We start from the raw sequence: 72,089 nt of genomic DNA on the forward strand, positions 1-72,089 counted from the left end.
TTGCTGCTAAAGGTCATTCTGAATGAGGTTATTTGACCTGAAGAGGAATCTGATGGTAAAAAGACCTTTTTTTCCATAGTGTGGACATATGTCCAAGTAGCTAACTGTGGCTGGTACTGCAACCTGCCTTGGGGACGACTCTGACAAGATGCAGCACTCACCAGATCCCTGCTTGGTCGCCGTAGGGCTTTACATAGCGATTTCTGGGTAACATTATACTGTTTCTGGGAAAACGGCACAATCTGTGTCTCTTTTACACATCACCCTGTGTTTTTAAGAAATATGGTCCTTTTTCCTGCTGCTTTTATTGTATTCTCTCTATGCTCTCTCTTTTTTTATTCCTAGCTTTCTTCTCCCCCACCCTGCACCCCGTAACATTCTGTTGGCTCCTGAAGGTGCCAGCCACCATTTAATTCAGAACTTAATCGCTTTGCAGCTGCCTGCAAGGTAGTAGCCTAACTCTGTCTCAGGTCCTCCCAGAAAGCTGGCAGTGGGGTGCTGGAGTGTTACTTCTCTCTGTGCCTCTAGTCCTCCCCACAAACTCAGGAATTAGGCTCCTGTTGTCATTGAACTTGCTGCTGCTTTCACTGCATCACTCAGCGTGAGGCTGCAAGCTTGCTTGTGTTGTGCCACCACTGTTAATGCATTGGTTGAAAATGTGAAAACCGGTGTGTTCAACCCCAACAGCCTGATCCTGTATTGCTATTGTAGCACCTCAGGAAAAGAATCCTTCCAACAGACCAGCCAGCTGAGGCTGCAACTGAAGTCAGGCCTCTTCCCTCTGACCATTTTCTTTGCATCTTCTTTCACTGTTCAGTCTGAAAGCACCTCTCTGCCTGTCCTTATACCCCTAACTTTTCTCTCCCGGTGTGGCTTGGCTGCTGACTCCTCTGCGAATCATCCAGCCGTGCAGGCTGCCCGGCGAGGGCACAGCCCCCTCCAGCAGCATCCCTGCCCAGCCATCCACCACTGGCCGCCCTGCTGTTTTGGCAGAGCAGCTCTGCAGTACAGACGTTCACTGGAGGGTTTGCGGCTCTGCTGTTGTTGCAGTCATGTCCATGGCTATAGGAAAGCAAGTCCTTGGACGGCAATGCTGAGTTTTGGGATCATGGGTTACACTGCGCCAATCTCTGCAGCCCTGTAGCAATGAGCTACAGGCACAACGCTGCCTGGCAAAATCAGAATCAAAACTATTGGTAATTGGGACAAGCTCTCACTGGACGGTAAGACAGAAAAAGTGCATGACTATTATGCTACATTTTGGAAAGCAAAATAAAAGCAGTTTCTGACAATGACTCATGTAAACTCATGTAAAATTCAAATAAAAGACTTTATTTCCAATTTCCAAAACAGACAGCATGAGTTTAAATAAGATGATGCTGAAGAAAATAAAATTACCCCTAATTTGCATACCTCCAAGATCAAAGCTCAGAAGTCTCCCTTAATCTAACTATTCGGGAGACAGTTGATGTTCCTCCTTAGAGCATCTTAGAAGAAGGGGCAAATGTCCCCTCAACACTGGTGATTCACCATCTGCATTTCACTATAAACTATCTTTATCCATTGAAACTTCAATTCAGTGTCAGTTTGTACATTAAGAGCCTGACACAAACAGATAGATATCAAGGAATCACGGAATCTTCAGAGTTGGAAGGGACCTCCAGAGATCATCTAGTCCAACTCCCCTGCTAAAGCAGGATTGCCTAGAGCACATCCCTCAGGACTGCATCCAGGCGGGTCTTGAAAGTCTCCAGAGAAGGGGACTCCACAACCTCCTTGGGCAGCCTGTTCCAGTGCTCTGGCACCCTCACTGTAAAAAAGTTTTTTCTCATATTTGATCAGAACTTCCTATGTTCCAGTTTGTGTCCATTACCCGTCATCCTGTTACTGGGAACCACCGAAAAGAGTCTGGCTCCATCCTCCTTAAACCCACCCTTTAGATTCTTGTAAACATTAATAAGGTCTCCCCTCAGCCTTCTCTTCTCCAGGCTAAAGAGTCCCAGCTCTCTCAGCCTTTCCTCATAAGGGAGATGCTCTGATCCCTCGATGATCTTTGTTGCCCTATGCTGGACTCTCTCTAGTAGTTCCCTGTTTCTCTTGAACTGGGGAGCCCAGAACTGGACACAGTATTCCAATTGTGGCCTCACCAGTGCAGAGTAGAGGGGGAGAATGACCTCCCTTGACCTCCTGGCCACACTCTTCCCTATGCAGCCCATAATTCCTTTGGCCTTCTTGGCAACAAGGGCACACTGCTGGCTCATGGATAATTTACTGTCTGCCAAGACCCCTAGATCCTTTTCTTCAGAGCTGCTTTCCAGCAGGTCCACCCCTAACCTATACTGGTGCCTGACATTCTTCCTCCCCAGGTGCAGGACCCTACACTTGTCCTTGTTGAACCTCATTAGGTTCTTCTCTGCCCAGCTCTCCAGCCTGTCTAGGTTACGCTGGATGGCAGCACGGCCCTCTGGGGTGTCAGCCACCCCTCCCAGTTTGGTGTCATCAGCAAACTTGTTGATGTGTTCATTCCACTTATTACTGGCTTTTGACTGAAGCCAGGCGTGATGGCAGTCCACAGTTCTGTGCAATAATAACTTTGGGGTGACTGAGATACAGCAGAAGGGAAATGGAAGATCTGGGGCTGAGAGAGAAACAGCCTGGGGTCAGCCGGACTGTGTGGGTTAACACAGTGGCTCAAACAAGCCTGCTTTAGTGAGGCAGACCTGCTCTCCAGCTCACCCTGCTCACTGATGCTGGGGCGATGGTGAAGCTGAGAGGTGGTGTGGTGCGAGAAGCTGTCTCAGGGTCCCTGAACTGCCTGGGCACCAGATTGTGCCCATCCATCCATCTAGATTCTGACAATTAAGAAGTCCTGCAGCAAAAGGTCTCTGTGAGAGGTCTACAAGAGCCCTTTCCCTGGCATCACTTCCTAGCGGCATTCTTATTGGGATTAGCCCTGTTTCCAGCAGCTCTCACTTCGCCTCTGTGCAAGACCATAAGAGCTGATGGTCAGTGACAAGCATCTAACCAGAAATATGGGACCTCACAGTGTATCTTCCTGGCCCTGTTTTGTGGAAACCATCGAGGCAGGCAAACAGTCAGCCCCTCTAAAACCTCCTCATAGGCCTGAAGCGTGAGCTTTGCTGCTTCACTCCAGGCACCACACCATGCAAAATGTTGGCCTAAAAGATGTGAGTTCTGTAAAGGGGTCTAAAATCCACAAAATGACAATCTCACCTCAAGACAGTGGGCTACATTTTGGATTTCATCCCCACAGTGCAAGTCCTTAACTTCATGGATAGCCAAATGTCACACCTCCTCTTGTGCCTCGTGCAGATAAGGCAAAATGTGAGAGGAAAACTTCCCTGTTTGAGACATCCTGTAACCAAAGGAAAGTTGTTTTGGGCTGAAAGCCAGAATTTCTAAAAGTGTCTCTTCCAAAGACAGTTAGTATTTCCACAAGGCACCGCTGTCATTACTGAGCTAGGTTTCACATTTGTCTGCCAGGGAAGAGAACCCAGGTCTTTAAAGTGACATATCTAAGCCAATTCCCTCTGCATGCCAAATTGAAATTCCCATTTATGCAATCTGCAACCCCAACTCTAATCCCTAGACTGAGAATAGAACCAAGGTATCCTGACACCCAACATTACACACGGCTCCCCTACAGCTGATTTACCTCTAGGAAGCAGCATATGTTCTGTGGGTCTCTCAGGACTGTTCTGCACACTGCATAACTACCTAGGTGCTCCTCCGTGGGGTATCTACAGTGTTTCTGAAGGCTCCAAATCCATTATTCCTATCGGATGGAGCAGAAATGCATGGGCCTTGGAAATTAAGCTATTGCTTTTTCCCCTGGAGGAATAGTTCCTAACGTGGAGTAAAACCTCTTCAGCTCTGTATTTAGACTGAGAACTTCATTCAGCAGGACTGTTACACCAACATCTTTCACCCAAATCTCCCTGTCCTGGTGCATCTACACGGCCAGTCTGCATTCACTGGATGTTCACCAATTTCCTCTGCAGCTTCTCAGTGCCTTCCTGCTGGCACTGGGGATGCAGAGGTTCATGTCTTTCACTGTTCTTCAGCTGACACCAACTGTTTCTTAAAGTTGAAGGTAAGAAAAAAAAATAACACAGCAGATGTAAGGGTGGTGCAAAGTTTCTGCAAATACAAGAGTTAGCTTCTTGAGTCATTTGCACCAGACACCACACGCAGAGGTGGAGGAAGTTTGGCAGACATCTCTTCAGATCAGTGAGGGCAGCAGGCAGCTGCTTCTTTGTGTCTGAGCACCATAAGGCACTGAGGGGAGAACCTGAATCCCCAAATCCTCAGCGGCGGGGCAGTCCGGAGTGAGTTAAATAGAGAGTGTCAGCTTTGACAATAAATTTCCTTGCTTTCATGGATCTAAAATAAATCAGACTTTACAATGTACCCCTTAATGTAACTTTAATGCAGTTTTTGTGCATTAATTCCCTTCAGCTCCATTCCTTGTCATTAATATAGTCTATTGGCAAACAAAGAAGGATTTCTTAGAAGAGAACCTTGCCAGCTGAGGAAAATGTTTGACTTGCCTTGGTGTTGCCAGGCAGTTTTGTTTGCAGTTTTCAAGGACATTTGAACAAACAAAAGTATATCTCTGCAAATTTAATTTTATAGCCAGTGTGCCTGCTTGCATTCTTGCTCTGTACCCATTAGATTTAATGTCTGTAATTAAAAATTGCAGGGAATATGTGCAGGACTAATAGCTCCTAATTTTCATTGATGAGTTCTAAACACTGATCAGTAAAGGGTTCACAGAACTGGCTTTCCCCTCTGCTTTGTTTTGCCTAATGCCAGTTTTTGTCTGAGAACCTTGTGCAGCTTATCACTCACATTGGTGTTTATAACAGCTATATTGGCACAGACAAGATGCAGGCTGTATTTCAGAGTCCTGTGTCTGCGCTGGTTCGGTGTACAATACTTGTAACTCGCACAAACTCAGAGTCTGGGCTCCTGGGAGCTGATTACAGGAGAAGATTAAAAAAGCTGTCTTCCACACAAGTGTTCAGAAGCAATGGATGGCATCTGCAAGACAGAACCAGCACACATCTGCTCAGAAAGGAGAAAAATGTCCCCTAATTAGGAAGGGTACGTCATTGGTTACAAGGCAAAATCTTTGGAAATGCTATGTATGCCACATCCATATATATATATATATAAAAAAATACATATATACACACACACATATGCTTATATGTGTGTATGATGTGTGTTTATATATTTAAATATATGAGGTTGTATGTTTAAGAAATAGTTTGTTGACACAGAAACGTACAGCACTTTCTTCCCTTTAGGCACCCAGCAGCTGGAAGAGGCACCCAGCCTGTCTACATCAGGTCGTGGGGAGAAGCGGGTGGCCCTGGTGAGGCTCGGCACTCCCGGCAGGGCAAGGGGAGCTACCCATCATGAAGGTCTATGGGCAGAATGGGTGCCACAAGCAGGAGTCAGGGAGGGAGGGGGAAGGCCGACGCCTAGGCCCCCTCTAGAGGTTGTTTAGGTATTTTATGCACTGGCTACATAAAATAAGTAAATAGTGACAGAAGAGGAATAAGAATGCAAAGTGTTCTTATTACAGACCATACCTTCCCTGTAAGTGTTCATCTGGTAACCCCTCTCCTTAATCTTTGTACAAAAAAGAACCTGGGCTGTGGTAGGTAAGGCTTACTTCTCAAAATTAATCTTCTAAGGCAGAAGCGGAAATTATAACTGGGTCTTGGGGAAAGAACTAATCTCTCTGCTAGGACAGAGAAGATAAAAGAACATCTCTTTCCTCCATCTGTTTTATGAAGTAGAATCTGCCGTTATGTGTAGCTGGAAACCACCTCTATAGATCTGAGTCAGAAGTTTGGAGAAAATCTACTGAATATTGTCCCTGGAGGTCACAGGGGCTGCACAACTGCAAGGACCCTCTGGAAACTACCGTAGCCTTGCTCAGAGCAGGGTGAGCTTCAAAGTTAGATCCAACTAACTAAACCTTGTCATAATAGAGATGGTTTTCTGCAGATGCAGAACTTCTGGGAGGATGTTAAGGTTACAAAAAGTATAAAAACAAGTTGGGACAATAATCACTCAGATGAACCTGAAAGCATCTCCTGATACCATGAGAAAAATAAAATCTCCTCTTTGCATTATAAATGTGTTATAATCATTCTTACACTCAATCCACTTCAGAAACACTGGTCCAAATGCTTCTTCTCTTGCTCAGGCATATGAACTCCTCTCACAGACACATTAAGCTCTTCAGGAATTAAATGAGAATATAGTCAATAAAATAGCCCCCACAGAGTTGCTGCTCTCTAAATGAGGGTTCAGGGTTGCTTTGGGATTAACTTTGTTCTGTCCAGCAAGGACAGGGTGGTGAGCAGCACTCAAAGTGGACACACGTGAAAGAGACAGAGCTGAGTGCCCAGAGCTGGGGACATGGAGGCTGAAGGTGGGTGGTGGAGGCAGACAAGACAGTGAGGCAGGTGTTGCCAGTACAGTCTCCTTAGCACACGTCAGCCAATTAGTAATTAACAGATGCGTGCTGGGGTATGTCACTTTTGTCTCTTGGTTCAAACAACTTCCGTTACTCCCTGACAAACAACTTCTGTAACTCTCTTGACAGTGAGATGTCTCAGATGGATGGAGTGACAGGTGTGGGTGTGATGGAGGTTGAGCTGCAATGGTCAGACATTAACTGGCCCTGGCACAAAACACAGTAGGTGCATGAGAACACCTTTAGTTCTCCTCTGCTCGGGTAACTCAAATGTCATGCTTCTGCTGAAGCTCACACCTGGGACCTCAATGTCCTCAGGTTTTACCAGGTGACTGGAGGAGTGGTGAAAGGAGCCACAGAGTGTCTGAGTCTTGAAGAACTGCATATGGTGCCCTGGTGATAAACAAGCTGAGCACCTCTGATGAACGGCAAAGAAAGAAACCAAAGGTGACAGGACACTGGAGCTGGGAAGGGAGCTTGGTTTGCATGTTTAATCAATTATTTCCCTACATCACTTCACTGGCAGCAAGCTGGTCAAGAGAAAGCCTGTCAGGGTCAGCAGATTGGCCGCTGAGGCAAAGACTTCACATGTTAAAAGCTTCAGCAGCTGAAACAGATATTAATCTGCATTACGCATGTACATGCAGGTAAACTGCACAGCGGGCGGGAGGGCTGGCTGGTCCCGGCGTGAAGCACACGATCCCTCACTGGGGGTTCTGCGTGTGGCTGCAAACCCAGTGTGCACATACACCCACATGCATATGCATAGCAAACACAGTTAATGGTAGATAATAGCAAAATTTAATGAGCTTTCCACGTCGTCTCTTGAAAGCATTTGCATTTTTTTAAGTCAACTTCCCATTTCTTTATGAAAAATTTTCAAAAGCTGCATTCTTGCATCAAGCTCTAGGTTTCCACATAAGTTCAAGGTAGTGATTGAACTTGGTGTGTCGGCCAGCTGTGTTGTTGTTAATATCTACAGAGGAACGTCGAAGGTCTGTGTTAGTTTGGGACTCACAAAAAGTAATTCATTATGCATAATGGTGATGTTGGCAGTGCATGCCAAATGGTTAAATCTAATGTAGCATACAGTTTCATTAAGGCACAACAAAATTAATCTATCCCTTCCCACCAGGAGGTTTAAACAAAAGCAATGGGGAAGGAGATGCATGTAAAAAGCAGCAATTCATTAATGAAATGAAGACATGTAAAATAATTAGGCTTATAACAATAGATTAGAGGACTAAATTAAGCCTTTTATTTTCAGTGCAATATGCACAGGTCAGAACCCTAGCATTGAGTGTTATTATGTAAATGCAATCTTAAATGTATTCTGATTTCCTTCCAGGGAAGAGGTGCACAAGCAGATCAAAATGAAGCCACCAGTTACTTTTAATAACTTTATTTTGGTTTACAGAAACTGCCCATGTATCTGTTTCTGTTACAGAAACTGCATTCAAAGTCAGTGACTTGACTTTGGATCTCCAGTGGGAAGTTGTAAATCAAAGAGTTAACTCAAAGAATCAGGGAGAAAGAGCTGCCTGTAAACTGGTGTACAATAACTTGTGTAATTAATAATACTGAAACTAAGGGACCGATCTAAATCAATGGAGGGATGGAGCTTAGTAATTAGTAATGATAGTTAAAAGGGACAATTGTCTTTCCTTAGTAACTTCTGTGTCCCCAGTAACAAAGGAGAATTTTTTAAGCAACAGTATGTCTAAACAGTATAGATGCTGTTCGCTTAAGGGTGCAAAGGAAAGAGAAATGTTTAAAAATAGGCTACATTTATTCAAGATAAGAAAATTCCCAAATGCACAGACCTTTGAATTAACCAAGTAATCAAGAAATTCCTTGGCCTTCTGTACTTTGATTTTCTAATTTAGCTGAACACAGTGGGAGCTTTTCCCTATACTTTCTGTTTATGGCTCTCAGCTCTGTCCCAGAGGGAAGAAACCCAGCAGCGATTAGGAGATGAGGTGAATTCAGGGCACAGGGAAGCCTTTGGGGGAACTCTGCAGTGACTTCAATGCTGGGGAACACGGAACTCCCACCCCCAGGGCTCTCCAGTGGACCACACCAGGCTGTGGAGATAAAGTCTAGCTGCATGCAGTGTTGCCTGGATGTAAGTAGTGAAGCATGGATGTCACGTGCTAACATTTTGTCCCGCTGAGCACCCAAAGCTGGAATGCCAGCATGCTTTGAAACTCATGTGGCAGTCCATGGGAATGAGCAAGTATATAAGGCAACACTAAAAGCCTCAACATATACATTGAGAACCCAGTATTTCTCTCCGCTTTCCAAAATGACTCTGCCAGCATCTAGAACAGGAAACAAGGTTTGCAGACAGCAGTAGTATCATAAGAGGTAGCCTTGTAGGCAACATGACTTTATCACCCCAAGGGAAATACATCACAACAAACCTAGCAGTAAGTCTGTACCCCAGAAAGAGAAGGGGGATTCAGAAGCTCTTGGGCAAGCAGCCACAGTGGCAGAGTAGGTGGCTGTACGCAGCACCGCACCATTGCAGACCAATGCAACTGTCCAGAGCACACCACAAATCAGGTGCGTATGGATGAAAAGTATCTGAAATGAGGCATTGCCCATAAGGTTTGCTATTAATTTTTACTGTTAGTCATGTCTGAAGAAGGAAGATGTGGGGACCTATACATTTAAAAGGCTTTGGTCTGAGCCAGCTGGACCTAATTACCTTGTTCAGGAGCCCCTCATCCTCTGTACGGATCACTGGAGGTAAGATGAAATCCTTTTGAATTGTTCTTTCCAAACCACGATTTCCTGTATTCTACAACCACATCCATTTCAGGGGGCTGATTGTCCTCAATCCAGTGTCCTTGTACCTTCACTGGTTTCAGGGGAGACATATAACTTAGAGTACCTAGCTACTGATGCCTGATGTAGGAGACAAGGACATTTTGATTTTACTGGGGCAGTATTATCTTGAAAGGCACTGACATACCTCCTCTGAAGTCTCCAAGAGGAGAAGGGCACTACAGTAGGTATCTTCATTATTTAATGGGTCTTACTTAGTGAAATTGGTGCACCTCTTTCTGTCCTGGCCATTCTCTTATCAAGCTGCCTAAGTGAGATATACCCATATACTTGATGAATTTGCTTTGGTGATATTGTTTCAGTTAGCTGACAAGTGTTAAAATGAATGGACTCCAATGTAATTCCTTCAGTAATCACTATGTCCATTGTTATTGATTAAGCAGGTATTTTAAAGATAAATGTGAAGACAATATTTTTTTTAATTTTATTTTATTTACTGAGTGGTGGTGGCATGTCACTAAACTGGCTTTGTGCCCTCTATATAACTCATTAAACTAAGTGGGCACTCAGTAGCTGGTGACTCGAAAACTCCCGAACCTAGAGGTAAATGTTGCAAGTTCATGGCTGGCAGCCAGAAGCCCTCTTTGTCTGTAAAGCTGAGATATACCTAAGCCATTCTTGATTTTTAAGGGTACAACTCAACCTCTTAATTGCAAAGATTTGCCAAGATGTATCTGATACATCTTAGATAACGGTGACACTTGGGTAAAGATGCCCTATTTTAGAATAAAATAGTCTTACAGAGGTGAGCCAGGGGCTCCTGAGGTAATAGGATTCAACAAGAGAACACCAGTGATGTGCCTCAAATTAATTAAGAGGCATTCCTCTAAAAAGGTGACATGGCTAACAGCCCAGCTGAAGCATGCAGCATGGGCAACAAATAGGAGGAGCTGGAAGCCACCATGCCACTAGAAAGCTATGACCTACTTGCTATTCCTGAAATTTGGTGGGACGAATCCCCTGACTGGAGTGTGGCTGTTGATGGCTACAGGATGTTCGGAAGAGAAAGGCCACCTTCCTCAAGGAGGGGTGGTGGCATTGCCCTCTACATCAAGAAATGGATAAAGTGTGAAGAGCTGTCTCTGAAGAACAGCCACGAGCAGGCTGAAAGCTTATGGGTAAGAACTAGAGACTGAGGCAACAAAGGGAGCCGTGTCGTTGCTGTTTACTACAGGCTGCCCAATCAAGGGGAGATTATTGACGAAGCCTTCGTCCTCCAGGTACAGGAGGCACCGCGCTTGCAGGCTCTCATCCTGCTGGGGTACTTCAGCTACCTGGTTGTTTCCTGCTGTACACTGGAAAAGTAGCATAGTGAGCTGTAGGCAATCCAGGAGACTCCTGGAATGCATTGATGATAACTTCTTAAGCCAGGTAATAGGCAGCCCTACCAGAGGGGATGTGATACTGGACCCAGTGGTCACCAACACAAGTGACTTAATTGGTGATGTCAAGTTTGGAGGCAGACTGGGCTGCAGTGATCATGCAACCAGTGGATTTCACAGTCCTGAGGGATGTGGGTCAAGTGAAGAATAAAGTCAGGTCCCTGAATTTTAGGAAAGCAAAATTCCAGCTCTTCAAGGAGTTAGTCAATAGGACCCCTTGGGAAACTGCCCTCAAGGACAAGGCAGCAGAACAGAGGTGGCAGATCTTTAAGGACAAGAGCTCTCAATTCCCAAGTGTACAAAATTAGGAGGAGGGTAAGAGACTGGCATGGATGAGTTGAGACCTGCTGGTGAAACTAAACGGAAGGAAATTCACAGGCAGTGGAAGCAGGGACAGGTATCCTGGGAAGAACACAGGGACACTGCCCAGTTGTGTAGTGATGGGGTCAGGAAGGCCAAGGTGCAGCTGGAGCTGAACTTCACAAGGGACGCAAAGAATAATAAGAAGGGCTTCTACAGGTATGTCAGCCAGAAAAGGAGGGTCAAAGAAAGCGTTCCCCCCACCATCACCACCCTGTGATGAAAAAGACTGACAAACTGGTAACAAGAGACGACTATAAGTCTGGGTGTCGTGGTTTGGCCCCATTTGGCAACAAAGACCCATGACGTCACTTGCTCACTCCTCCCACAAATGGCAGGAAGGGAGGAGAAATGGAAGAAAAAGGCAAAACTCATTGGTTGAGACAAAGACGGTTCAACACAACAGCAAAAGAAAGAGGAAGGTAACAACAATAATACTGATAAAGGAATATACAAAACACGATTAATGTACAACCGCTCACTGACCAGAACCTGGAAAAGCCTCATTCCACTTCCAAGCAGCGATTCCTGTCCACCCCCCTCCCCAACAGCTCTCTCAGCTATATACTAAGCATGACTTCACATGGTATCAAATACCACCCCTTTGGCTAGTTTGGATCAGCCTTCCCATCCCAGCTCCCTGTGAGCATTAGCCCTATTCCCACTGGAAACAAGACACTGAGGTACTCAACAACTTTTTTTGCCTCAGTCTTCACTGGCAATCTCTCTTCCCACACCCCTTGAGCTGGTGGACCACAAGGCCAGGACTGCGGGAGCAAAGTCCCTTCCACTGTAAGAGAATGTCTGGGTCGAGACCACCTGAGCAACATGAACATACAGAAGTCTATGGGACCTGACATGATGCATCCCAGAGTCCTGAGGGAACTGGCTGATGTAGTTGCCAAGCCACATTCCATGATATTTGAAAAGTCATGGCAGTCAGGGGAAGTCCCCGGTGACTGGAAAAAGGGAAATATTGCACCCATTTTTAAAAATGGTAGAACAGAGTATCCTGGGAACTACCACCTTGTCAGCCTCACCTCTGTTCCTGGGAAGATAATGGAACTGATCCTCCTAGAAGCTATGTTAAGGCACCTGGAGGACAGGGAGGTGACTCGAGACAGCCATCATGGCTTCACCAAGGGCAAGTCCTGTCTGACCAACCTAGTGGCCTTCTACAATGGAGTGACTACATCAGTGAACAAACGAAGAGCTACAGATGTCGTCTATCTGGGCTTTTGTAAGGCTTTTGACAAAATCCCCCACAACGTTCTTGTCTCTATATTGGAGAGATATGGATTTGGCAGATGGGCTGTTCAGTGGATGAGGATCTGGTTGGATGGTTACATCTGGAGGGTGGTGGGCAACGGCTCAATATCTGTGTTGAGCCATTTGAGATCAGTGACGAATGGTTTGGCTATTAGTTTCAGCAGGAGTAGGAGTAGGACTGGGAACAGCATCAGCCACAGCTCTCTCCTCCCATGCATCTACAAAGTCCTGGTCCCCGGTGCTGGTGATTTGCAGTGTACAGTCAGCTTCTCAATAAGCTCCCATGTTTGGCTATATCTCTAAATAAAGGAGAAAAGTAAAATACGTAATACAGCATTTCTGTGGAAACTTTTGAATTTCCACTTTCACATGTCATTACCAGAGCAAACAAAAAAGAACCCAGACTGGCTGTCAAATTCACTTAAGTCTTCAAGACCAGGACTGAGGGAAGACAGGGTTTTATTTGTACACAAGCAAATCACATCTGGGAGCCAGCAGGACGTGACAAACCTGGCAACTGGTGATGCTGTTCTCAGGGTGCCACTTTGGAAGAAATCCTTGCGGGATTGGGTCCCCAGACAAACGAAGTGGTGCTCTAGGCAGCTGAGCAGACACAGAAGAGCTTGTTGTCCTCTTTCACCATAATTGATCTTTTCTGAGGCCAAAGCAGCATTACGCAGTTTAAAGCAAACTATGGACTTTCCTAAAAGATGTGTTTTGCCATGCTGACACGGTGCTGGAGTACCCACCAGGGAGGTCTGCTGTGTCCTTGCCATTGAAAGGTGAGGGCAGGAGTGGAAAGCTAGTGGAGAACATCCAAGCCAATATTTGTAAGGGTTTTTGGAGGCCACTTTAGACTCTCTGGTTGCTCACTGTGACCCTAAATCTACTTCAAAATAACAAGTCACCAGCTGGCAGATTATTATAGTGTATGGCCTTTCTTCCATCAAACAATGGAACTGTTGAAATTAATTAATAGGATCCTGAAAAATTCCCAAAGTCTTATTTTGTTTTTAAATTAACACATTTTTTAGTGAGGTTGGAGATATAGGCTTAAATACTGCCCTCAGTTATACCCACATATCCCCACTGAAGACTAGATGATTTCCCTACTAACTGATGGCAGAACATGACATGCAAGGATCTGCATGTTCCCTCTCCATAAGATGGAAGAAGCCTGCAAAAAATTGACATTTTTTATCTCTTCATATAAAAGATAAGTGTGACTCATTCAATTCCTCTTTAAACTATTTTATATTTACTGTTTTATATAGTTATTCTGGGCATCAGTGTCCTCAAGAGTTACTTAAAAGCTGCATTGCCAAAACCTGTCAATTATTGCTTCAGTCACAACTTGCACAGTCACCGAGACAGCAGCAGAAAAAGAAGAAATTTTAAACTCATTTGGATGTCAGAATTTCGCAGGAAACATATCTCTGGTGATATCAGTGTCACCTTTTCAAACAATACTGTGCAACGTGCTTTGAAAGAAATCCTGGGTGAGCAGCTCATTGAGCAGGAGAGGGTAGTGGTAGGTGTCATCATGGGAGTCTGGCTGATGGTGGGGAAAGGACATTGACACTAAGGAAAAAGAGGCAGAAAAGCACATCACTAGTGAGTCTCTTGGCATGTGGGTGGCTAGATTGGTCAGCTCAAAAAAGAGCCATGTGTTGCTTAACTTGCAGCCCTTGCTGTGAAGATATCTATGTTGTTGGCCTACACCCAGAACCAAACACACAAGAAGTGGGGCACCTGGTCTCTACTAACTTTGAGGAGTGACGGATCTCACAAAGCCATCAGTCCAGACAGCAACAAGCAGCCAGCACTGAGGTGTGAAGGTTGATAAGCACACAAAGGTGTGCAGGTCCCTGTGTGATCCAGGTGTGAACCCCAGGGCCACCATTGCCATCAAGGGACTTCACCAGCTGCTCACCACACCTGTGGAAGAGTGTGCTCTCCTGGCAATGGCACAAATCCCAGAAAGCTGACACCAGTGGTGGGTGCTGATGGTGTAAAAGAGGTCATAAACTGATCTCAAGCTGATGCCTCTTTTCTATGTAAATATTTTTAACTTGCACAGTTAACTTTTTATCCTGAAATTATAGGAAACTCCTTTTATGCCATTGTGATTAGTTTCTCTCTGCACTACTGTGTCATTTGAACCTTATCCACTTTTTGGGCTGCAGTGCCTGCAGCTGGTAGGTTACAGACCAATTCAGAGAGCAAACACTGTGAAGCATAAAAAGGAGTCTGGTTTTACCCATGTTGCATAAAATTAGTGTTTCTCAAAGGTAAACCACAGCGATAGTCAGTCTTAGGTTAGATCTAGGGCCGGGTAGAGGCTGAAGTTTGGGCAGGCACGGCAAGGAGGTCCCATGCCTGCTATGCTTTTCCGGCAGGCTGCAAAGTCCCCCAGCCAGAATGAGCCTTGCTTGGCTTGCCTGCTGGACATGCTTCGCCTCTTCCCTCCCCTCCTGAAAACCCTACACGGACAAAAAATCCCTCACTATGTTGCTTTGTTTTCTAGCTGGAGAGTTACATCTGAAAGCTATCACTAACAGTCTTTCTCCTGGAATAGGTAAAAGACTATGCAAGACCAGAAGAACAGTTAAGTAAAATGAATGTATGCAGAGACTTAGGTGGGAGATAAATAGAGATCACATTACATAGATATATACCTCTCTGCTTCCTAAGATGCTTACGCATTTAAAAGTGCAAACAATAATCAGACTTTTAAAGCAGCTATTTAAGAGAAAAAAAAAGCCTTTCTAGAAAGACCCCCAATGAGTAACCAGGCCCAAAACAACACACATGAAGAAACTGGCAGCCGTCCACTATTTGGGTAGCAGCATGAATAAAACTCAACCCAGCAAAATAACCCGTAATTCTTTGTTCTCAAGGAAACAGTGCTATGGATGTGGGCCAGGGAAATACTACAACATTTACTGCTATGAATAAATAACATTCACAAATCGAACACTTGTAAGGCTCTTTACTTTCTTTTACTTTACATTGAATCACATCTTCTTTTATTGCCTTCCTATTTTTATTCGCTGAAATGTTTCTGTAGAGAGGAGATAAATATTGATCAGAACAAGACAGGTAGCGTTAAATTTTTTTCTAGTATAATATAAAGAATATACCAGTCTACTCAACACATGTTTTTTCTTAAATGGCCAACATATGGTAATTCTTTTCAGGTTAGACAAGAAGCAAGACTTTTTCACTTTTCAAGGTGTATTTTTTGGTCCTGAGTTCAAGTGAACAGTTTCAGTAAATCCAAACTTCACTTTATTGACTAATGATCTGTCTAGAAAAGAAAAAAGTCTTTCTGGAAAGATTTAGTTATGTGATACAGCTATATGTGCTCAAACATTTAAGTGATTCCATTAAATATTTTTCTGGATCAGGTCAGATAGTTCAGTAGCATTCAGGATTCAGGGTCACATCTTCTGACCAGCTCTGAGCTAGTCCAGATGTTCAAGTAGATGTGGGGCATCTGGGAACTGAGGTCAGTGTCGCAGCTTTTTCAGAGAAAAATAAGAAAAAACAACACCTGCATTACAAGAGATAATGCTGAAAACAATTTGCCTTTTCAATTAATTTTGACAGACCGGCAAGCAGGAAGTAGTAAATGGGCAGTAGGTGTGCCTCACTTCCTCCAAGGAATTTATGACCACCAAAATGATATTGGAGATACTTTGATTTTTACAAATAAGGCACCTCGGAACTTCACTCCATTTGAACTCCCTATTTGGAGTTTGGTTACTGTATAATTGTAGAAAGAGATGATGGTTACTGCTGCTGGAATGTATGCAAATGAATGCAGATTTTCTCAAAACCTTTCCTGCTAGCAGAGATGGGCAGGTCTGTTCAGAAGAGACTTCCCACTCCAGCCCCACCATCTGCATTTCTGTGCTGGGACCCTGCAAAAGATAAGACATTACCCTGTGACAGATAGGTCCCTTGGCACCACTGGGTTATCCACGAGGCAGCAAGAGGAGATGGACTGATTTAGACATCTCCTCCTTAAACCAGCTCTCCTTTGATTTAGTGGCAGATAATTATCCCTGATTTCAGTGGAAAGAGTTCTTTGCTAGAACTTGTCTCAGAGAGAAGAGTGATTTTTTTAAATGGTTTCCCATTTAGAGATTTTGATTTAATTTACTCTTAGTTAGCCCATCTCAAGAGCTCTATAAGTTGTTAAAATCACTGCAATTTTCCTATAAATTCAGTAAGAACCCCTGGGAGGGATGGCGGCAAACGGCAAGGGGATGCTCCCAGGGGTCACTCCAACATGGAGCCAAACACTGGTCTTCGCTTATGAACCTGTGTAAGGTTGCTAATGCATCACCCGACAGGGTTCTGTTGCCCCACTTTGCCTGCTGAAGCTTGCTGACCATTCATGGTGGGAGCCCTTTGGATTCTTTTTTTATTACAAATTCCAACATGTTGACCCCCAAAATGTAGGATGAGCAAAAGCAGCTGCAGAAAGTAACCTCAGCCATAACCCCCTTGCTTTAGTCAAATCCTCCGCAAGAGGAAAGAGAGGATGTAAGCCTATCACCACCCGCACTCGAGACTCGTCTTGTGGTAGTGTGACTCTCCCAGGCTTCACTACGGCTTTTCCAGAGCGGGGCTGGATTTGCTTTCACAATACAGCAGCAAGTCTGTATAGAGATGTGTTCCACAGACTGGAGTTCCCTCCCTCACAGCTTTCTCTGGAATCAGTAGGGAACAAGATGAAATAAAATCATCTGTGTTATGTCAAATAGTTGACCATGTTGTTGGATGGATGCAGTTGCAAACATAGCGTCTGCCAGCAATAACAAAGATGACATTGCCACCCCATATTCTGGGCTATCTTTCCTTTTCCAAAGGGTACAACGTGCAGCGTTACACGCTGCTGCACGGAGGTTCACTCAGGGTAGCACCTTACTGTTTTTACTGCTGAAACATTTCCAAGCCCATGGGAATTCCTGTTTGTCTCTAGTAGAGTGTAGCAACAATCAAGCATTAGACAGGCTGCAAGAGGGACTGAGACAGTCACAAAGGATTCCAAATCTGTGTTTTTTCCTGTATAACCATCAGCATAGTCAAATAAGAATAGAAATAAGAATGGGGCCATCTGGGACTTCAATCCTAGCAATTTGCTAGAGATTGTTCCGGGGGGACCATAAGGGACAAAGGCAACAGAGAGATGGGTTTGTTTAATGTTAATACAAAATGGCAGCTCCCAGTTGATTTTAAAATTAAGCTGGAAAGGGTTCATTGTTTTTTTCCCTTGTTTTACTACCACCACCTTTTTTTTCTCCCCTTTCTTTTTATTTGGATATCCCTCCTCCAGTTCCAGGCTCTACAAAGAGATCCAGAAGTGATCCCCGCTGCTTTCCTTATGGTGAATCCTAAACAGATCTGTGACCCTGAGCTTTAGACCTGCATCCATCTTACACAGGATGTCAATGTCATTCTCAGGATCACCCTTTTTGTAAGATCTCTTTTTCAGTTAAGACAAGCACTCCGGTACGTCACCTGCTGCATTCCCCTGAGTCCTGTCTAACCAGGAGTACGGTGCATATACAGCAGCAGCGTTTCCACCTCCATTTTCCTGCACTCCTGAGTTCAAATTTTGGTACACACTGCACACACTGCACAGTTATTCTCTTATTCACTGAGGGTCTGCGACCTTTCCATGTGATGACAGGCAGATCCACGATTCTCTGCAAAAACCAGGCAAAATTCTCACCTTCACATGGTTTATATGAAATCAGCTGGCCTTGATAGTTTTGGTTCAGCTTTTGGCTTTTCTGCTTTTTAAAATCTGCGACTTAAAGTGAAGCTCAGCCCTCTGAGTACACACCACACAGACTGAGAACACGGAGGTAGTTAGCAAAAACTGTGAGTACTGTGGAAAAATACATATTCCTTGCCAATGATGTGGCATCGCAGAGGGCTTTACAGTGGACAGATCCAGATCTTATCTTCCCAAAAGTACAGAGGTGCTGAGATTCAGAGGTTTCTTTCTATATAATTAAAACCACATGCAAAGTGGGTATCTAGCCTTGGATTACCTCTCAGCTGCGGTGGACTTCTGATTTAGCAGACTTTTTAACTCTAAACATAAATGATTGAGAACTGACTTCTGTTTATACCCAGGTATTTACTGTATTAATTTATGCTCTAGGAGCATCATAATTACTAGCAGGATTGTCATATGTATATGCACATGTATACAGGTATTTCAAAACACATCTAAGAAGCAGAAAGAAAAAGACAAGGGAAGAATTGTGTCATTTATCCAAACAAGAGATAGTTAGAATGACTTAACTCAATTTCTAGAAGTCTGCATGGGAGACTGCAATGTGCCTGAGAGAACGGAGAAAGCAGGTAAAGGATTTGTGACAAAGATGACTTGTATAGAGCCAGGAATGCAAAAGTTGATATTGATGACAATGTACCTTTAATTTTGTCAAAAAGGCAATTTAAAATGACCCAGGGAACATGTTGTATAGATGTAAAGCAAAGCACTTCCCATTGCCTACTGCTTGTGGAGCTGCAAGATGAATGACTCTATGACTTTGAGTTTTGAATGCTTAAAGAAAGGGTCATAGGTGAAGCCATCTCAGCAACAATTCAAACAACAGGGAAAAGTCATCATCTGCTACAGATGTTCTTTAACAATCAACAAAATGTTACGGGGGACGAGACACAAATACTGGGCAATGTTTAAGACAAGAGCTGACCTATTAGGAGGAGGACTGCAGTCTGTTTACACAGGAACGCAAAAATTGCAAGTGTCCTGGGGAGGAGACCTTGGATGTCAAGTCCAGCTTTCCTTGGAACACAGACTGAGCAGCAACACCTATTTTGAAGTGGCAGGAACATTGCCTGCACATTCACCAGAAATCCCAGACATGGGCACTGCGTCTGTGTCTGAAGTGACTGTGTGCAAGTGGAAGTTGTAGCATCTTACAGTGAAGATACGGAAAAAGACAAAGTGAATTTGATTGCCTGCGTACCATGCCCCAGAGATAATATGGACGGCTGAGATTTAAAATCTCCCCATGGAGGATGTCTTCTGTACTCAGTGATGTGCAGCTGCCTGGCACTTCCAGACAGATGCCTACCCTCCACAAGAAATATCTATATCTGTGGAGCCATGATGGGAGCTTTTCCTCAGGATTTTCAGTGCTTCAGGTGTGCAGACAGTCACCAGTGCCCGGCTCAAAGCCGGTCCCAACAGCAACAGGACACTTCAGGTATGCTAGGGAGTCAGCACAGAACATCAACTTCCTTTGCATAGTTCTTCAGACACAAACCACTGCTCCATCACTAGCAAATGGGCATACCCTGTTCTCAAAATACTTGTGCTCAACATCCGAGTAGATAAAGAAGCGAAAAATTGTTAGGTGATACCTGCACGGCACAATTTAGAAGTACAGTTGTTTCTCTAATTTTATTATGCTTTAAATGGGTGCTCTCAAGTTCCCCTGTCTTCCTTGAATAAGGAAAGAATAAGCTTTGTGATTGCCATTGCTTATACAAAACACTTGTTTGTGGGAACTCACTGTGCTTGTATTTCTCTGAAAATTGCTCAGACTCTTTCACTGAGCACAACCAAAGACCTTTGCTTTCACTCCACATTAGGAAGGTGCAGTGAATTTCTGAGGATGGCTACAATGCAAACCTTGCTAGGGCAGCTGGCCCAGGTTGATCACAAATTATTTTTCAGTCCTGATTTGCCTTATTGTATATTTAACTCAGTGAAAACACTGTTGACAGTAGCTGTTAAAGCTGTTAGCCACAGCACGGCAGAAAAGTTTATATACTTCCCCAGGATATTTTGCTTACATTTTCATACTCCTATTGAGATGGCCAAGAGTTCTTTGGTGAAATGTCAGTAAAAGACTAATGTAGGTTTTATTCCTATTCCAGAGAGCCAGAGATGGTGTCCCAGTTCTCCCCCGCCAGCCAGGCACTGCCCTAACACCAGGTCCTCTCCTGCTCACCTGAAACTCAAGCTCCTGGCTGTACCTGGGCACAGCTCCAGGCTGTAGGACAAGCTCCTCCTTGCTTGCATGCACTTTTCCCAGGTTATGATATCTGTTGTCCAGTAAAAGCTCCATGATAGAATAATGAACAAGAAAACAACAACAACAAAAAAATTTTTAAAATTAAAATGTATCTTTTTAATTATTTTAACTCTACTTTTCTTCACTTTGGGTTCCTCTGGGTCCCTCTGGAACAACACCTCTTCCATCAGTATCCCTTCTAACTAAAGGAGGTAGATAGTTACTCTGAGTTCACTCCTACAGAGGATATATCTTAAAATCGTTCAATCACAAGTTATTTTTTATGACTGCAGCACTTGTCTGCCATGTTTGCAAGCAGAAGATCTGACAGCTAGAAACACATGTTAAAAATTATGTCTGGTTTTCACTCTTGAATGGTAGACGTCTGCTATGTCACCCTCATGCACAAACAGTTGATTGACAACCAAAATGGAGGAAAATGAATATACGCTGTGAGCATGCACATCTTTGTGCTTTGAGCTTAAATGTCTAACTTCTAGAAAATTAGGTGATGCCTGTCTGGTTTTTGAGAAATTCTCTCTTAGGCAAATACAGAATACTGTTTAAAAAAACAAAAACAAAAACAATGCTACTGCTACGGGCTTTATCTGTCTCTCATTAAAATCGTTAAAGCCATTTGCTTCAGTTGGAGCTGGATGGAGCTTATTGGAAGTATTTTCAAACTGTATGTCATATTCTTTCAGAAGTAGCCATATCCCTCTTTTCTTGCAAGTGTTTGTTGTAATGTCTGGCTAATCTCACATGAGGATGCTGGAGATTTATGAGTTGCCATTGTTGTTTTTGTCTATGCTCTCCAAAGGCCACAACCTCTAGAGCTCACTTGTCTAGCATTTTTGCAATCTGTGTTTCTGAAACCCTGTTTGTTAAGAATACTACATCATAACAAAAGCTTTGAAATAGCACCAGGAGACATTGTTCTTGCTTAATCTAGAGAATCACATGCTCTAATTCTGCTTAAGGAAAACTAATCATATTCAGCATATGAGAGAAAGAGCTCTATGCAGTTGGAGATGACATGAGCATTTGCATTGGAGGTAAAAATGAAGGGCCATTAATTTTATAGCATCAAATGAAGAGAAGTGTTAGACCTCTATAATTAACTTCAATGAATACATTTCAAAAGACAGCTTCACAACTTAATGTAGGAAGTGTGTATCTATATATTCTGTTGAGAGAAAATTATTATATTCTGTCCAACCTCATATACTGTATCTGCAAATGTAAATATATATACCTTGACAGACTTCTCATTCTTTAAAATTGGTTTAATTGTTCTGGCCTGCTAATGGCATAATTCCAAAAGGGCGATCTAAAGATTTCATTGCAATTGTTGATCTCTGGTCATCTATGGTCCTCTGAACACAAGCTCTGATTTAAAACTCATATGAATTCTTCAGTACTGGTCATATGATACAGCTCTATAATCGCTTATCAGCCACCTTAAATGTATTTAAACCATTTTGTGTTAAAATTATGTGCTTGTTTTAACTTTCAGACTTTGGCTTGGGGTTGTTATTATTATTGCTGTTATTTTTTTTTCATGTTTCTTTTATACTAGGAAAAATGTACTGCAATTGGGATCAGTCACTGCAGTGCCTAGTTTGGTGGAGGGGTGCTCCGTAAAAACCAAGTGAGGTAATCAAATACAAAAGAAACATGAAAGCGTCTCCATGTTAAAAATAATTAAAGAATGTGACACTTTACCAGCTCTAACACTGGGAAGGGATGACAAAAATTCTCCAGGGAGGCTATCAGTGGACTATGTGAAGTCAATGAAATATGGGAACCAACAAGGCCAAGAGCTCAACACAAAGCCAAGAAAGCTCTGTCACCTTGGGAACCCCGGGGCTGCCATGCAGGGTGGATCAGAAGTTCATTTTGCCTACTACCCTTCCTCCAATGTGATGATGTCCACAAAGGTGTCATTACAAGCACATTTCTATTGGATTAAGTGTCCCTTCCAAGCTATTTGCTGCTATTATTTTAGATAGGGGTGGCTGACACACTGGAAGGCTCTGCCGCCATACAGAGAGACCTGGACAGGCTGGAGATTTGGGCAGAGAGAAACCTTAGGAAATTCAACAAGGGCAAGTGTAGGGTGCTGCACCTGGGGCACCGGTCCAGGTTGGGGGCTGACCTGCTGGAGAGCAGCTCTGTGGAAAGAGACCTGGGAGTCCTGGTGGACAACAGGATGACCATGAGCCAGCAATGTGCCCTTGTGACCAAGAAGGCCAATGGCATCCTGGGGTGCATCAAGAAGAGTGTGGCCAGTAGGTCGAGGGAGGTCATCCTCCCCCTCTACTCTGCCTTGGTGAGGCCGCACCTGGAGTACTGTGTCCAGTTCTGGGCTCCCCAGTTCAAGAAGGACAGGGACCTGCTGGAGAGGGTGCAGCAAAGGGCTACAAAGATGATTAGGGGACTGGAACACCTCTCATGAAGAAAGACTGAGGGATTTGGGTCTCTTCAGTTTGGAAAAAAGACAGCTGATGGGGGATCTTATCAATACTTATAAATACTTAAAGGGTGGGTGTCAGGAGGATGAGGCCAGGCTCTTCTCAGTGGTGCCCAGCGACAGAACAAGAGGTAACAGGCACAAACTTGAGCATAGGAAGTTCCATCTAACCATGAGGAGGAACTTCTTTACCATGAGGGTGGCAGAGCACTGGAACAGGGTGCCCCGAGAGGTGGTGGAGTCTCCAACTCTGGAGGCATTCAAAACCCACCTGGATGCGTTCCTGTGCAACCTGCTCTAGGTGACCCTGCTCTGGCAGGGGGGCTGGACTATGTGATCTCCAGAGGTCCCTTCCAACCCTATGGTTCTATGATAACTCCGTTATCCAAGGAAATTCTTGATATCAACAGAAATACCGGTCCTTTTAAAGCTATTGTCCTTAGAGATTTCTTTAGTCCCCTCTCCACCTTTACTCTAGCTGAATCTCTCTTTCTTCTCCCTGGAGGCTGCATAGAGCACAGGTACTCTTATCTCCCTTCAGCAAACCAGTCATGGAGTCTATTCCTATGCGATTATCTTGCCCCTTCTTAGTCCCCTTTCTCAGTTAAGAAAACCCAGGCCTTTTGTGCACCCCCACCACCAGAGATTTTCAGTGGTCTTGAATGCAGACTATGAAAGATGGCTGTTGTTTTCCAGTCTGTATTAGCCAGCCAACCCCCCTCAAAAATCCATTTTTTTTAGGTCCCACTGAAATCCCACCCTCAGTGTGGACAGCAGAGAGGCCACTGAGGTTTCTTCTGGCACGTATCATACAGTCAAGGTAATACCTCGCAGGGCACTTTGTGTGCATCCACTGCCTGACCTCCTCCATCATATCAGACCTTCCTCTGTTTCCCTGTCTCCTCTACAACGGCAGTGGTGTTGACCTTGTCTCTTCCAGACCTGCCTGCTGCAATTATCACTCTTTTTATTTTAAAGCAAACAGCCAGGTATTTCCTGTCATTCTGCCCAATGCTGCTGGGAAGAAACTCCCATTAGAGATCTGTTTTTCTCCTTGGAGTCTCACCTCCCTCCTCTCCTTTGCCATGACTTAAGGTCATTGCTGAAGGTCACATTGTGAAAGTCTGTAAAAATCCATGCCAGCTGGCCAGGTGTAAAAGTACAGGGGAGAGCCCAGAGTTGAAACCTTCCCACTGACGCTCCGTGCATGCCTATCTCCTGTGAAGCAGCTGGGACCATGATGCACCATAGTCCTCTGGTCTCTCCAGTACAAATCAGGGCTTGGTCTGCTCTCAGTAGTGGTTCTGTCATATTTCCTTACCTGCCCGTCCTCATCCATCATCTGTATCTGGTTATACGCTTGGCTTCGTGGGTATGAGTGTCTTTTCATTCTGTGTTTGTGCAGAGCTAAGAATAAGTGGGTTCAACATCTGAGGTAGGCTCTAAGCCTGGCTGGCCTAATACTGCCACAGTTAGAAACAGCAAAAAGGTATGATCCAAATAGAATCTTATGACAAATAGAACACCATCCATGAAAAAAACCAGCCGAGTTCCTAGCTGCTCTGTTGTATAGTTGATGCTTCATTCAGATCAGTGCAACCACACTAGGGACAAACTGGCAGAGTCAAACTGGCATGGGGAGGAGGTGTCCTCAGTAGCTCCCTGGGTCTGACTCAAGCAGTGCTGTGCGAATACGAAAGGCTTAGCGGGAGTGGTAACATGGAGACCTGGCAGCAGGAAATCTGGGCTCTTATCTTAGATCAGCTACTAACAAAACATGTCACTTTAGGTAACACCTCCCATCTCTTTCTCCCCTTACACCTTTATCTGGTCTCCATGTGAACTCCTCCAGGCAAAGATTTGTTCTTACAACTGTACAGCACTACACACACCAGGTGATGACTGCCCAAATTAACAAAGACCCCCCAAAGCAGTAGCTCACCCAATTCTGTGCTATCTGACGATCCTTTTGATGAACCTTTTCATGATTCTCTTGATTTGTGATTTGAAAAGCTGGCATGACATGAGAAAATAAGAGACAGCCATACCTATCAAGGGGTTAAACAGGGCCCAAATGAGTTTAAGATCCAGGGCAGCTGGGCAGGGTGGCCTGTGGGCTGAGGTGCCTGTCAGCAGGACACAGCACCCATAGTGTCCCTGCTGGGGTACACCACCACCCTGAAGGAAACAGGACCTGCTACTGGAGCCTCAAACACTCTCCAGTGCGCTGGCACAGGATGGCCCTAGGTGAAGGAAAGGATGGGCCTATCAATTTCTTTATTCTTTTGTTCTGAGTGAAAGAAAATCCAGGAAGACCTCAATTTGCAACTAAAGGACACAAACATAAAACAGAAATAACAGAGACAAAATGCATACTGATCTATCAGCCACTATATGAAAAGCAAATAGTATAGGACTAGGAATGTGTGATATTACAGCATTTTTATACAAACTGTCTATATGCCAGAAGTGTATTTTCATTTAAAAAAAAAAAAAGAAAAAGGAAAAAAAAGAAAAGCAAAACTGTAAAAAACCACTGAGCTCAGCAACCTTAAAGAACAGTCCTGGGCGCAGTTAACCAATTTAAAATTAGTCATCCATATTTCTCTAGCTAGATGTAGACCAAGGGGCTGCAAACAACCTGACCTCATAAAAACAGGGTGGAGGCAAACAATAGAGAAGTAATCCTTTCAACGTGGCCTCAACAATGCAGCATAACGTGATCACACCTGATGTGAATGATGGTCCTTCCTGCAGCCCTGTCCCCCTGTGACTCTGTGTTGCCTTGCTGCTTTACTCCATGTGAGGCAATTACTAGACAGTTTGCTTTGCTCCTACTTGTTTCTGCTGAGAAACCAGAAAAAAAACAGAATTGCAGTTTTGCCTGGTTTTCTGTAATACTTCAGATCACAAAGATTTCTCAGTTCCACAGGGTTCTTTTTACTGTCTACTCAGAAATAACTAATTATATATATTCTTTTCTCTTCCCCAAATTTTATGTAGACTGCTGGCCAGTGCAAGGTGAGGATTTTGAGGGGGTGGTAGAGCTGCAATAGTAGAGTTTCCAAGGCCTAGAGATCCTTTGCTTTTTGAAGACTGTTTTTTTCAGACTTTTTCTTACTGCTAGGGTTACTGTTAGGTTTTTGTTTCTCAGAAGACATGCCGTGTATGTCTATGTAGATATGCTGTATATCTCCCGAGCATGTTCTTTTTGTTTTCAGATATACTTAATTTGTGTCCAGACCATATGGTTATTTCCATGTTAAGCCCAAGCACATGGCAAGAGACTTCTCTAGTGCCAGTAGCAATGTTGTAGGTTGCTGACATGTGCAGTGCTATACTAAAGCCTCATCGACAGTCTCCACCAAGATAAAGAAAAGTGGCTCTTCAACTATTATACTCAATTAGCTTTCCTAACTGCTTCAAGCAATTAATTCAGAAGACTTTTGGACTGAATCAACATGAAGGAATTCTTCTACCTAACTTCTTACTATATGTCTCTCGTATTACAGCTCAGAGATACTGGAAAGCATATATGCCCTGTTAGGGTCCCTAGGAAGGAAGGTTTCCCAGCTCCTCCTTGGGTTCCAGTGCTCTGAGGCTGCACAGGGAGCTGCTGTTTGCTGTCAAAGTTTTGATGCAGACCTTTGCATTTTTAGGTTCTGCTTTAAATAGGTAGCTGAGAAGAAAACATTTCTCAGTAGAGGTGAAGCTAGAGGTAGGCAGAACAAAGATGGCTTCTGGAAGTCTGATTATTCTCTAAAGCTGAGCAAGGTAGCAATGTGAAGGGGGACTGGTGGAGAAGGTGAATGATCTGTCTTGTAGGGGTTCACGTGAGCCTTCATGTTTAGGAGATGTTTCTGTGCAAGACTTGAGTCCTGGCTACCTTTTGCACTCTTCTGGCACAAAGGGCACCCAGCAAGGGTGCTGCCTCTTGACCCCTTGCTCCTTGCACCCAGAGATCCAGAGCTTGAGCTGTGAAATTAAACCAGGAGCTTAAAGGTATGGACAGTTTTGTTAAGACACCTTCCAGCATCTGAGTGTGGGCTGATCTGTCAGTGTAGAAACAGCCACGATTATTTATGTCCCATCCAGGGAAAGGATTGCTGCAAGATATATTGATGCCTGGCAGCGATATTGATTTGCATCTGTTGAAATTACTCCCCAGGCACTCAGCTACACCGTGGTCACTGGAAGATGTGGTTCCCTAGGTGTGTGTCCGTGGTCACTGACGGGACTGGTGGTGGGGGTGGCATACTCCTTCTCCTCATCCTCTTACAGCTTTCAGGTGGGACCCCATTTGTCTGGCTGTTGAGCGTCTGGGGGCTCTGGATAGTTGACTGAGGTTTGAAAAGTGTAAATGGTTGAAATGAATGAACAAGTTGTTGAGATGAATGAGGTTTGCACAGGTGAATTTTGTGTGTGTGTGTGTTTGTGTGTGTATTTGTTTGGAGGCTCCTTGAAGTAAATTGGGCTGAAATAAGTCTTGGATGCATTGCTTTAAAATTTGGGTCTCATTTTCTCACTATGTGCCCTATTTGGGTGAGTATTTTTTGACTGAGCGGTTCATCTGCATGCAAAGAACTGTGTGCAAAATCTGGATTAAGGTCTGGACATAGTATACTTTGTATGTCTCTTGAGAATTTTCTGTCCAATGGCTTCCAATTTCCTTCATTTATCATTCATTGCATGCATGTAGAAGAATGTATGTCTAAAAAAAGACATTGCTTAGGAGAAAGACAAAAGGAACCCCTCTCCTGCAATCCTACTTAAGGACACCTCCTTCATTATAGCCAGCTCCATCTCTCAACCCTTTTCCCATCATTCCTAGGAATTAATAACTTGCAACACTGGTATATATTTTACCACATTTAGTAATAATTTTAAATTATATTATAACTCCTGTATGATTTCTTTAGACTGGGAGATTATAATATTTTACCCCTCTAAAAGCAAGCTAACACTCTGCTCTTTGCTGATGTATGTTTTCTTTTACAATTTTATTATATAAGACATATATTTAGTTACGTGTTTTCTACTTGTTTGTTTCTCTAATTACATTATACTTAGATTTCACACAGGGTTTCACTCCTATTTCTGAGTGGTAAGAAACGGGTCATTACAAAAACATGATCTTTTTCATTAGTTGTGAGAACCAGAGCTAGCATATGCTTTTGGATAGAGATGTGTGATTTGGTATTACTGGGACCCTTTAGATACACTGACTGACACCAGTCTTTGTGACTGATCTTAACCTCTGAGGAGCTATTACCCATGTTATCCTTTAGTCAGAAGTTCCAGATCTGCCAGGAAGCTCAGCTTTTATCTATTATTCATTAATTGTTCAGGATCAAGAGCCTGACTAAGCTCACCTGCTCACAGTCTCAGCCCTAGCTCACCAGATCTGTGACCTTCCCTTCCCTTCCTTTCCTTTCCTTTCCTTTCCCTTCCCTCCCCTCCCCTCCCCTTCCCCCTTCCTCTTCCTCTTCTTCTTCCTCTTCTTCTTCTCCTTCCCCTTCCTTGTCTCTTTCTGCACACCTGCAAATCTCCAGTGAAGTTAAGATTACCTTCTAGCAACACAAACATTCTGTTTTTTTCAGGTTTTTGTTGACAAGAATGGTGGTGTGGGATAAATCATACTTCCTGGATAATGTTCTATAATAGCAGCAGTAAATAATAGTGACAAACAATGCAAGTTTAATATTTTGGTGCTGTTTTCCACTAAACCAAATGAAAGATAACAGGGACTAGTGATTACCTTGTCTAAACAAGGCTTCCTTGCTTGAAAGTCCTGCTCTACAAAGATTAAGCAGCCTTTGTCAGACGTTACAATGTCAAGGTTTCTACGTCTAGTAATAATAGCTGTGATATGCATGACCACATCTTTCTTTATATTGCCTTTTATGGTGGAAACAATCATCTGTGACATGCTTATGTTATTTAGCTTTTTCCAAGAGACATAAACACATCTACAACAACTCCACTCTTCATGCCCCACCACCACCAGCCTGGTCTTATTTCCAGCTGTATCTCTGGCAGTCAGAATCCATATTTCATTGGAGATATTTTTTTTAGCTGATCAATACATATACGATATCTTTTCCTGGATTTTGTTCTACTGCTATTGTCAAATGCTCTACCAAGTGCTTTTGCAATAGCCGGATCCCTCCCAGTATTGCATTCAAACAGCAAATCATAAATCTTCAGAGAAAATGAAATCTGTTTAGTCTTGGATAATATTTGTGAAGCTAATTTTGGTCATCATGATGGATATTATATGATCACTCTCCACTGACATTGGTGTCTCAGAAATAAAGTTCTGAAACCTTATAGTGAGAACTAAGCATCCTTGCCTATGTAAGCATACTGGATGCTTTTTACTTATACCTATAGCATATACATTAAAATTCTCCAGATATGACCTTACAGAGATATGAGCACAGCACCAGCATGCTCTTTGGAAGCACCTGTGAATGAGAGAGACTTTAGCTCAGAGTGAGAGACCTCAATAATTATCTTAGTGTTGCAAAACACTTCTTAAAGTTCACCTTCACACCTCTTTGGTACCCTTGATCAAAAAATCCTTGTTCAGAAAAAAAGACTTATCTGTAAGTTTTCAGTTGTATTAGTCACTTTTGCTGTCTGTGCTTTACTTGCCGTGTTCACATCACAGTTTCTAGCACTGAGGGCACATGTTCCCATCCTGTTATTACTGAATGTTCCATCTGAGATCAGATTGACAAAGTGGGCCTTGCAGCACTGGGGCAGGTGACTGAAAGATACTGGTGAATGTCCATCCATACAGGTTTTCAAGACTGGAGTAGACGAAGCCATGACAGACCTGATCTGGTGCTGGTGAAAGTCCTGCTTTGAGCAGAAAGTTGAACGAGAGGTCTCCTCTCAGCCAGCATTTCTGTATGTCTAATATAAGTTAATGGCCCATTCACCCTAAGTCATGATACTGGGGAATGCTTTACAGAGGATTTTTTGTGAGCTAACGGTGCTGTTGTCATCTTCTCTAAGTCGCGGACTATGCAAGTCCTTGGAAGTTTTTTTGAACCTGCGTAATCCATTGTAATGCCTCCTTTTATAAATGCTGGGCACTGTCTTGACTGGCGTACTTTGCCGCAGTGTCTTCATCTCAGTGCTAGTTTTTATCGATTTTAGCTTTGATCCTTGTGACTCTTTCTGCCACTTGTCTATTTTTGTGTTGTTTCAGATCCCCCAGCGCTCACAGTGTACAGCACTCTCTGCTTTCCCTCAGCTTCAGGCAGAAGCAGCTGACTACATTTGCCTGGCAAATTCTGACCATCTTGTCAAAAGTTATTTCTATGTCCTCTGGTTGTTCCCCAGAGTGTCCGGCACAAGGACCTCATCCCTAACCAGGGGTGCGATAAATCCCTCCAGCCCAACAGAGAGTTTGCTCCCTCAGTGTTGGGCCTTTCAGAAGACTTCTGTTTTCTCCCTTTCTTCCTCTTTTCTCTATTTAAAAACATATAAGCCATATGCTGAAGAGCCTTATGAAAGCAAATACATTTATACAGTGTACAGGGTTCCTCAAATTTATGTATGAGAGTTTCATAGTTAGCCCTCTCTGCATGAGTTAACTGAAAACTATTAAGAAAATGAGTCTGAGAACCACTGATTGCCAGAAATAAAGCTGCTTTCTAATGATCTGCCCTCTTGTTGGTGGTTACAGCTTGCAGAGACAGGGGAAAATTCTGTTTAAACCATCTCCAGTTGTCCTTGCCACATCCAGCAATTTCATGATGCTGTTTTTAACCTCCCCCCTCTGACACTCGGGAATTTTTTCTGAGGTTTGCTTTACAAGTAGTGACAGGTATTGTTCAGCAACTGGCCAGAATCAAGGCATCTACAGGCTTCTGCTTCATTTGGCCCAGTGCAGGATGCAGGAGCTGGTCCCACCGGTGCATCTCAGAGCCCCTTGGAGGTACTGCTTCCCACAGGGAAATACCCCAGCCAGTCAGACAGTAGCTGAGCTTGCCCTTTCACCAACTCTACAATGGCTTTTCTCAAGTAAAGGAGGTTAGGAACAAGCTGACAACCATCAAGGTCCCCTGACAGGTGGGCTCCTGAGGTAAGAAGGAAACCTCCAGTGACAAGGCTTGCGCATTCTCTGCGCTTCAGAATGTCCCCATATGAAATTTGGCTTCAACTGCCTCTGCCTGCCCTTATGCTTAGTTAGTCATCCGAGTACCTCCCTTATTATGGCTGCAGAAGTACTATGTAAAGTCATGTTTTATGTCTGAGGTGATTTAAACTTTTTTCTAGTGGGATTTGGAGTTTCTTTTCCATTTAGATTTTGGATTATGTTGTCAAATGAGGTATGAAAATAATCTCTTGACCTTGTTTGACTTTTCTGGTAGAAACGTCTCTTCGCGATGAAGTTTTAATTGCTTTATGCTATCCTTAGTCGTTAGTTGGCCCTGGAATTTATTCTACTGGTCTGATCAGTTTCTAGATTTTTTTCTAATTCAAAGCACCATCTTTGCTTTTTGCTGGCTAAATAACTGAAGGGTATTTCTTCTGATTCATCACCCGGCTGAATGCCAAGGGTCTCCCTATAACTGGCATACAATACATGTTAATAAGACAGTGTACACGAATGGCAGCATTGATGTACGCTGTCCTGAAGCCTCTGATTACATATGGACATTATAGAAACTGCATTTTTGCTTACTGAAATGTGTCACCAAGAAAAGGAAATGGGCCCACAAGCAGTGAGACTGTGAAGTCCATAGTTCCTCTGTTCTTTTTTTGTTTACATAAGACAAGAATTAATTTTGCCTAGTGGTATACTTAGATCCAGATCAATCTGGTACAGTGTTGAGCAAGGACACTTTCATTACTCCATGATCCATTTTTCTTCCAAAGATATTTTTTAAAGCCTTGAAAGCCTAAAGTATCAAACAGTTGAGATTCTATCCAACGATAAAACCCACGGGCCTGATTCATTGCTGGTGTCACATAAATGATCTATGGAATTACATCAGAGATCATCTTGGGTCCTTATGTCATTACGGTGATTACATGCAAGTTTTACCAGAACTAAAATAAAATTGGAAGCCTGAACTATGCTTTTATAAAACATAACTGCTTTACCCATTTTTATTAGATGTGTCCTCTAGCTTGCAGTATGCTATAGAGTAGTCATTGTATAGGTAAGAAAGATGTTCTTCTTCCTACACTTGGGTATGTGCTATGTAAACATTCTTTTCTTAATATTTGCCAACATATTTGCAGCTGTACCTAAGGTTCTTCATTAGAAAAAAAAAAAAGGTCCTATATAAACCAATGAATATTACTTCAGGGTTTATTTTATTTTATTTTTGAAGGCATTCTTTAACTAAAAATATGATAACAAGCACATATGTGAAAGCATATTGAGACAGTACTGTACCAGGAATATTTTAAGGAATCCAAAGAGTACTGGAATAGCCAAAATGGCATATAAGCATATTATGCATACATTATAGTGTCTATATATGTATATATAACTCGAATTAATTATTTAAATAAATTGCAGAAATCATCTCACTTTATGATAGCGTTGATTGGTTATTTTACTTGATGGTTGTTAAAAACTGAATAATGCCCCAAACTAATTCAATTTTAAAATAATATGTCTAATCATGGTAGAAGCATTCCAAAACCATTTTCTTTTTCAGTTGGTAAGGATTAAATAACAAACTCTGTATTCTTTATTGCTGATTTCTACTATTAGACCAACTACATATAAGCAGTGCTGATTGCAATATAAAGAATTATTCTCCTGGGTCCTACTTGTATTCATTCTCTTTCTACACTTTAAAAACCCATTCATCAATTACTCTGCAGTGGCACCAGAGCTTAGCATGTGCATATTATCTTTCGCTCATATTCCGGTGCAGTCTGCTGAGAGGAAGAGAGAGACTGCAAGTGTGCGTAGCACATGCGTCTCCCTTGCCATACACACACGCACGCCCAGATCTGTGTATACATTCATAGCACAATGCACATAATCGCCGAGAAGCCCCTCGCTGGGGGTGAATGTAATTGTCTTCGTTCCCAGCTCCCCAGAACCTCTTGTAATGCTTGGAATCTTAAACCAAACCGATCTTGTAAACAGCTAGGTGAGCATCAGCGCCAGGAGTTTTTTGATATGCAGCATAAGTGAAATGCTGCATAATATAAAATGATGGCGCTATTAATCCTATAGCACTGGTGATTCCCAGCCCCCTCTGCTATTGATACCAACACCATTGTCTCTGGCTTTAAACTTCATCAGTATGCAAACGGAGTGTCACTATGATGGGTGGTAACTTGGTTGGATGCACTTTCTACATTTCTGGCAAATGAGTATAATTATTTTCAGAGCTGCGGGCAACTCATGCATGTTTTATCCTCCATCTGGACCTGCATGGTACACAATAGTGATAAAAGATGATTTCCCCCCTTGGATGTTCATAGGCCATCATCGACATCGTCCTGATGAAATGGTCATGTATCCCCTAGCACTTCTATATCTGCCACAGCTTGACAACAAAATTATTTCCCTATAGTACTAAAACACTTCAAATATTCAAGCCCTCTGTGCATATATTTGTGTTTTGAAGCATTCAGCGTTAACGTAATGTGGTAATTTATAAACTGACAAATTAACTATGCAGAAATCTGAGCAGGGCCTTATGAGGTCTGCAAAGCAGCAGAAAAGAAAGCAAAAGCTTTTTGCGCTCTATAATAATAGTCTTATCAAGTGTTGGAGGCAGGTTTTAGTCTCCCATTGTTAGTGCTTTTCAATCCTGGGCTTAGTTACTGTATGCTGAAGCTGAGATGCTTTGAATCAAACTATTGTCATGATTGCAGCTCATGACAAACTGTACCGTCATTGCTTGAGCAAAGAGGGGAAATATGAACTTCCATTGCTGAGCATTCAAAAGGGAAAAAGATGAAGGCAAAAAGGCTAAAATAGAATTTACCAAAACTAAACAATCATGTCCATGATAGAAAATAAAGTACATCTGAGCAAGAAGAATCAATATCTGCAAAGCTGAGTTTGTTCACAAAAAGGAAGATAAGAAAAGGAAAATCGGCTTCCTTTGTTTCTTTGTTATAAAATCACTTTAATGATTAAAATCCATCAGTACCACCATCCTCCTTAGTAAGCACAGGCCATCCTTACAGGCTCGCCATTGATCCCTAAACAGCCAGACACCAGGACTCGCGCCGTCTGTAACAACTGAGGCAAAGGACGCCCTTCTCACTTTTACTGCAGCAGCCTGATTCCCCCCAAAATAAATTAAGGATTAATTTTGCTGGACCTCAGGAGAGGCCTTGGTGTCTTCTGCTGCCCCGTCCGCCGGGCTGGGCCAGGTCTGAGGGGTGTCCCGGCCGGGCGGGGGCGAGGTGGGGTGCAGAGTGCTGCTCCCCTCAGGGTGTCCCTGCGTCTGGCCGAGCCGCCCGTGCTACCGCCCCGCGCGGGCCGCCGGCCCCAGCGCTCCTCATGGCGGCGGTGCCAGGGTCACCATGGCAACACTGTAATAGATTTGCCCTTACTCAATCCCCGAGGCCACATTGAAGCGCGATGCAAAATTTGCTGGAGCCTGGATTCCTTTCAAGTCATGGCTCATGTGTCAGGAAACAAGTCAGTGCCCAGACAGTGGTAAACACAGGGACGGAAAGAGACCTTTACTCTCCCGCGACGCGTGCCCGTGGTGACATTCAAATGCTGAGACACCTCTGGACCCCATTTCTGTCACTTTTCCTGGTTTTTAATTCACTTTTTGAACAGGGGCGGTAGTGGGACGTGGGCAGCCATGGCAGGCAGCCTGGCAGCCCAGAGGTGACCACGCTCCACCACTTCTAGCCCCCAAAACCACTGTTCCCCTGAGGAGAGCAAACCCATCCCTGGGGCACAGAGCATCCCCTGAGGGGCTAGGGCCACCGCGGCAGCACCCTGGTGCCACGCAGCACAGGCAAGAGCCGCTTGTAAGTGAAAGCATCCTTTCTACAGTTTGTCTTAGTCGTTAGCTAAAGCACAGTGAGTTTATTAACGGCTTACTTGGCTGTGGTAATGAGAATGAAACATCCTGCAGTCCTGATGTCCACAAGCCCTGGCCAGGCATGGGTCTTCTCTACATCACCAGTACAGCTGTGCTCCCTGTCACACCAGGGATATTTCTTTTATTTCAAAGTCTTATGCTAATGCAGTTGGTAACAATTCTATGGGCTTGTTCCTTATTTTTTCCCTCCACAGTTGCTCTGGCATCAGGAAAGCCACCTTCCATGTTGGTGGAGGCCGGCCAGCCCTGACTTGGACCTGTGGAGAAAAGGAGGCACCCCAGGACAACGGCCGGTGCTGTTATTGCTGAGACCCAAACACACGCATATGAAACTTTCCAATCCTACAACTAGACCTCACTTACTCATCTTCATCGTCTTTCCAAACAGGGGCCCCAGGGCGCCTTCTGCACCTGCCCCCACTCATGGGATGCATGCCAACAGAAAGCTGCCCAGGAGGAAAGCTGAAGGCTAGCATGGTGGCGGAGCATCCCTTGCTGGTACATTGTGTTGTGTCCCCTGTAAACGAGCAAGTGCCCTGAGCACCATCTCACAGCCCTGCTTAGATGGCTTCTGTTGGGATTGTACTTCTTGACGCACGTGCTGGCAAACTGGCAGACAGGCTTTTGCGGTGACACAGCAGAGCCAGCAAGGGACAACCAGCACCCTCCCTGGACTTCTTCCATGACGGTTTGCTTTTTTGTCATTTTGCTCAGCTCCTGGCATGCATAGCTATTGTGGGAGCCGCACCATCTGCAGGGTGAGGAGCCTCTGGCGAGGGGGTTGATGTCGTGCTCATGGGCTGTGGCTGCTCTGCTGGTGGCCATGCATTTGCCCCACAACCCTCCGTGGGGGTGTGTTGGCCACCCCACAGAAGCCCACCCTGGCCATCCTCACTGCCTTCTGCCAACGACCGGTGCCCCGAGGTGCAGCAGGCTGCTCCTCACCAATGGCTTCTCAGCGGGGCTCGCATGGAGCACGGAGAGACAGCGAGAGCTTCTGCAATGCAGGTTATTCATTTTAAATGTGTTTTTATTTCTTTGGCTGGTAAAACGGTTTCTTTTCTCTTTTATTTGTTGCTTGTCTTCCGTAGCTTGTATGCTGAAATTGGCGCTTCATTTTCACTTCAATCCCAGCCTAATATTAATGCAGGGAGCAATGTAAGAATGTGAAAAAAGAAATACAATCCTTACGCTCCGTGAACCCACTGGTGATGGATTAAATACAACATATTTTTCCTTAAATATTATGGAAATAGTTCTTGCATGTCTGAAGACACAGGGTATTATCTAAAACACCCTACTCAGACATGCAAGCTAAGTTGCCTCTGCTGTACTCTGAGCAAACAGGATCGGGCTAATGGTGTTTTGTGTAAATGAGGCACATGTTAGATTGAGTGCATTCAGGTCTGTTTATCTAGTTATGATTTTTCTTTGCAAAAGCCTTTCAGTCTCCAGTTTCCTTGTACAAATGTCCCTTGCACTGGGTATCTGGGGGATGGGAGGAGGTCTAAAGAAGTTCAAGATTTTACAGCTGAATTGAATACTGAGGAAAATGGATACCAAGGTCAGCCTGAGAATAAAGAAATTGATTCCAAGGGCAGCAGCACAATGGAAAAGGCCTAGGCTACAGCAAAATATTTTCCTTATTGTTGTTCTGCTATACAAAAAAAAAAAAATTGGTTCTAATGGAAGGTGATGACGGAGGGAAAATGTTATGGAAACTGAGCATAGCAAAATTTTGCCGGTGATTTATCATATATGTATTTTGATTGCTCCTATACCACTGTTCAGCTTCTCTGCAGAAAACTGCGGCGTGGCAGACCCTGGTAATGGATTCCTTCCAGCAGACCCCTGCCAGTTCTGGTCATTGATCCAGACGTATATGCTGGCTCAGGAGCAAGAGGCTGCATCTACATCCTGCCATGAATATTTTCAGGAGTAAGCTATTTCACGCTTTAGTGTTATTACAGTTTTGAATATGTGTATAATGCAGTACTGTATATCAAACAAGCCCCCACATAATACTGCAGATGTGACCCATTCTGTTTCATCTGTGGTACCGAGGAATGGGAGGATAGCAGCACAGAATTAAAAGGGTTTCTATTGTGGCTCCCTGCTAATTATTACAATATTTTCAAGACACTACCACAGAGTGCCACATGGAATGTATTTATATTCAGAAAGATTTCATATTGTGTTAAAAATAGGCGCTTCATTTAAATCACATGGATATCTACTATATGCTCAAAAAAGCCTCGGTATGCAGCAGTGCAGAAGAAATTATGTAATTTTTTTTTTTTTTCATAGGAGGAGGCTGTGGAGTTTTTCTAATCCATAAGGAAAAACTGAAATGGGTAAGCAGTGGTTTGGGACATCTGTAGGCCAAAAAGCAGAGTCTAAATTTACGCAAGCCATACACGGTCATTTGCAAACCAGCTCATTTCACTTAAACAAACACAGGAACATTTTCAACTAGCTAAAAAGGTATTCGCAAAGCAGGACTTTTTTTTAGAAACAGATAGAGCTGCCCAGGCGTTAGATCAAAGGTGAATCTAAAAGCAATGTCACCGAACTGGGCAAGGAGCCTCCCAGCTGCCCATGGGTATTATTTTGCTACAGTTCCCTTCATCTTGGCTTTGAGTTGGTTGGTTTAGTTGTACAAAACCACTGTGGTTTTGGTGGTTTTTTCAAGTCATGCAAAAGATTTTTGTAAAAGCAGGCTTATAGAGAAAAAAAATAAGATGTGCTTAACAGGGATAGGACCACAAAGCTTGTCTAGAAGTCACCCCAAAAAGTTAGAGGATGAGGTTTCATGGTGCAGACCTGAGCCAGCAGGAAGGGGGCAGCCTCGCACCCTGCCAGGCATGGGCTGGGGCTGGGGCATCGCAGAGTCACCCAGAGAGGACCACGGCTCCGAGGTCTGCCGCCCACTCCTGTCCCCTACAGCCGTGCTCGAACGCCATTCCTTCTCATTTCCACAGGGAAAACGCCCTTAGCAAAACCTCAAGGTTTTAGGAGCTCTTCTTGCTGTAATGTGAGAGATATACAGCTGGGATGAGGAGCTCACCCACCAAACCTGTGGGTGGGATAAACCTCTCCCTGCTGAGTATTTGTATCAGTCGAACTGGTTTCAGAGAGGAACTACTGGAATTTTTATTATATAATTTAAAGTCTGTTTGCAGAATTCTTTGGATGGTATTGCTCTCTCAACGACATTCCCTAAATTGATTTAACAGTTATACATTGGGTATAATATTCTCAATGAACTATCTGTTTGCCCCAATTTCCAGAATTCCACAAAGTCCAAAGACTTTCAGCAGTATATAGAAAACCAAAACTCTGTCTTCAAGATAATTGACTGCATTTTTCTGTCAAACTGCCGTTACAGAAAGATTATATACCCAAATGCAAGACCGTTTATACTTACACAGTGCTGCTGAAAACTATTTACCACTTTACCACTGTATATTCCTGCACTCTACCTCTGCTCATAACTCCGCTAAATCTGGCTCAGTTCTGCATGGTGGCAACAAGTTCCGTAATCTGGTTTATGTGCTGTGTGAAAAAGCAATTATTCCATTTCTAAGATGACACCTTTAGCTTAATTAAATACAGCTTTATTAATCCTTCGTGCACCTCTTCCATACAATTTATTATTTGACGTGCTTTCATTGTGTCCCTTTTTCTTTGGTGCTCTGCCTGCAGGATGAGCCTGCACTGGGAATTTCCAGGGAAGCTGTTTCCAAGGCTGGAGCTATGCGTGTTCTTCGCACAGGCTCATGTTCACACATACCTCAGCGCCCATGCTCACCCAGGGGACAGAGCTCGGCATCCTATCGACCTTGGGATGTTCCTTGCAGGGCAAAACATATATATGAATGCTGCTGGTCTTTTCCACACTTCATGGCACAAGAGCTTTTCCATCCCTCTACACCTTCCTTGTCTCTGAAGTTGTCCCTGAGTTTTTACCATTTCTGTTGCTTCTGTGGGACAGAGAGGTGAGAACTGAACACAGTCCTCCAGGTGAAAGCGTATGCTTGATTTATAGAATAGCATTGTGGTCTCTTGTGTGTTATTCTTGAAGCTATTCATGATGGATCCTTATGCCCTGGTAGGGTTGCTGACTGTTGCTGTTGCTGAGCTAAGGTCTTCATCTGTTTGTCCACAGCGATGACTCCCAGGTGACTTCTACACGCTTTGGAAAATTATACTCTGGGTCAATTTTCTGAATATCTGCACTTAATTACTGATATCTCCACACAGCACTATTCGTGACCACAACGAATGAGTTCTGTTGGGTACTAAATCAGTAAACTCATTGAGGATGTGCCCTGTAGACATGCCCTTAGCATATTAAAAATAATGTATGCGTAGGACAGACCATTCTCCCCTTAAAGCTCAGATAGCAACACTGAGCCTCACCTGCCAAACTGCTGCACCGTGTTCATCTTGCTTGTCTCAGCATGGGAATTTCCTCTAAGTCTTTTCAGTGTTTGATTAAATTAATGTGAGGGTTATTGCAAGAGCTCTAACTCAACTTACCAGCTTTTTTTGATTTTAACAAATAGTGAAACTTGGTCCATGGTTTTTATTATTAAATGAAACAAATCACCATCCTAAAGAAAATGTCAGTAGTTTGAAAGCTTGCTTCTTTTTTTCTTTTTTTCATTCTTGTCCAGAAAAAAATATTTCAGTTTCATGCAGAAAAAAAAGTTCTGAGGAATAAAACAATTTAAGATAATTGAGATATTTTATCCTCTATAGTTTTGATATGTTTGATTTCAACTTTGCCCAAATATTTTTGCTTTAGTGATCTTTTATAGTAAATTGTAAATATGAGTAAAATAGCAACTTTACATGTTCATGTCATTAAATGAAATTCTACTTATAATGAAACATTGCAACATAATTAAAACTGTAAAGTTCAGATGACTCATTTTGACCTTTTCAATAGCAAATTTCATTGAAATTAACATGCTCCTATGAGACAATATGATTTAAATGAATTTGCCTTTTTTTTTTTTGTAAGCAGAAACCTGTTCTATTAAAAACGCATTCAAAAGTTCCCACTGTTAACCTTTGCCATTTCAGCAATTTACAGCCTATTGTTCTTCTTTTGTGTCCCTTAGCCAGTTTCCGAAGCAGGAGAGCTTTTCCACTGGGTGCTTGGCCACTTTGTTTCTCTTGTAGCTGTTCTTGATGGACTATACTGAAAGCTATCAAAAGTCCAAATAATTTTTATCCCCTCTTAATTTATTAGTGCATTCTAGGAGATTAGAGAATCACTGTTTTGCTTTGAAGAAACTGTGCTAATTAGACTCCATTTGTGACTTTTAATGCTTTTTTATTGTTTTAATTATGATTCCAACAATCCAAAAACTGTCATGCCAGATTTTCCAGGTTATTCACTTTTAGAGGTAAATACAGCATTTTCCACGCAAAAATTTTCAGATAAATTTTCCAGTTTCAGTGAATTTCTGTTTGCTTCAGCTCAGACATTTCATCCTTAAGCCTTCTGGTGCTCTGTGTGCTATTTACACTGAACCAGGTGTCTTACTCCTTTACAATTTATCACTTTGCTTCAGTCTGCAGTTTTCTGGGACACTTCTATCTCCAACAGCACCTCATTCTTAAAATCAAATCTGTTTCCTGAGCAAGAAAACTGTGATGATTTCTTTTTAATTATTTTTGTAGAAGCTGGAATAAAGAAAATCTGCCTATCCAGATTTCAGATACCACCAGCTTTCATAAATACAAAGGCTGAGCTCTACTGTCATCCTGTCCAGTACTGTTTTTCAGCAGGGTAAGAACAGTTACAGCAAATCCGCAGACTGAGCATTACTGGGCTTACATAGACACAATGGAAAAGAGGGGGTAAGTGAGAGATGAGGATAATAATGATAGTGTCTTGCAGAAGTTTACAGGGAGCTTCCTCAAGATGTCATGAGAAGCCTGGCAGTAAAAAAAAAAATAATATATTAACCAGCAAATAGGTTAAATAGCACAGACTTATAATTAGTTAAAATGGGAAATCACTTCCAAAACTAGTGCAGTAACTTGACAGCGTGTCTTGCTATGTGCCTGTGTAAGTGCTGGGCTAATCACACAGGGATCACATGGGGAGGTCTCAGAAGCACTTGCATGTACACTGCAGAAGTAATTTTTTATTAATTTCATTATTTTATAAAAATAAAAATATGCGCATTCCTACCTATCTGTTAACATTTCTTTGAGAGCAGAATTGAGCTTCATGGGAAGAAGCATCCTTTGATGAGAAGCAGAGTCTCATTAGGTTAACTCAAGGAGGAAGCTGACAGCAGATAGTAAAACCTGGATGAAGGCAACAACTGGATGAAAAGGTGGCATCACCTCTCTACACATCATATCCCAGAATAAATCCCAGCCCTGGGCACTGGGTATAAAGGCACTGCAGACCACTTGCATCTGTCCTGATATGACATGGGGTCGGGGCAGGATCCATGTACGTATGCAGGGTTGGTTTGGAGCAGCAGCATACTTGAGAGATGAATAACACCCAGGCTTTCCCCAGTTCAAAGTAAAGCCTCTGTAATGCCTCTCAAGCAATTTTTGGGCACCAACTGCTTTGATCTGTTGATCTTCTTGACTTTTTGTGATGCAGACAGAATCATAGATGTCTCGAGTCAACTTTGTTTCAAGGACTGATCCAGTTTTTTAATCCCATAGTGCCTGCAACCTGGAAAACAAGCAAGCCTTTCACAGAATTCGGGACTCCCTGCACACCCCGCCACCTTCTGAATCATTGAGTATTTAAAATAAGGGGCATGGCCCCAAATCCCAGGTTTTGCAGGGCTGCATTATCCAACCATCTCTCCCATCAGCAGCAACTGAGTTAAAAAGAATTTGCATAAATGAAACATTTGCAGCAAAACATGGCAGACAAAGCTGTGATCCAGCATGAGGGAAGGACTTAAAATCTGAAAGCAGATATCTCAGAGAAGAGTATGTAGGTAAGCAGGAAAAGGCATTGCTTTGAAGCATCTAATACCTATATCGCTGCAACCCTCACAAGGGCTTCAGAAGTAACCCACCGGTTAAGATCCCATTGTCACGTGGAAACCAATTGCACAGCTTTTGCAGTAAATAAGACAGTTCCTAAAAAGGGCAGGAGCAGACCTGTGTTAATTGCCACCCCACCCAGGTGCATATGAGGAACATCGGGACTGAGTTTTGGCAGTTTCTTACCAACAAAACCTGCCATCAGCTGATGAGGAGCAGAAGGTCAGAGACTGGTCCTGTCCTCCACGGGAGCAGAGAAATGGCATCCACTGACACTCTGACTTACTGCTCCCTTGCCTTCTTCCAAAAAACCCTTTGTGCTCCTGTCCAGTTCTCCATCTACGCTGCTTTATTGGGGTTCACAAATACTGAAACTATTGAAATAAAGGAAAGGTGTACCTGGGTCTCATTCATTTTTGTGGTAGCTCTTTCAGTGTTTCTGGCAGGGAGATTTTTCTGGGCACTGGACACATCATGGGTTAATTGCTTTGGTGGAAGAACAGACGCAATATCAAGGAGGCTGGCAGAGTTTGTGGTCTGCACACTCTTGCCTCGAGGATTTGTTCCTGCCCCCTCATCTGATCCACGGACTGAGAGGACCCTGAGAGGAGAAGAGTGACTGCAGGTTGGCATCCCTTGTATCGTGACTATCACTTCATAAAAAAAAAATATAAACAAGCTTAGCAGGAAAGACTGTAAATAGCAATACTTCATGATATTAAAGGGATGTGTACAAATTATATATACCTGAGGTTATACCTGCCCACTATGCAGACGAAATCCTCTGGCTTTTATGCAGCCACTGCTTAAACCATTCCTTGGTAACTCAGGGCATCACGCCTATTTCTCTTGTTTTCACAGGTAATGTTTAGCATTTATTTCAGTGTAACAAGAATTACAATGTTACAAGAATAACTTTCCCAACTTAAAACTCTTCTGGGCGCTGATTACTGTTAGAGAAAATATAAAATGGAAAAAATAAGGAATATACATTCAAACTAACTATGGACAGCTTTCAGTTATATAGCTTTTATTTATGTGAGAGATCACCAGAACCATTTCCAGTCTTTTTTCCATGTTAGCAGGGAGCAATCCCTTCAGATGTGACTCAGCAGCTACCCAGCCACATGCATTTATATGTTCATACGTATTTGTCATCAGGCAATATCTGCCATGTCCTTGCTGTGCTAATCCATATACATGAAAAAAAAAATTTTTAAAATGCTATCTTATCAGCGAGCTTTGATGTTAGGGTGATCTTTTATTTTGAATTTATTTTCCTCATGTTCTTACATAGTGTCATCTGTCATAATTTACAATATAAGGTAAAAGAAAGATATCTCAAGTTCAGAAATTTGAGAGTGGGGAAAGAAACAGTAGGAAGGAGGAGAAACATTTTTTCTTTTTTTTTTCCTGTTCTTTATTTTTTACTTTCGGCTATGCATTTGCCTAATAAGCCCCAAGACAATTAGGATCTGATGTTCAGAGGTGTTTTTGTAGGACCCACCACAAAGCCTGCTGAAGCTGGCAGAAAGAGTCCAATTCCCTCAGCTCCCGCATCGCTGCGTGCGGGGCTGGGGAGGTACAAGCCGAGGAAGCCGCGGCTCCTCTCCTCTGTGCTCCCACCTTTCCTGCACCTTGCCAGGCAGTGCAGGCACCTGGGAGGAAACACACTGCCTTTTATTGCCCTGGGGAAACACAGAAGAACAGCTACAGTCAGGCCTTCTGTACTTCAGGATGAATATGGACCCGGGCACCTTTTCACCACAATTTCCAGGCGTTTTCCTTTTAATAGATGGAGAGCTACTGATGAAGCTCATCAAGAGGACAGCTCTTCCTTACCTCCCTTTCCCCCCTGGCTCTGCCTTTCCCTCCTCCCAGCAAAGCAGGAGACAAAAGAAAGTCTCCCTCCCTGCCCCTTCCTTACCCACTTGCTCCTGCGACTGTCTAATAAACTGATTAGTGCTATGTTCTTTGTGAGAAGTGCTGCAACGCTCCGCCACAAAAGAGTGATTTTATTATACAGGGGAAAATATTAATTTTCTTGCTTTGTGTGTTTAATGGTGATAATGATTATCATCTTCCATTTCCGTGGTGCCTCTCCTCCCAAAGGACCTTAGCTTGCTTTATAAACCCACACCAACACACCAACTCTGCACAGGGATGGCCGTCTCTCCTATTAAAGCATGGTCATCTTTGTGGTGAATGCAGCAGTGATGCAAAGCATTGAAACCCAGGCCTCTAGGAGAGAAAACACAGCCTGCCTGGTTCAGCTAGAACCAGCAGATGGTGGGGCAGGAGATGGGGAAGGTGGGTATGGAGAAGATTACAGCTTGCTGCCAAGAGGACCCAGGTTCAGTCTCACATGGACCAATATTACTCTGCAAATAAATATGGTGGGACTCATCTCTGGAAGGGGACAGGGGATCTGCCTCTACAGCTTAATGACTTGTCTCTGTGCCTCCCACCATGGAACACCAAGTTGTCCGGGGTACATCGCTCTGGGATTCTGGACTCTGGGTTTCAAGAGAGGAGGGGAGGAAAGGAAGCCACAATGATCAAATAAATTATTCACCACCAAATATTTGCTCAGAAAGAAGAGCAGTTGTTTAGTGTGAGCTGGCACCAAAAACTGAAGAAGTTTCACCTTAATGTTCAGAGAAAAAGTGAGTTTTCCAGATGGGAAATTGCCGCTTTCTAGATGCCTGACAGAGATAACACCAGCCCAGCTGTCGCTGCACTGCCTGAATGTCAGCTGAGGGAGAACACGGAGGTAAAGGCTGGCAACCAAATTTAGCAGAACCCCTCTCCCAGGTAGAACACTTTTTGGGTAGGGGGTTACAGTCACAGGGATCCTTCAGTTCACAAGCAAACCTTTGGAGCCTGGGAGACAGTAAGGTGGTTAAGGGCTGGAAGGAAGTGGCTACAGTAGTTACTTTATTTCAAACTTCTTTTTTCTTTTTTTTTTGGCCACAGTTTTTCCTCTGGAGTCAAGCAGCTGCACCGGGTGCTGGCCCTGCTATGTGGCTCAGGCACACCCAAGCTGTCTCCCAGTAAGCCCAGTCAAGTACTGGGAAAGTCAGCACAGAGTTCAGTGGGGGATGCCAAACTGGTCCAGGCAGCAAGTCAAATATCTGGGCAGGTGGCAGGCACTGGTCTTCACGCTGCTCTGATTGGACTGCTGTCGTGGCCTTCGTTAGCCCCAGACAGACAGCTGGGGTGCAGCAATACTGTGTTGTCAGGTAGGTGCCGCGTAGCAGCAAGTTGCTGACACACTCCTGCAGACAGGGAACAGGGAGATGGTAAAACAGAGAGAGGGACCTGGAAATGAGAATTCTGCCCTTCCAGCTCCTTCACGTCATTCCCCTCTCTCCTCTGTGGGTAGCCCTGAAACCCTGCATGGCTTTTTGCCTATTCACAGTCACCCCTCTTCTCTCTGCACAGCATCCTGCCCATGTACTTCACTGGGAGCAGGCAAATAACAGCAAACAAAACAAGGTAACTGATTTTACTTTCACCTGCTTGCACTTTTGGTAATGTTAAATAAAATTAGTCCAATCTTCTTTCCCCCACCCCACCTGCTAGCTGTTTTGTGGCCTGAATGCAGGGATGTGGTTTCTTTTCTGTTTACATTAGCCCCTAAGTAAGATTTATTTTATCAAAGACCATGAACTTGGCTACTGCTATTTAGAGTCAATCAATAGCGGGATATAACCATCAGGGAAGCGTAATTCTGAAGTGGTGCTGAGGATAAAACTATACAGCCCTGCAAATAGCCTGCTGTCATTTTCCTTCCCACAGAGCTGTGCAGATGGGCTGGTGAGGATTGGTGCAGCCACAGAAAGACCCAAAAAAGGTAAACGCGCAACAACTTCTAGTGTCCTGGAGTTTACATCTCACATAACTCCTGCACTGTGTTCTGCACTCCATTTAACTCCAGGGCCCTGCTATGTTTTCAGGCTGGAACCAAAAGACCTTGCCTTCTACCAGAAGATGCCCAGCTGCATCACACAAGCTACAAGGACCAAGAAAATAACCAGGGAAGTCATTCAAACCCCACCCCACAGCTCCCCTGGCCGACCTTGGCTACATTTCTCCTCCGGGCAGAGTGCACAGAGCCCAGCTGTGTAACACCCAGCGCTGGGTCCCTCGGGTCTCTGCCACCACCCACCCTTTGCCTCCGTGGGCACCAGCTGAAGACCCTTCAGGGGAGCAGGAACGCCCAGAGCATATGCAATGAAAGCACAATACCTGTTGAAAAGAAAGTATCGATCTCCTTCTGTAGAGGCAGAAATGAGGTAATCCCTCCCCCCATCTTAATGGGGAGGAGTGAGGTGATCCCACAGAGGAGGCAAAAAATCACCCCTTGCACTCTGGAAGTGGTCCCCTGGAGATGCCGCATCGTTGGAGGTTTTGCCAGGTTTGAAATTTAGTAGTCAAGATTATTGCAAAGACCTTGTTGGGAAAAGGCAGCGTCTTCAAAGGTTGTTCTTCACCTGCTGGCAACTGAGCACATGAAGCCATCCCACAAACCCCATCCTCACCTCTCCATGCTAGATCAGGAGGATGGTATTTACCTGAAGTATCATTCTCTCAGTTATATATAAAACAGCTCTCAAAAACCAAAAACTGCGAGAGGAAAAGCTTGATCTAGAGCTCACTTAATTTTTTCAGCATGCAGCAGATCAGCCTGCAGAGTTATAATTTAGCCACGTGCTAGTGGTCCCCCATGAGGATAACAGCAAGAGACACCTGCCTGGTCACTGGACAACTCCTTTGCCAATTTTCAGACTATGAGAGGCCTTCAAAGACACAAAATAAACAAAATACAGGGCTGTTAGCAAAACTGCCTCTTGATTGCTAGCTGCATTCTCAGTGCTTGCTGAATGTTTTTTGATGAAAGTTCAAAAAATTCTTCTTCCTGAAGAAGGAAGCACAGAAATGCCAGACCACACCATGGCAAAGTCGTGGAAGGCTAAAGACTGGTACCTTTGCTAGGAAGCATTAGGCATCCACAGCTGTGCTGGTGCTTCAGCTCTTGGGGTGATACTGGGGCACAGCCTCTGAGGTAAACAATTTTCTAGTGTTTTTTTCTCAGAAAACTCTGAAAACTGGCTGTTGTTTGGAAGATCCAGAGCTGAAAAGCAAGGCAGCAAGTTGCTTCGTTGGTAGGTTTATGTTTGGAGCTTCAACTATGCTTTCAGATAAAGTAAGCAGCGTATATAACAGTGAGTCCTGTCAAGCAGCAAAAAAATCCTGAGCCCAGAACGAAAAAAAAGCACATACTCTCTGTGTTATTTTTTTTTCTCCTTCAAAGTTCTGTGTTGATTTTATCAAGCTCTCCCAAGACAGAAAATCGCAGCAAACACGGAGGGTGCGCTCAGATACACAGGTATTTTGCAGGAACGTATCCTCCATGCCCTTCTCTTCCTCCCCCCTGCCCTGTGTAGTCTCACTTTTAACGGGTTTCGATGTTTCCGTTTTGTTTGGCACTGGGTACCAAACACAGCAGAGGGTGTGCTCGGTGAGATGGGACACTCCAAAACTGCCACAGCTGAAGGACCTGTGAAATTGGGCAGGCAGGGAAATAGGTGTTTCCTGATGCAAATGGAGTAGGCACTCTTATTTGAAAGTGAGTTGAGCACTGATATTAGGAAGATTTTTTTTTATTACATGAGTTTGCCACAGGTTTTGCAAATGACTAGGAACCTTGACAACTGGCTATCTTGCATCTAATACATTTTAAATTAAAAATCCAATGTGAAAATGTGCCCTGAAATTAATGACCATTGTATGCCTGGCAGTTTATCTTTCCATTTCTAATGCAATAAAAGAGAATCAGATAAACACAGGCATAACCTCTGCCACAACTGATAATGTAAAACATTCCTTGTATCATTTGTCTTTCCTTTAGGCAGTATACAGAAGACATAAAAATGAACAATTCATGCCTAAACAAAGAGGAGCTTGAAAGTGGTGCACGTGAGATGTTTACTCTAGGTCATTATTAGGGGGTTGGGTGGATTTGCTTATAAACACAGGTTACTTTGTGGGTAGGGAAACATGAGAGAGAAAGTGTTTTCAGAAACAAGACTTCTCTTTTAAAGCCATAATATTGCTTTTTCTAGCATGCACAGTGAGTTACAGATAATGTTTTTTTACAGGATATGAAATGCCGTCTCATGAGCAGTGTAAAACATAATATGCTGTAGAAACAATGCTTTTTCTCTCCACTTTGTGCAAATGCCATTTTTCATTACACAGTGAATCTGAGTTTGCGTGGGATTGAAATGAGATCAGAAACACACCCTATGACAGATGGATACGCAAACCTCTGATGTGCTGAAGAAAGATCTACTGGAGACCACTGGGAGGTGTTCCTTTGGTAGCTTTCACTTGAATCTAAGTTTGAAACATGGGATCTTTCAAGAATGTCACATCTTTTTATGTTATCCATCTTAACAGTTCTTATTCATTGCTAAGTTTACACCCAGTCCAACCAGAAGCAGCAGAAGAAAAAGCGCCTAAACAAACAGAAAGAGCCTTGGGGATTCGGTAATGGGTACACAGCGTGCGCGCCGTAATCATTCTTTTGATTTGTGTTCAGATATTTTTTCTACTTGTCTCGCAAAGAATGCATGCTTTCCCCCTGGATTGCAAATAATCTGAATCTGGATAAAACCATTACAAAGTGCCCTTCAAAACACTGAGCCTGCATTTGAAATTAACGTGTGAAGGAACAGCTCAACACCAGGATTAAAAAACTTCAGTTAAATGCAGAGGAGACGGAGCACGGCAGACATCCTGCCGTGGATTTTCTTTATTCTGTCCTTTTCCTGACTTCTCAACCCGTCCTTTAAAATGAGTCACCACCATCTATGACATGAAGGTGCAGCACCTGTCTAATTAACCAAACAAAGCCAATGCACACCAACACAGCCCCTCCGGAGAGGAAACCAACCTCCTGGCAGACCCTGCCACCTGCTGCCGGGTGTCACGGTGTGCTGTCCGTCCCACGCTGCAGCTCTTCCCAGGGCTTCCTGGGCAGTTTTGCCATTCTCCCCATGGCTCATGCAACTTTTCGCATGAATACCAAGCGAGGCACGCCATGCAGTCACGTTGCTGTAAGTATACAAGCAGACTGAAATGAGGCGATTAACACGGTTGCTTGGCAAATATTCATTACTTTTTGACAGGTATTCTTGCTTAGTGATCTCAGAATGAATGCAGGCATCCCAGTTAAAGGCACAGGAGGTTGAAAGCAGAAATAGCATGTGTGGGTTCAACACCCTCAAGTGTTGCAGTAAATGCAGGTTGGGTGCATCTCCAGATTACTTGGGCAAACATTTAACCCCAGCTCGTGAGTAGGACTTGACACTGGCACATAAGTAGCACCAGACAGCAAACCATTTTTTCCTTGTTAAATGTCTTCATTGGGTCTATAAACCAACATTATGACCCTGCTTGTCTTGCTCATGCCCAAGGGAAGAGAGGGACCAGGCACCATGCTTGGAAGAGTCACTTCGGTGTCAGGGTATCTCTGGAAACCCTCCCTCTTTTCAGCTTCCCAATGCAAACAGCAGTGCCCAAGCCACATTAGCCATCACAGGGGCTCGGTGGATGGGCTGCTCTGCACGGCTAGTTCCTGGGCACAGGGCAATGAGACTTCATCCCGAGAGCACCCCGAGACTCTCCAGATGACTGCAAAGGAGCGTCTCAGGCGTTCCCTTTGCAACTGCTACTGTCAAGGAGAAGTCCCAGGCTGAGGAAGTCTGGAGGTGTTGTCAAGCACACAGGAGAGAAGAGCAGGGTTAATGAGACAGCCCAACTGAGAAATAAAGATGAATGTGCAACACATTGCACATGGGATTGGGCTTGTAAAGGACCCCTACCTGCAGCCATAGGAAAAGCACAAGTTTTGAGTCCGTGCCTAGCACTGGATTTTTGGTCCCAAGGGCTCCTAAGGAAACCAGTTCATACAATTCAAAGGGCTGGAAAAGGTCTAGTCTTGGCAAAACCGATCACGTGTTAAAAAAATGTAATTTCCTTGTAGATCTGTTTCTATTGCTTTTGTGATTCAGATAGATATTTGGTCCAGAATAACAGCTTTCTTCCTGAGTTCATTCTCCAGTAAAGTCATTATCCTGTGACTGTAATATTCAGACTTCTGGATATTACAGTCATGTCACAAATCCAGCTTTACTCTTTCACAACAGGATGCAGTGAAAAGGGAAGATGAGATCAAGTCAACAGAAGATGGTGACATATAAAAACCTCTTAATCTTTTCTGTTGAGCCCTTTCTTATGGTTTGATTTCTATGGCTGTTGATAACACCTTCAGCATTCCTCAGCCTGGGACTTCTCCTTGGCTCCTCTCCTTGACTCCTGCACTGAGGCTGTCATGTTTCTGTTATTTGCTGAAGTTCATCTCTTGCTGTCCCTCAAGAGCTCACACTTCGGACTGTTTGTTCCTATGCAAGCGATATGCTTGTCTATGGATCAGATTATGCTTGTATGACTGATAAACCTTGGGGAAAAGGTCCAAACTCATCAGCTGGATGCCCTGTTTCTTCCTTGTCCATTCTCACTTACAGTCACTACCCATGCTCCCTCCTGTGGAAATCTCATTGGACGAGAACTTACTCTGGGCTTCCAAACATGATCTTCACCTTCCCCGAAAGAAATCTATTATTGTAGCTGAAACGCACACAAAATAGTTTTGCTTTGGCTCCACCACAAGTCTCTGAAGCAACCTGGCGGAGGTCGGTAGGAGAGGCAAACTCTCGGTGGAGGCACAGGCAGCCCAGGACACGGTTCCAGCTGAGTTGTGCCAGAGTGGGGATTTATGGTACACCAAATAAAGACTTCAGGACTTGGTGCCTCATCCAGTTCTCATTAACACGCACTGGGAGTCCTGTCACTAACTCAGAGAGAAACTGGGCCAAGTCTTACACCCTTTTAAAGTTATTTAAAGTCTTGTCGCCATCAACATCCATTTGCCATGCTTCTAAATGTCAAGATTTAAAGTTGTTTCCCTCAGATGTTATTCAGTAGCTTGCCATGATATATTTCATTTCATACCACATTAAATTGTCCTATTCTATAAGGATGTATATTCTATAGGAACCATTGTTATATTCCCTTCTAATGGAATAAAGCACAAAATTCAGCAAGCTTTTAAAATTCTATCTGCTAAAAAATGAGCTAGTAATATGAAATTCCTCCCACATACTCCCACTCTACTGTTTCTCTAAAATCTATTTATCTTAGTCACGACCTTATGAGCATGAACAGAATGTGGCAAACATTTCTCAGTGTAAGAATGTGTCTAAACTTTGGAAGAAGTTGTTATAGCTGAAAAGGTATAATTTCCACACAGAATCCAGGTTATATACTGTGATAAAAATATACAGATGCCAGAGAAGATGTTACTTCATGTTTTACACTTTACTTGAAATTACTTCCCTCTGTTAATTTTGGTGGAGTACTGCAAGTTACTCAGTGCTCTCAGCCCCCACGGACATAGGCAGAAGCTGAATGTTGCCTGGCCTTGCTAGCAGACATTCAGTAACTCACAGGGCTAAGCACTTTAAGAAATAAACAATTTCCAACAGACAAAACTGCTCACTTAGGGTAAATTTCTGCTGATATCGAAGCCAAGGGGAGTTTTTAATTATCTTCAAAGATAACAGGACGGTGCCTTCAGAAAATAGTAATAAATTAATAAGAGACACAGAAAAGGAATGTTCTTAAGTGTGTTTTGGCATTTCATGCAAAATCTGAATAACAATGAATAGGAAGGATTAAGAAATACCGAAAACAAACAGGTTGACTGAACATTGGCTGGTTTTACTAGAATTAATTGGATTTTTCTAGAACATTCTTTATTTTTCTTGAGACATGTCCACTAAACAATGAACAGGTTTAGATGATGATTTTGTTAAGGATTAGTTTTGCATCCAAAGAAAAAGTTGAACTGCCTAAGTAAAAGAAAAAGACTGTCCACAGAAACATTGGACCATCCCTGTGTGTGTTTTGGGATAGATCCAAGAACAATATGTTCTGGAAAAAAGATGATGTGCCAGAGAAGTTCACCCCTGGTCAGGCATTCCCTAAACTCTAGAAATGTGTAATCTGAGATACCAAAAATATGTCACAGGCATGTTCAGTATTTATGGATGCCATTTAGCAAGCATGAGGTCAGAGGCAGTGAACTTGCTACATAATGTTGTTCCATGTTACTGCATATGATAAAAATGAACGGACTTTTTTCCACACTAAATGGCAGTATTTATTATACCATATACCAATACTGAACCAGGGAGCGGTGCCTACTTTGTTCACATTTCCAGTACTAGTCTGGAAGGTGAGACAAGTTACCGTGCTTCAAACTGAGCAACCTGTTTAAAAATGCATTTCTTTTTGATTTATAGTTGTCACTGTGAAGAGTGTTCCACAGTTGGGTGGCCATATAGAAAGTAACGTAATTCACACTCCATTTGGGGGAGCCATATACTGCAAGCACATTAAAATCTTTTCCGTTGACTTATGAGTCAGAAAGAAATGCAAGTCACACGCCTCTCATTTACCCAAAGTCTGCAGCAGCATGACTCTGCTGAGTTCACTCCAAGACATCTGTCCTCAGAAAAGGTGTTGGTTATAGATGAGCTGTGAAAGAGTATCTTGAGGGAGTTTAGAAAGACTCCTCCTAGGACTGCAGATGTCCCTCCAGACTGAACAATTTGTACTCTGAGCTTTGTTTTTGCATGATAAAAACCTAGAAGTTTACTTCACAAACAATCAAACAAGAGCAATCCCTTCCCAATAAAATCCCAAAGTTTAGGTGTCTTTCAGCCATCCATCATGCTGTACTTGTCATCCTCACGTCAATGTCTTTCTTGGCAAAAAAAAAACCACTAAAACTTGCATAAGTGAATAAATTTTGGTCCCAGGTATTAAGTCACCGCTCAAGAAATGCAGTGAATGTTTCACCAATAAAATTCTTACCTATTCTCTGGGTATGGCTTTCAATCAGATTTAGTTTTTTAAAAACTCCATTTCAGGAAACTGTGTCTAATTTTTCTCAGATTTTGTAGACGGGCTAGACCTGGCATTATGAAAACCTGTCAAGGTTGAGATCAGTAAGGCCAGGGGTGGAAGGAATATAATTAGGATTAAAATGGAAATTCTGCTGTTTTTTTGTTTATGAAGTAGCTGCTGGCACTATGTGACACCTTTCTCCTCACTCTAAGCGTACAAGTCCACCAGCCAGCAGCCCACAGGGAGTGTGCAGGACACACAGTCATGCATCCTTTTCTGGGATGACCTTCCCTATAGGTCAGTCTGTCTGTTCCGGTCCTTCATTATCTTTCCTAGGAGCAGGCTTTTCCTAGTGTCTCACCTGAATTTAAATAGCTCCATCTCAAGCCTAAGATTTGTCTTGGTCACCATGGATGTGGAAGACAAATCATCCCCTTATGCGATTCTGCATTGCTGTATTTGTTAGGGTTGATTCTTCCCTCTATCCTCTGCCACGTAGGCTAAAATAACCCCAGAATGTTTGTTCACTTCCTTTGTAGTCTCCTGGTCAGTTTTAGTGGTCTCCTCTGGACTTTCTGCTGTTGATCCTCATGTTTTTCAAAAGACATCACCCAAAACAGGGCACAGCCCTGCAGCTGTGCAGGCAGTTTGGGCTCACTGGGGCTGAACAGAGCGGAAGAGTTTCTCACACGTCTTAAGTTTCTGTTTACACTACTGTAACTTTGCTGATTTTGCAAGTATTTCCTCTTCCTCAGCTCATGATTCACAATGGTCCTCCGATAGTTTCATGAAGAACCTGTATTTTGCCAGCTGGTCTCTATCTTATGTTTATTTGATGAAGCCTTTACAAGAATAGTACCTTACATTTTACATTATCAACACTCTGCTTTTTCACAGCATCTTCCCCAGCGGTCAGGATAATTTTTAATTCTATTTTTGTCTTCCAAATTATCTGTGGTCAGTGCCAATGATGACCCTTTTGAAAACTTAATAAGCATACTTTATTTTCCCCCATATAGATTGACATTGAAAATATTGAAGGCAGCTGGACCAAGGACTGACTCCTGCAGAAACTTGTCACCTACAACTTTTTTGAGCAGTACATCCTGGCTGTTTCTTGTCACCCAGATAATATTGCACCCATCTTAGGGGCTGCCTCGTCCAGGTTAGGTTAGGAAAAAGGCATATGACCTAGCATGAAAATCTAGCTAAAATCACAATAATGGATCACTCCTGTTTCTCTGCCTGAAAACTGTTTATCAAGTGGTGTTCCACTGACTGGCGTTGTTTATTCCTGGCAAATCTGTGCTTGCTTCTACTCACCATGTTTTCTCCTAGGTGTTTAAAACTGGCTTGTGTTATTTATTTCACCATTTTTCAGGAACTTAGAACAACCTGAGAGTAATTCTGAACTACTCTTTATTTTACCCCACTTCATGGACGTAGGCACTTTGTTCTTTCCTGCTCTCTGACATCTCACTTTTCCGGAGCAGGCTGTTAACAATACTACCAACAGCGCTGAGACTACATCCAGTAGTCCTTGTATTACCCTGTGAACGAGGGTTACTGAGCCCAGGAAGTGTGAAAACACCTGATTTACCTGCAAACTCCTTGCCTCATGGCAGTTCCTCATAGGGTGAAAGCTGATGGAGTTATATTGGTTGAGGAAAACAGCGTCCTGCAATGTCAGCATCCGTTTTCTCTGGTGATTGACAAATTGTCCTACACAGGAGCCCTCTAAAACTAATGCTGTGTGTAGTTTGATTATGATCAATAGGTATTGTGATAGGCCTGTGAAAAGTGCTGTTTGATTGCTTTTACATGAAGGCAGTACAAAAATGTCTCCTAATTCAAAGTATCAAAATAAGAGCTGAGAAGCTGGCAGATAAATTATTAGAATACGGTCTTTGCACTGATAAACTTTTGAACTTTCATTGAACTTGTATATTAAGAAAAGGCAGTTTTTCCAAGAGGAAAATTCACCAGACAACCTACAATTTTTCTTTCACATATTTAAGGAAGATGTTCAATCTGGTAAGGAAATAATAGTAATTTATGTCTTTGATAATTGAGAAGGATTATAGTTCTATACACAGAGCAAAGCAGTCGTCACCTGCTCTCTGAGTCACAGTCCTATTAAAGAGGTAGATACCACCTTAACCAAATGAAACCTCAATATTTTGGGTTAGGAGACCAAGGAAGCTTCCATCTGCCTGTGAAATGAAAACATCACTGTCAGCCTCTTGCTGTCTCGCTCCTGCCTTAAGACTTGGCACAAAATTATTAAATCTTCCTTCTTCCTCATGCCCTTTTCCTTAGAACGAGACAGTCGTTTCGCTCCATGCATGCAGAAGCAGGCTCTAGGGAGAGCTGTCCTAATCATTACAAACCCACCTTTTTCAGGCTGGGGAAATTTGCAATCCTCTCTCCAGCATCCTGCTCTAAACAAACTGCTATAAACTAAAGGTTTACATATATAATTCATGATTGAGGTGATTTTTTTTTTTTTTCTACTGACCCTGCTGTGAAGGAAGGCTGAATCCATTAAAAAGCATCGTCTGCCATCAGTGCACAGGGCACAAACTGCAAGATTTCATGACCAAGTTTATTTCATCCTACCTAAAGTACAAGTCAAGGAAATGTGATAAGCAGGAGGACATACCTGAAGGACTGATTTGCAGACAAGCCACCTCATCGAGCCGTTCAGGGCATGGAGGTCGTGCTTTTTTGACTCTCATGGAGCAAGCCCAGTCCCTTAAAATCCTGTAAACCATGAGATCTGCATTTGGGCAGGGACGTTCAACTGAAGGTATCATAGGTAGGGTGTATGAGCATGGAGTACCTGGTCATGCCCTGAAAAACAGCAGACTCAGGAAAAACAGGCTGCCAGGAATTCTGCTTTCCCCACTTCCCCTGTGTCCAACTGACCTGCAAAACTCAGTGAAGTTAGGTGGGACTGGGGGAATCTGAAGGAAAATGATGGCTAACCACAGCCCTCCAGATTTTCATTGGCATTTTTTGAGGAAGGAGGTGGTGAATAATCCCACAAGATCCCAGGCTGGCCATAGCAAGACCTTCCCATCTCCACTGAAGCAGCGTGACCAAGCTCTGCTCCTGCAACTTCCCCACTCTGTTCCCTCTGATCTGTTCTTTCTCAAACATGAGCCTCCTACCCTGGTTGCTCTGGTGCTCTGGAGCAGCCTCCATATACCTCTCTCCTCTCTCATCAGGAGCACATCCTTTTCCACCCGAATCTTTCTTTCTGGTCCAGTTGTTTAGTAATTCCCACCTGTGACTTCAATCCAGACCCTTTCAAAATTAAAATCTCACACTATCTTAAACAGGTTTTGAATCAGTTTTATGTTAAGAATTTTTAGAGTGCTGAGGACTACCCTACTAAAGAAGTCTTCTGCAACAGCCATGGCACACGCTGCTTTCTTCTGTACTTGTAAATGAAAATTTCTGTAAACATTTTCTTTCCTCTTTTCTATTAACTTATAGACGTAAGGATTGGACAGGTTTCTCTGAGGTCAGAGGTGTGGGATGATATTAATCTTGCCAAACATGGGTACGTGCAGATGGATTAGCCACCCTAAGAACCCTTAGCAGAGAAAGGACTGAAATCAGCACTGCCAATGTGGGAGCACATGTATCCTAAAGCAGATGTGGGGTTGATGAACTGACAGCTTCTGAGATGAAACTCATCTCTCATGAAGGTGCTCCCAAGATGACAATCTTCCAGGCAGAGAGCCTTATGTTGGTCTCCCAAGCGGATCTCTCTGAGTACTATCTGCCTTTTCCAGAGTGTTTTAATTTCCAGGATATTATTGTACCTTGGTAATCTGAAAGATATAAAACAGTGTGTGGCCAGAAAACCCATCTGTTGTGAGAAGGCAGACCCAGAGGTATCACACTGCTCCCTCCTGCACTGCAGAAAGGGTTCCCAGCTCTGCCGCTCCACAGGAGTTCCTTGAAAGGGCTTGTGTCAGGGAGCAAACTTGGCATGGAGGCCAACGGGCTCACAATGGCCCACATCTACCTGAGGAAAGGCTTTGACCCACCAAAACTAGGTGGCTGCCTGCCCCCCGCCCTAGGTGGGGAATGGTCTCTGAATAGTCCTTGGGGTCTGGGCCCCTGTCAGCCACCCTGGTCTGGGGCCATCATGAGAACTTTGCCATGCATCTGACCCTGCCCCGAGCCTGGGAACACTCCCCGGCACAGCTTGTTTTACCCTGTCATCTGCCTTCTCAAAGCTTCATGCCCAGTTACTGCCAAATGCTCCACCCATGATCTCCCCAAAAGCGGCAACTTTAATAGCTTAATTTCGTCTTTGATGCTGGTCAGGAGACAAGTTGCAAGGTGTATTGAATATTCCCCAACAAATAGTTTCCGTGCTGTTAGCTCCATGGGTAGGAGACACATTGACAGTACCTTTTCCATTGTTTTCTTGCCATTTGTTTTGCTTCTAACAGTCCCCTGGCAAGGTTAAAGGTCAAAATCACTTATGCAAACTGAGGTTTTCCTGCTATAGATAGAAACTGGTACAGATAACTTCTTCCTTCTTCATTCAATCATGAGTTTAAACTTGGACATTCCTTTCCTGTCCAGCAAAGTTTGTTCACAACGTTCCTGCAGGATTGTTTTTCATTGGAAAATGCAGCATGGTTGGAACCCAAGCCCTCAGCAAGGCTGTGCGTGCACCTGTGAGTGTCACCTGAAAGACGATGCAAGGGAAAAGTCAAACCCAAAGAGAAAATTCTCACCTCTTCAAAATTAAACAATTTCAGTTTTAGCGAAATCTAATGATATAGAATGAAGTTGAAATAAAATGTTCTTCCAATTTTTCTTAAATTTGATTTTTGAAGCCAAGCCCAACAAAAATATTTGAAATCCCAGCTTTTTCCTCTTGTTGCAGTTCTATTACAGTGTTCCGGCCTCTTGGGCAGTGGAGAATGAAGGTTTGGCTGATCCTTGCATGGCAGCTGATGTGCAGAGAAGCTCAGGAACAGCAGGCTGGCAATACCCTGGGCACAAGTATGATGAATTATTTTATCATCTTATCTGTAAAGAGATCGGAGTGAAGCAAGTCTATTAGGTTTGATTTTCCAATATAAAAAATATTACCATGAGAGAGTTGTCCATGTATGGCATCTGCCTCACCAAAGACACACTGCATCCATTCTCTTCTATTCCTCTCATTTTATGTGAGAATCTCTTTCTCCCTTCTCCCCCTTACACCACTCTTTTCCCTGAGGAAATCAGGATTAAGACATTTCTTTCTGTCTTCTTCAAAGTGTCCCAAAACCTCAGACCCAAAAGTCTTTTCCCTTTAGCAATATTGGGTACTCTCATTGCAATATGTACTTTACATGCAAGTTTTAGTGATTAGGTTAAAATTAGTTTCTCCTGGAAGGTGAGCAGCAGTGTCCTCTGAAACAAAAACAACTTCTTTGAAGCAGATCGATAGCACATGGGAAAGCATTGTTAAATTGGGTACCTACCTTATTGCATACACTAGCAAACTTTTATGTACAGAAATTTCAAGACAAACATATACTGGAGAGAGGGATAATAATGGGGTAAAACCAGCATATGAGATTGTGACAGTGACTGTTTTTTTAACAGATTGTGTGGAAAATAAATGAGAATCCTAAAAAATACAGAACTCAAACCTTTTGGTTCTCACTTGAAGTGTGTAATCATCATCAGTTTTAGGGCATAGCAGAGACTGTCTCTCATGGTTTCATTTTGTAACAAAAAGTTGGTGGATCTCTAGCTCCTAGGAGTCAGCAAAGAAGAGACATGAAAGTAAGGAAGATGCTAAAATAAACAAGAATTGGTTTGGTTTTTTTTCCCCAGAAGGCAGTTCTAGCTCACTTTTGGAAAACCACAAGTTGCGGCCAAAAATACAGGTGATTTTGTGCTACCTTAGATGAGCTCAGTGCATGCTGGAGACGCAGAATGCTAAATAAGACATCGACGACTCACTTGGCTTCCTTACATAATGGCAGACGAAACTGGGTGAATCAGGCGCTGAGCTGGAAGGCTCTTTTCTATTCTCAGCTCTGCTCGTAACTGGTCTCACAGCTTTTGGCAAGTTCTTCACGTCACAAGTTTCAACTGAAGGGAAGGGTGGCTATGACCAACATTTTTAAACATAGGGGCTAAGAGTTATGCCTTTAATTTTAAGTGATATTAAGTCTGTGGTATCCGAGAAACAGAGTAGCTCTGAACATTAGACTATTTATTCAGAAGTCTGAGTATGGATTTACACAATGAGCTTACACTCGCTGGTGTGGAAGTGCATACCTCTGTCTTCCTATCTGCAAAATAGGGAGAACGTATGAAATAGCCACTGCTGTGAGCACACACTGTAGAAGCAAATACCTTACCTAGTCCTTCTACGGAGCTACAAACAAGCTATATAATATTGTTGCCTGGAATAACTGGACTTGCCTGCCTGGGAGTCTTTCCCATCCCTGTATTCTTCAACCAGTCTGAACAGCCCGATGATGCTCACCAGAAAAATCCTGCAGTCCCGCGTCCCTCGGTTTGGACAAGTCCTCACCCTCGCATGGTGCAATGAATCAAGATGGGCACACATATGGAACTCAGACAAATGCGTCCCATTTCACATGCTCCACTGAAGCATATGGAGGACATGGTACTACAACCCACAAGATGCAGCAAGTCTCCAAAATCTCATGAAGAATGAGATCTCCTTGGGACTGATTCACCCTACACTTGAGAAATTCAGTTACAGCAAGGGTTTCTGAAAAACCTTCCTTACCTGCCATATGATTTGCTCTTACAGACACATGTGGACATATATTTAGCTTAGCTTTTGTAGAATTAGCCTGTCCAATGCTCTTTTTCCACTCTGTGTTAATGTAATATGGGCAGAGGGCAGTAATTTTTCCCAGTTTCAGGTAGGATGACAGGAAAGGAGGCATGGTGTTCTCCAGAAGCCACTCTGCAAAGTGAAGTATCTAGTACGAAAGACAGATCAGGAATGTTCCAACAAAAAATATTTTCATCAGAATCCAGGAGACACCTCATGATCTGCTGATTTATGTGATTTCTAGCTGTTTGGCAGGTTCTTGTTCAAGGTGCTGGTCTGGTAAATTTTTTTCTTATTTATAGGAGTAAAACATGAGAAACAGAGAACAGTATTTGTGATACAGCTTCAGAGATCTGGGAAAGCTTTACAAAAATAGCGGTTGTGAGCAGCTAAATAGCACAAATGATACTAGGAAGAAAAGGAGCAAAATACCTGCCTTGGTTAAGCTTAGCACATACAAGAAAAAGTTAAATGTCTTCAGATCATGTGGCAGTGGCATGATGAACTCCAGCTTAAGGTGCGCAGGGGGTGGGCTGAGTCATTACTGTTATCCCTGGGGACAACTGAGTGATGCGCAAGGAACCAGAAGGCCCAAAATGATGCAACCTTTGAACGGGGGAAAAGGGGAGGAGAGACAGGTCTGCTTGATTTCAGTGTCTGTGAAAAACACTGTAATGCAAGGTTTATAAAGGGTGGGGGTGGGGTGTGATTCAAGTTCGTTTTACCTTGCATTGAAGAAGTTTTGGAAAGTTCTTAGAACAGACTCTGACAGTAAAACACTAACTGTGTCCCAAAATTGTAAAAGGAGGCAAGCTTGTAATAATTCTGCTGTGACCTGGCCCTGCCTGAGCGTGGTTTGTTTCCATCCCCTCCGTGTTTTTCATTGGGTACGTGCAGCAAAACCGCTACACCAGAGGACACTCCGGAGAGGAAATCCCCCAGAAAGCTCCCCAAGTACAGCCCTGTCAGCATCCCTGCACCACACCTGGCACATGGGCATGGGATCATGCACGGGCATCACAGAGCTGCACCACACGGCATAAGTGTTCAATCAAAACAACTCATATTTTAAGTATTAAATATTTAAAACAAGTAACACAGGAACAAGTTGTACCTCATGAATTATTCACAGTAATTTGGTGTTTTGAAAAGTGAATATTTGATAAACAGTGACTTGTTCATGGACAGTTTGTAATCAGAAAGAGATGAAAATCATCAATACATTATTCATTACAAAAGATTTCTTCATTTTCAGTATCAGGTTATCTGAGCTGTTTACTCACACTTAGGGCTTCTCTCCGCAGCCCTCCCCAATGTTGTTTCAGACAGTGCTGAGGACCGGAGGGAGACCAGGGCCCTGTTGCTCACCCGAGGCCCCTGGTGAGTGATAGAGCCGTGGAACCATCCCAGCAGAGCCACCCCTCGCCCTTCCTGAACACAAGACACTCACTGCTGCCTGCTAGATTGGTCAGAGCCCTGTAGCTGCATGTGATCACCTGCTGTGGTGTTTTGAGGTGAAATATTGTTGGATAAGGGGAAATAAAACAAAACAAGTTGGGTACTTTGAGCAATGTAGTCTAGTGTAAGGTGTTCCTGCCCAGGGCAGCGGGCTTGGAACTAGGTGATCTTTAAGGTCGCTTCCAACCCAAACCATCCTATGATTCTATGATTGATTCCCGGCTGCACAGGCGATGCTGTGTCACTGGCTGCACCCTCTGACAATCTGCCCTCCGGGGGCTGGCTGGGGTTTGGGAGCAGGGGAATCATAGAATCATGGAATCATAGAATTTTCAGGGTTGGAAGGGACCTTAAAGATCATCTAGTTTCCAACCACCCCTGCCATGGGCAAGGACACCTCCCACTAGATCCGGTTGCTCAGAGGCTCATCCAGCCTGGCCTTGAACACTTCCAGGGATGGGGCTTCCACCACCTCTCTGGGCAACCTGTTCCAGCGTTTCACCACCCTCATGGGGAAGAACTTCTTCTTAACGTCCAATCTGAATGAACCCATCTCTAGTTTTAATCCATTGCCTCTAGTCCTACCATCACCCAACATCCTAAAAAGTCCCTCCCCAGCTTTCTTGTAGGTCCCCTTCAGATACTGGTAGGCCACTATAAGGTCTCCTCGGAGCCTTCTTTTCTCCAGACTGAACAACCCCAACTCCCTCAGTCTGTCCTCATAGGAGAGGTGCTTCAGCCCTCTGATCATCCTTGTGGCCCTTCTCTGGACACACTCCAGCATGTCCATATCTCTCTTGTAGCTGGGGCTCCAGAATTGGACGCAGTACTCCAGGTGGGGTCCCACGAGAGTGGAGTAGAGGGGGAGAATCACCTCCCTCGATCTGCTGGCCATGCTTCTCCTGATGCAGCCCAGGATATGATTGGCTTTCTGGGCTGCAGGTGCACACTGATTGCTCATGTTGAGCCTCTCGTCCACTAGCACCCCCAAGTCCTTTTCTTCAGGGTTGCTCTCAAGCCAGTCGCTGCCCAGCCTATATTGGTGCTTGGGATTGCCCTGACCCAGATGGAGGACCAGATAGAAGCATGGGGCAACAGCACGGTGCAACTTGAGGAGCGGAGAACATGAGAATAACTCCCTTCCTCGCCCTCTCCTCCTCCTCCACAAAGAGAAAGAATCCCCAGCCTCCATCCAGGAGGTGAATTGATTGATTCGGTGGTTTCGGAGAGTTGGCAGGGTCGCGCTCCCCTGCAAACCAGTGTTTCACTGGTGGTGATACAGGCTGGACCAGTGGGGCCCCAGCCTTGCTCACAGCAGCGGAGGCGATAATCAGGTCAGCAGGGTGGTGAAGGGGTCTGTTCCTTCTCCCATTTGGTTATTATCCATAACACAGAACTTGCTGGAATTTTTGAAAGAACCTTTGGTTGGAAATGCGCCTTTTTTTCTTCATCCATTTTCAGTGGCAATATGAAAAAAGAGAGAACCACAAAAGGGAGAGAGATATTGGAATAGATAAGATCTGATATTCAGGTTCCTTTTTCCACCTTTAGCCCAAGTTTTTGTAAGGATTTTTGGTAGACCTGAACTAAACAATGGGATTGATTTTTATTTTTAAAAAAAAAAAAAAGAAAACACTTCCAAAATAGCAAAATGGAAATAAACACAGTAATTTGATCATCATGCTATCTCTGCCAAAGCAGGGTTCAAAATGATCCTTAGAGTACACGGAAGAAAACCCAACAAATCATGTCATGATACCAGTTATAGCATCCTCATGTTTTGCTCCTTTTGTGTTGGGAAATTACTTTATCTCCATTATCTCTGCTTCTATTCTGCCAGGCTCTAAACCATGACCAAACATTGTCTTTTCCTCTGCAATTATTTAGACTTCCCATTAGGTTTTTGGAATAGATGGTAGCAAGCTTTTTGGAAACCCAAATACACTTAATTTACCGGTTCTTTATCTGATCTCATCCCTATACGAAGTTGTGCTATTGTGACTAAAGGTATTTTATGCTGCATAAAGCTGCATTAGCTTAATTTTGCTGATATAAAGTTACACCATTTGTCGCTCATGAATATGTAGACACTGATTGCTTATCTTGGTCCATCTTGCACTGATGAATTTACAGGTACAAGTTGAATACATAGAACACGTTTGAAGATTTTCTTAATAAAATAAATACACAGAAGTTGCATCATTTCAACTAAAACCAGATTCTATGTGGTGCTGTATACAAGCCCTAAGGGATTGGTAGTAATGTTTCTCCTTAGAGAAGATGCAAGGAGTACATATCTCGCAGAAGGAGCTAGTAGGTGTGTCACCTCTGCGGCTGTGGCAGAAGGGCTGGGAGCGCAGCCCGAGAGGAGCGGAGCAGGCCGCTCTTCCACCTTCGCCTTCTGGAGGCTCTCACGCACTCCCAATGTCCAGTGCAACTCTGGTACCAGGGGTGTTCTTGGAGATTGCCTCAGCTGTGGATTTCTTTTTAAGGAACAGGCATTACATACAGAGATGCTCTCAGCAACAACTTAGAATATTAGGCAGGGCATGCAGTACCTGCGACATAATGATAAGCCGGTAGCTGCCAGCAAATTAATTAGCATAGCCTGATAAATGCACCCATGTTGAGAAGTTTATGAGTGCTTCAACCCCAAAGACCGATAGGAAAGAAAGGTACCAATTCAGAAATAATGATGCAATAGCTGTTCCCTTACTGAATTAATATTCTCTGTCAGAGGCTATACAGAGGCTGCTCTACCATTCTTTGGCACCAGCATATGTGCCGAAAGAATGTGGTTGGTGATGAATAGTATTTGTCCTCAATACAGAATTTGAACAGGAATAGATACAGAAAAAGAAGTGAGGCAGGATGTATTCAGAGGATGATGACTGTGAATTTTTAGGACTGAATGTTAGAAAATGCATTATATGAAAAAATAGGTAGTCGTCTTAGATTTGTCAGGTATGCAGGCATTTTTTTCCATACTGATATTTTCTAGAAATACAGGGGGACATATTTAAGAGTTGTCTCTGTCTTTCCCAAGGCACTGTATGTTTTCTGTTTCTCCCTCTTAGGTCCTGTGGGGCAAAGAATAGCTTTGTCTGCTCAGCCCTCTGTCCTTATTAAATAAACCTTATGAGGACAGCACTGATAATACACAGAAAGAGCTTTCTTCTTAATGAGATCAGAATTGAAATTAAACCATTCACATAAATAAACAAAATACCAGCTGTCTTAAAATCGAAAATGTATCTATCAGATCTGCAATTGGTAAATGCTTCCAGACTTCCACAGTTTAAATGTAAGTCCTCCCCTAGCACCTGCGGGTGCTGGGGATCTCATACGGGCACTCAGCTGACAACTGTGACATCTAATGACGTTATGAGTTCATCGGCTGTTTGCTGTCACTCCCAGCTGAGCAACACACCTTGCATAGAAGGGCTGGCAGAAAGAAACGTGTGATTTAATGCAGGTCTTTCAGCAGGCTAGGCAAACACAGGGTCATACCCTGGAGCAGCCAAGGTGGGTGGACACACTCTTTCCTACCCACTCTGCTACTGAGAAGCTAACTTCCAGTGAGAACGCCAAAAAGACAACTGCAGTAGTAACTTCCTAGACCTCTGCAGTACTATTTTCCAGAGCCTGTCTTTCAGAGTCTTAATGCTGTAGATTAATTTCCTAGGTGCCTTTGTTAGAGGATAATGAACCATTATTTATGTCAAGATTATGTGATTTCAAAAGTCAAAGAGATCACCAGAAAACTGAAAAGGTTATATTTTATTTGCACAATTGGCACAATAAAATAGTAAAATTATAATTTATTTGCCATTTTGATGACAATATTTTTTGAATGTGGCATGGTATAATGATGACTATATATTTCATGTAATCTGCCACGTAACACAGAAAGGCACTTTGTTTCGGGGTGGACTGGAGCTGGCATCCGCATGAGCATTTCAGACAGAAATATTATAATGTGCCTAATATTATCTAATTAGAACCACTTTCCACATTTCTTTTTGTATTAGTGGCATCATTGTGTGACATTTAAGCAAGGAAAAAGACTGTAAGATTAAGCTAAGCAGTTCTTATCTTATTGAGCAGCCAATGACATCTATGATGTGACATCAGGAGAAATTATTATGCTAGTTGTTTATTTATTTATTTATTTATACAGCAGCTCCAAGAAGAGCCTATTGGATGCTCTGTTGGATAGCTCATCTTCTCTTTTGTAAGGTAGCTGAAATTTGGCTGGACATACACGTCTGCTTTAAAAGACTTGGAATGGAGGAAAGGCACAAAAGGGACAATTTCCTCTTTGAGTTTTGACATAGAAAGCTCAGAAAATAATTAAAAAACAAAACAAAACAAAACCTGTGGCAATAGTTCAGGACTCCTCAATGGATGGATAGCATGGAGAAAGAAAATAAACAAATGAGGGCATGAGCACTTGTCAGAGAGACATTGTTGTCTGGAAGGCCTGAATTTGTAGTGTTGGATGAGGATGTTGAGAAACAACGGAGCATGTTGTAAAATTTTGATTTATATCGAAGTATCAAATTCCAGACTTCTGCTAGAATAGTACTTGTTGTCAGCTACAGGGTGGATTTAGAAATGGATTAATATCTCTATAAAATTGCTATGGAGATAAACACTACCAGGGATGTATCAACTGCAACAACTAATGGCACAGTTTACTTATTCTTGGACAAGATAGCTGACAAATGTCTTGCCAAATGACCACAGAACCTAGTAGAGATGGTACTATGTCAGACATGGGTTTGGCAGGTACTCAGAAAAGTATAGAACAATTGATCATAGAAGATAAACTCGGACTGACTGAACATGAGAAGATTTAGTTTAAATAGAATAAAGAGTTAAACAAAAATAGGTCTAGAACATTGTCTATTTAAAAAGAAAACCTGCAAAATAAACTAAACAAGTTGTTGATAAGGTCTGAAGTGCTGAAGTAATTGAACATGTGGAATCCAGGAGTACTCTTAAGTAAAAGATGCAAAAACTGTTGGAACTGAGAAAAGATAAAAAATCTTTTCTGGAAGGACATTTTCAAAAAGTTGTTAGGAGTAAGCAAAGAAACACAAAATGGGAAAAAACCTAGTCAGAAAAGCACTTCTTGGAGCTAAAAATTCAGGTTTAGCTACACCTTACAAAGAAATTTAGGAGCAAACTATGAAAAGTGAATTGGTCATATAAATAACATGGAAAAAAGGGTGGGATAGTGAGCTTGCTTTGCGAAAAGAGGGAAGTGTGACTTCAAATTTAGTTTCATGTGGTTTCCATAGAAAGAAGATGTTAAGCAGGGAGGAAAGAACAGGATGGCTAATGGAAATGAAGATTTGGGAACAGACCTCACCACAGCTGGGATTGAAATAAAACTTAAGTAACTTAATGTATTCAAGCCAAGGGAGGGCGAGGGCGGGCAGTCAGTTGCCACATAAAGCAGTAAAAGACCTGGCATGCGAAATTGCAGGTCCAGGAGCAAGGGCTTTTTTATAAATTTTTCTAGTTGAAGTAACGCTGCATGACTGCAGAACAGCATATGTAGACTCTGTATTTGAGGACAGAAGAAAAAGGAATTTAACGGTAAGACTGTTAAACTCACTTCAGTATTATGAAAGGCTTTAGACAAAAGACAGTGCAACATGAACTTTGGAAAGGTGAATCACAACAGGGCAATTTATTATCTGTTTTACTAAAGTATTAGATTTTTCTAAGCAGCAGCTTGATTAAATCTAAACTTTATCTCAGTAAAACATATTATTTACCTATTATTTAATATTGTGCCACATGAGAAATTATTAGTTAGAATCGTGAAAATGGGAGTGAGACAAATTTTAAGATATCTATTAAACTAGCCAAAAGAGAGACAAAACACCATATTTCTATGAAAGAAAGCTACAGGCACAGAGATTTACCAATGCAGCCTCTTATCAATACATTTCAGAGCAGATATTAATTCATTCTTTTACCGTGATATAGAAAGCAGGGCTGTGGAATAAATGTCAATCACAGTATTGTAGAAGAACAAACCTGAAAGAAACTGAGATTGAGACTACAAAACAGGATTAAATTTAACCATCCAAATGCAAGATCAGGAACTGGGTAATAATAGAAATTTCTGCTAAAAACTGAGAGTTCATCAGCTGGAAATGTTATAACAGGAGAAAGATTTAGATACCCTGATGTCTCTGTGGATTACAGGTATCAACTGTCCTACTACTACTATGTTTCTGCAACTACTGTGTGGCCCCACAAGAAATGCAAATACAAACCGACGATGTATAAGGAGCAGCAATGCCACCAGACGAGGCTTTGGGTAAGCAACATCCACACGCATTACCGGCTGCTTTGTTCCAAGGAACACAGGTTAAAACAGGAAAAGATATGAGGAAAGACAACTGTCAGTGCCAGGGGACAGGAGACCCTTTGGGGAGTGGAACTTGTCTAGTTCAGTAAATAAAGGCCAAAATGGACTAGGGCTGCCCCTTAGAAGTACCAGGAAAGAAAAGATGATATTTAAGCTAAATGATGTGTTAGAAGGAGAGCAAAGGACATCACATAGCCATAAATACCCACAGGTTGAAAATCAGAAGGAGGTTTCTAGCGGTCTAAGAAGTGACCTTCTACAACAAACTTCCAGTAGAAATACTGGGAGCAAGAGATCTAACAGGCTTTAGGACGGATCAGGGTAAAGTCATGAAAGGGGTGGTATGAGGTATGTTTGTGATGCCACAGGACTAAATTCGGGGTCCTAGGGTGTGCTGCACATCCTCCTGTCTTCCCTCATGAAGAAGACAGAGAAGCGGAGCGCAGAGCAAGGCCCTGCCATATGCCTGTTCTGTGAGATCCTCGTGACCCGATGCACCCGCATTCGGCAGATGACAACTCCTAACCCACAAGAGTACAACATGCTTATACAAGTAATTTCCATTTTCCAGTTAGAATTAATTTCATAGTGGAGTTACAGAGCATATTACAAAGGCTGATTGAGTGTCAGTAATGTTTTTTCTGATTTTTACCTTCCCAGAGTCCCTGACGATCCTTTGTGATTGTGTTTACACATCCATGCATACACACACACAAAACCTACAATTTTCTGCACTGGAAAAATGGAACTGCTCCAACTAAATTACAGTTTGGTATGGATGGAAACTTTACAGCAATTGATAACCGTCCTCTGATGCTTTCCTGTTTAAAGCCCAGGGCATCCTGACCTGGCCCTCTAACGTGTTCAGTTCCTGTCAGCCAGCCTGGCTCCCCCGTTGCGGTGCTGCAGCTCTGATGTACAGCCCTGGCACCAGGCTCTGTGCCCCTTCCAGCCCAGGATGGGGACCATGGTGTCTCAGGAAATGGGTAACATCTCTGTCACAGCTGAAGCACATCTGGGGTTGGAAGTGATGCCTGCACACAGTGACAACAAACACAATGATCTGTGTGCACTCCGTGATGAGGAACATCAACTGTCCCACCTTCGGTGACACGTTGGCAGAGGTGGAGGGTTAAGCAAACGTGGCGATTGAACCACCAGTGGCCAGAAGTGTCCCAGATCACTGCTGAGGCAAGTGTGCTGGAGCTGTGCTTGCAGAGTTTGCCTTGTGCCTACTCCGCTGCTAACAGAGGTATCTCCACCTATACGTTCAGCGCCTTCCCTCGATTCACTTAAATAATTAAACATCGTGTCAGTGCACACAGCATGCAGCAAGAACAACTGCACCACCCCCTTTCCACATACACAAAACTTTCATTCCCCTCCTGACAGGGAAGTGTCTTGTCATCTAGTTTGATGTAGTTAAATCAACATATCTTGTTAAACCTTACCTAGCAGCTGACATGAAATTGGAAGGTACTAAAGAGATAATGGCTAGCAATATTGTTTCCTCAATTCGCACGATGACTTATTTAAAAACAGAGTAAATAGTAACTGATTCTGCAAATCTGCAACTTTCAATTGCCAGAGCATTTCTGTACTTTAATTCTTCAAAGAAAAAAATTGTCATTTGCATAATGGTCCTGAGTGGGGGAAAAACACAGTTTCAATTTTCATATGTCGTAGCATTGTGGGGAAAGATCTCATTTCTTGTTGTGTTTTATCCTGTCCCAGAACCAATAAATATTTTAAGCATTTAATGCATTTATCAACTCTACTGTATAAAAAGTACAGAAGAACCTATGCAGTGGTGTCAAAGACATTTCATGTATCAAGGGAGTCTGAGCAACCTCTTGGCTGCCTCTCCACCTTGAAATTTAACTTTACATCATATCCGTCAATTAAGAGAGAAGTGACAACAGTTCCCTGCTCTCCAAGGAAACCATGCACCAGTATTGCTGGTAGGAATGCAATTCTTTCACCAGTTAGACGCGGTACATTTCCTCACCCTGTGAAATTTCACAGGTTAATCTTACCAATAAAATATGAGAAAATTATTAAGGATACAATATCTCATTTAATGATGCAAACTCACCTTTAGTTAAATTGGTCCAGACAATTTGGTCTAGGCAAATTTAGTTCTTACAAATAATGACTTACATTTATAAATATAAAAGAAATTGCTCCGGTCATTTTCTTTTCTCTAAAGTTATATTTTTAAAAGAGAGTAGGGAAGTCAGTACGAAATTCCATAGGACAAAGTTATCTAATTTATGAACCCCACTGAAAGATTCTATTCTGAATTTGTATAATGGAAATTCTTGTATTAAAAAAAAAAAATAAAGCCAGTCTTATTTTTCTCTATGTATAGAGAAAGCAAGCATATATACACACTCACAGCCACGCACACACATGGACACACATGACACAGAATTCAGTATTGTGTTAATTAAATCCACTAGTATCACTAAGATGGGAGGCATCATCAACACAGATGAGGATCACAACGTTGTCTCAGAAGCACTGGATCATCTTGGGGATGAAAGCAGTACAATTATGATTAAATTTATAGTCAGAATTAAGGTAATCTGCTGAGACATCAATGACAGGAACTTAGGCCAGAAAACATAAGGTCATGTTGACTGGGAAAAAAACACCAGAGAAAAAGAAAGGTCCTTTGGTATCAGAAAAGCAGGGGTTGAATCTGAACCACCAGCAAGGCGCGTACTTTTGTGAAATGTGGCAGAAAGTAGGTTAATGTCTTTAGCAGAGCAAATGACTAAGGCTAAGGGAGATTGTCACCTATGTTTGCAAACAGGGGGATAGGGAAATGTTATTTAAGCAAAGGGACAATGCTGGGGCAAGAACATATGTATATAAGATTAATAGGAATAGATGTAAGATGGAAATAGGACGGAGGCTTCCCCAGGGGAGAAAGGTGGTTAAACAGTCTTCTCATAAGAATAATGGGTGCAAGAAAGCAAATATTTCGAGATGGAGCTATTATACAGAAAGATCAACCACACTACAATTCAGCAAAATTATGCAACTTTGACAACTGCTATTCAAGAGAGATCTGAGACTGGTATAACAAAGGTATTGTACAAGAGGAAAGAAGCCATAAAGATCTGCAAGTAAAATAATAAGCCTGTTTATTGCTCTAACCTGAGGACGGTTACATAGAGGTCTAATCTTGAGGTTTAATTTGAAAAAGATTGTTGGGACTTTCTCATTATTAGATCCTCTTCTATTGAGTATCCTCTATAATGTCTATTAGTGTCTTTCAGGGACTGATTTTTTCATTAATAGCAATGTTTTACTTTTCCAGCTTCCAGTCAGTCTTCTGTCCAGATGGAACAGGAGAGCTAGGAACTGAAAAATCAGCATCTAAGTTGTACTATTTTTAATTGTTATTTTTAAGATCAACCTATAAGTAGCTTTTCATACTGTACATATCAGATATTAAAACCAGATTTCATTAGTTTTAGTCCTCCACTTTTCCTAGGAGCATATCTAATGACATTTACACTCTTAGGAACTGATTTCATGACTTTATACATCTTAACTGGCTCCGACCCATTTTGTCCTTTTTTCTGTCTTCTCTTTTCTTTTGGATCTAGCATAACTTTCTTATTACTTGTAGCAATCCCCCACCTCAGGCTATCTAAGTCAACACAGGCTCAAAAACTTTGAACTCTTACATAGCCATGTTTTTGTCTCTGAAGTTCAAGGTTTTGAAAGGGACTCCAGATTGGTGAAGGTCCTTCAAGCTACCCTTGCTGTCCTGGCAACCCACAAACTTCATAGAGGGACCAATTGCAATGCGAAAGGTCTCTGCAGAGTCCCCGAGAGCGGGATGGAGAGGTAACAGGATGTAAATCTCCCACTCTCACATGCAGAAGGAGAAGCTGAGCCCACTGTCTGATTTGCAAAGCCGCCGACGTGCCCTCTCATGCAGCCGGGGACCTTGGCAGACATTCATTATGGCATGACGATCCTGCAAAGCGTTGCCTGATTCTTCCTCACTGCTATGTTTTTCTGTGCTTCTTTCTTCTCTGAGGAAGCATGTGCTTTGGTTTATTTAATAGCAGGAATCATGAAGATGTACTTATTTAACCTAGGCTTAGCCCAGACTCTGTAATGATTACTGAACTCTTAAAGGAACCCAGGCAAAGGACTTTGGGACCTGTGTCCTGTCAAGCTTGACCTCTACCTGCACAGCAACTTGCCCTAGCCCACCTTCAGTTTTCACAAAATAAAAAGCCAGTAGGGGACAGGAAGAAGAAGCAAGAGAAAAAGAAACAGGAGGACCTAAATGAGAATATGATAAAACTGA

Source organism: Rissa tridactyla, chromosome Z (genome assembly GCF_028500815.1).
Source record: "Rissa tridactyla isolate bRisTri1 chromosome Z, bRisTri1.patW.cur.20221130, whole genome shotgun sequence".
In the NCBI taxonomy this organism is placed as follows: Eukaryota; Metazoa; Chordata; class Aves; order Charadriiformes; family Laridae; genus Rissa; species Rissa tridactyla.